Genomic DNA, 72,089 nt, shown 5'->3' with positions numbered 1-72,089 from the left:
GAGAAAAAATTAATAAGAAGGGTAGGAGTCTGAGCATATGAGGAGCTGGGTACAAAACTTCAAAGATTCCAGAACCAACACTAAAAAGTAGCTATTTCTAGAATATTTACTCCACGTTTTAGGGGCAGAGTTGGTTCAATCTGCAGGTGCCAATAGGCAGAGATCAATGCCTTCATTTTAGATCTTCCTATAGCTCTAAAATATGCAAAAGCTATGTAATCTTAGCATAAGGCCATGAAGGAAAGGGGAAAAGAACACGGGTAAAGAGATCTACCTACAAGGATTGTATGTAGAGGTAGTGTGGATTCTCCATTTGGTATACTGAAGCCAAGCTGCTGCTGCTAAGTCACTTCAGTCGTGTCCAACTCTGTGTGATCCCATAGACAGCAGCCCATCAGGCTCCACAGTCCCTGGGATTCTCCAGGCAAGAACACTGGAGTGGGTTGCCATTTCCTTCTCCAAGGCATGAAAGTGAAAAGTGAAAGTAAAGTTGCTCAGTTGTGTCTGACTCTTCTTGACCCCATGGACTGCAGCCTACCAGGCTCCTCCATCCATGGGATTTTCCAGGCAAGAGTACTGGAGTGGGTTGCCATTGCCTTCTGAAGCCAAGCAAATGTCTCTATTAACTCTCTCTAAGCTTCTCTTCTCTTTCCACATCTGCAGAAATTACAACTATGCCTGGAACACAGAAAGTACCCACCAGGTAAGTGCTGAATATGTGACAGAGTCAGTTTGCAATCCTTCATCTATTCAATAAATATCTAGCCAGCATCTTCTATAGCGAATACACTGTTGTAGTCACTGGGGCTTAAAGAGTACTGCTCAGGAGGCTTAAATATACATGGGCATTTTCACAGAAATAAAAAAGGCACTGTCAATAAACATTAAGCAAAAAATCAAAGAAGGATTTTGAGTAAGGGGGAAGGAGAAAATGTGACTTCCTGAATCTAGAAAAATTCTGAAGTTCAACAAGAGATTAGAGTCTTAAGGAAAAGACTGAGTGTGTACCAGTCAAGCCACATGAAAGAATGAGTTAGAGGAGAAATCATTCATGGTGGATGGTGGGAGGACACATGGTTTTCTTTTACTCAGATTATTTACCTGGGGTAACTAGGCACAGCCTCATTCCTGAGCAACACTATTCCCAGAGTCTCTTACTCTAAAAGACCGTCATAATCCAATAATGCCATCCAGAGTCTCATCTTTTTTTTTTTAAAGAAGTTGTCTTGATTCTCTTGCTCCCTTTTCTGTTTTCTGGATTAAATAATGAAAGCTAGAGTGTATTACATATGAATTAACACTGTAAGTGCCTTTGCATACTAAAGCATGTAAGTGAAGTAAGTAAGTGAAGTCATTCAGTTGTGTTGGGCTGTTTGCGACCTCGTGGACTGTAGCCCACCAGGCTTCTCTACCCATGGGATTCTCCAAGCAAGAATACTGGAGTGGGTTGCCATTTCCTTCTCCAGGGGATCTTCCCGACCCAAGGATCGATCCCGGGTCTCCCGCATTGGAGGCAGACGCTTTAACCTCTGAACCACCAGGGAAGCCCAAAGGACATAAACAGGCAATAAACACCCCAGCCAGAGCCTCCTGAAACCACAGGGACATCACAGTCATTGGTCCCTTGAGATCCAGCCTCGCCATCAATGTCATGCCCTGTGGGTCTCAGTAACATCACTAATTATTCATCCACAGGCCTGCTTGTCCCATCACCACTCTATACTGGGCACAGTTGCTCATTGTTCTCCACTGATTAGAATGGGTGATTTATAAATGGATGAGTAGGAGAAAAAACAGACCAAGGCCATTACTTGCCAGCGGATTTTTCTAGTTGCTTGACTCTTGGGTAATCAATCCTCTGTGGAGTCTCTCTTGTCCGCTTACAATTGGGATTTCTTTAAAGTGACTTTCTACACTGATAATTTGAACAAACTCCCTGTATGTCCAATTCTAAAAGACAGCTGAAATACCACATTTTCCTTGATAGTATATGTCTCTAAACGCACTCTTAAACTGCTTTTTATGTGAACACTATAATGTTTGATGCTAAGACTCTAAATTGACAGACTGAAAGGGCTGTTTGCAAAGTGTGGGTATTATCAGATCAAGTATGTCACCTCTGAAACACTCAGACTAGCTCATTTCTGTTAATTGCTGATGGGCAAAAATTCAGACAGTGCAAATGTTGTTAAGTTCTATGGTATAGGGACCTCCCTGGCAACCCAGTGGCTCACTCGGTGCTCTCAATGCAGGGGTCCTGGGTTCGATTCCTGGTCAGGGAACTAGATCTCACATGCTACAACTAAGACCTAGCACAGGCAAATAAATAAATATAAGTTAAAAAAAATTCTATGGTATATCTGCTATTAGTTTTCTGAGTTAAAACTGTCTTTAAACAGTGCCTTATATAAGCACCTCCTCTTAATAAGCCAAGAAGACAGATCAGGATAGGAGAAGGTATATGGTATAAGAGAGGAAGGAAAAAAAAAGTGTGTTAATTTTCATTGTTAGTTTGACCCAAATAATTCTCAGACGGTCTCAGGGACTGGGCCCTTTTTGTGGCCCTTGGTTTCTCACGTAGCACATGACATAGGACCATGAACAAGGCAAGTGTTCATATGTGATAACTATAGCAATCATATCATGCATATTACCCCAAATTAAAGCCTAAAGAGAAGTGGGAATTTTAGAGGAAGGAAAAATTGCATTGATGAATATAGGTTCCTAACGTCTATTTATTTCATTTGGTGCAAGCCTACCAGTTAACCTCTTATAACCCTGAGATTTAGCAAATGAGCTCTTCCAAGGTATCTATGGATAAATATATCCATTTCAATTCAGTAATGGAAAAGAGAAACCATAGTTTATTATCTTACAAATAATTTAAAAGTTCCATCACAGAAACCACTGTAAGTTCAGCAAAACATGAGGCTATTTTGTAAGATTCATTATTTTTTAAAGAAACTTCCTTCCTAACAAAAAAACAAAGTAGTATTAATTTTCTGTATTTTTAAAACTTGGAATTTTTCTTCTGCAATTAGCAGCATGTATCTGCAGATAGATATGTAACATACACCTATATATTAACTTCTGCATGTAGTTGATAGTTTCAACATCTTTTGAAAACTGTTTACATATAAATATGCTTTGCCCTTTCTTCCTCAGTATTGTCTAGAAAAATTACATTGGAGTAAGATATGTACCATCCCATAGATACTCATTCTTCAGAATCATGACAGTTCTGTAGACTTGCGGAAACCACAAGTTAACGAGTGAGATGTCATGTCCAATGAATTTGTTTAGAAACCTGATCACCTCTGCTGCCTGAAATAGGGACAGTCATGGAAAAAACCAATTATCTGTAAAAAAGACTATAAAAGTTTATCTGAAGGACAAAATGGATAAAGGGACTAGACAGATTTCTATAGGCTTTTTTTCCTTTTTAAAAAAATCTTTTGGCCATACCACATAGCATGTGGAATCCTGGTTCCCAAGCAGGGGTTGAATCCACATCCCCTTTATTGGCAGTGGACCACCAGGGAGGTCCCTCGTCTAGGTTCTTGTTATAAATGAAACTCTAAGTTCAGTTAAAAAGCAACAGAAGTTTGAATTTCCAGAAACTGACCTGTTACAAACTTTGTTTGTTATAAGAAAGGTTCTATTCTATGCTTTTTTTTTTTTTTTTTTAAGGAGAAAAGGGTAAAATGGCAAGAAGAGTGGTTCTGGGAGAAAGTAATTAACCATTCTCTTAAATATTAAAAGATGAAAAAATTCCACTCATTAACCCATTTTTCATCTTGCTTTCCTATATGCTAATCACTAATGTTCATAATGATTACAGGCCTACCAGAAGACCTGAGGATCACAAGAAGATTAAATTTTACTCATTAGATTGTAGCTAACAAGGCAGGAGAATGTCCTGATACATGTAACAATGATTTTCAATAACCTGCTCTGTGACCTTGGAAAATTCACTTAGCTGCTCTGAACCTCACTTTTAATATTTGCCAAATTAAGTGATTGAAGGGGATAACCTGAAGTTCTTCAGATAACTAAAAGTCAATGATTTTTAAGATGTTGCCAAGAAAAACCAAACAAACCACAATTCAGTTCAAAAATGTCCTTCCAGCCAGAAAATTAAATTACTAAAGCTCTTCTCAGAGCCATCAGCGGCTCCCAAAAGCCTATACAGATGACTCTGAAGCATAGCCAGATTTGGTTATCACTGGTAATACTCATAGTCTCATTAGGAAAGCATTGCCTAGGAGTCGGACAAGGCAGAGGAAGGTCAAACTTCTCAAAGACTTTCTTCAGCTTACGTCATATGCTAGCCAGAGACTCCAACTGCAGGGCTCTGGGTTTGTAGAAAGTTTTGACTTTGAAGCTATGGAAGATATACTAAAAACTAAGTGTTAATCAGGGGAAGCTGGGAGGGGTATAAGGGGAGATAATTGCATCAGGAACAAGAACCTGTATTTTTAAAGATTCAAATAATATAGAATATGGACTAAAATCCAAGTACCTTAAAATCTTTTGGACCCCTAGACCTGGCCCATTTCACTAATCATGCCAAAAGTAATTATAACTACTTATGCTATAAGTAACTATGCTATAAGTTACTATGCTATAAGTAACTAATGCTGTGAAACATTAAAGACAAAACAAACAAACAAAATTTCTAGGGGTCTCCCTTGGAGTCCTGTGGTTAGAACTCCACCTTCCAGTGCAGGGAGCATGAGTTCAATCCCTGGTGGGGAATTAAGACCCCACATGTCATGCAGAATGGCCAAAATAAAAACGAAGATTAAAACCAAAACCTTCTATTCATGAATATGTATAGAAACAGTAAGACACACACACACAATCCCAGGACATCAGCAAGATCACATGCTCAGCTCATCAGATGACCTGCTTTTCTTTGAGATGTACCATACAGCGTGTACAGGTCTACCTCTTTACTTGAAATGCTAGCAACAAAATTCCATGGTATGAATGTACTTGAATGAACTGTTCCTCTAAAACTCCTTGAATTAAATAGTTTTAATGTTTGACTATTTTATAACCCATATCCCTATTTAATTTTCATAGTTTACAAATAGTTTCTCACACTTTTTGGAACTAGATAGGGTATGACTTTTGAATAAACAAAGAGTAATATCCCCTCCCTGGAAATATTATATATTATAGAAGGAAAGCCCATTCTTTGTCTTAGGCTTTAAGAAGGTGGCCTACGCTTCAGTCTTGTTTTTTTCACTACTGGCTGTGAAACAGAGAATTAATTCCTCTTGCTGTCCAGCCCTCATCTGCAAAATGGTTCAATAGTTTTGCAGGCATTAAGAAAGCAAAAACAATGTGTAAATCTGTTCTTTCAAAATAGCAAAAATATAATGAAGTAAGTTAAATACTGAAAAAAATTAAATAGTTTCTTAAAAATATAAATAAAAGCCACCAAATTCTGCTCTTCAGAATCTTTTCAGTGAGTGTTATGGCAGCTGCCAAGCCATCACCTTGCTGGTGAGTCAGCCATAGAACCTGTAGCACTCCTCACTGTCTGGTTATTGCTGTTCAGTCTCCTAGTCATGTCTGACTCTTTGTGACCCCATGGACTGCAGCTTCCCTGTCCTTCACCATCTCCTGACTCTGCTCAAACTCGTGTCCACTGAGTCAATGATGCCATCCAACCACTTCATCCTCTGTCACCCCCTTCTTGTGCTCAATCTGTCCCAACATCAGGGTCTTTTCTAATGAGTCAGCTCTTTGGCCACTCTCCAGGTGGCCAAAATATTGGTGCTTCAGCATCAGTCCTTCCAATGAATATTCAGGGTTTCTATCTGGTGGTCAAAAGCAAAAGAAACATTCCCATCTTGCTCTAGAGTCAGGGCATCTCAGGAGTTTTCCAGGGTCCATCAACAGCATTAAATTGGTATAACTGCTATATCCTGCCAGCATAGAATCCCAAAGAAATATGTTGAAATTCCTTCAGAAATATGCTGAAAAGTGTTTACTTATCCAATTTTAAAATGGTGGTAGAATTTCCAGAAGAGATTTGGTAGAAACATTTCAAGGACTCAAAAAGAAATTGTATCTAACTCATAGAACAGGTACTTCCTTTGTGGCTCAGCTGGTAAAGAATCCACCAGCAATGTGGGAGACCTGGGTTCGATCCCTGAGCTGGGAAGATCCCCTGGAGAAGGGAAAGGCTACCCACTCCAGTATTCTGGCCTGGAGAATTCCATGGACTGTATAGTCCATGGGGCCACAAAGAGTTGGACACGACTGAGGGACTTTCACTTTCACAGAACTTGCCCAAATCAATTTTCATCAGAAGAATCAGTGTGGTGTTATGATTTAAGAACAAAATACCTGATAAAATTCATTAATTCCCCAGAAAGCAACAAAATAAAAATAAGTAAACAAAGCCATGCTTATGGAAAATGCTTTCATTACATTGACTGTGTTTTTTGATCTTAACTGACTGAGCAAATTCACTTTCACTTTTCACTTTCCACTTTCATGCATTGGAGAAGGAAATGGCAACCCACTCCAGTGTTCTTGCCTGGAGAATCCCAGGGACTGGGGAGCCTGGTGGGCTGCCCTCTATGGGCTGGCACAGAGTCGGACACGACTGAAGCGACTTAGCAGCAGCAGCAGTACTACTTTTGATGGCAGGTAGTTTTGGTAGAGAAGTACAGCTTGAAGCATATACTAGCAACCTAAATTATTCCCCATAAAGGTGTTAAAATGTTACTGATATGAATACATTTTAAATTTAGACCTTCAGAGATAATTCTGACTGCTAACTTGGACCTTTTCACTAATCTTATATGCATGGTATAGAAATTCTATTATTTTCTGCTTCTCATAGCAACTTGGAAATCGTACAACCTTCTTTAGCATTCTTTAGTCTTTAACAAGTAAGACTGGGAATTGTGAAATAATCAGTAATGGTTATCTGCCTTTTCCTATTTAAGAACAATAATGGTGCTCACTCATCCTGAACAAGGCTGTTAATTAATCATTGTAGCTATGCAGGTTGAAGTCCCAATGTTATCACCATTGAAGCATAGCAGTAATATAAACTCCTGCTTAAGTGCTTTTGTTCTGTGAAATAAATCTTTGCATTACAACCATTCCTAATCATTTATTAAGAGTATAACACTTTGCCATTATCGTACTTGATTGTGATGTTTTTAAGCCATTTGTTTATTTTCTAGCTTGAACAAATTTAATTTTCTAGAATTTTAAAGCATAGAATGGATTTGGTTGGCAGGGGTGGGGGTGTGAGGATAAGGGCAAGAAATCTCTTTAGAAGAATATGCTCCTAAACAAAAATAATAGTAGAAGTAAAAACAAAAAGAAATAGGACAGAAAACCAACCTAAATGCTCAAACTGATTGGTTATACAATGGATATTTGGCATAAAATACAAATGTTGTGACTACTGGATACAGTTATCAAACACAACCAAAAGAAATAATAATACTGAGGCAACCATATTATCTCAAATAGAACTTTCTATTGACTTGAAAAGAATGTTTGTCTCTAATTTGGAAGTTGAGATAATAGCATAATTTGCTTAAATGTTAGTGTCTGTGAATAATTTAAGTGAATTTACTGCATTATAGCCTGATGGGACCCACCTCCCTAGGAAAGACAACTTTTTAGAGAGTCTTTATCTAAAAAGATACAAAATTTCTTTTTTATTCATGTAACAAAAATTGAAAAGTCTTATCAGAACTATTCAGAAGCATCAAATAAATACTAAGACCTACGAGGAAGCTGGGTGACACTCCCACCCCAAAAGTAGCACTGGAACAGCCCACAATCTCCCCACACTCTGCTTTGAGCACATGCTGATTACATGCTTGAATGGGGTCTAATACAGGTTATGGAAAATGTAATGTCACTAAGTGTTCATAAATAGACCAGAACTTATGCAGCCAAATGCACATTGAGTTTTGGAAACAGGTACCCAGGGAGGCTGCAGACTTACTCCAATATAGAACCTGATCTCAAACTCTGGAGTGTCCAGTTAATGTCACCTCAGTAGCCCAACCAATCAGATCATTCTGTTCTCACCCAAGAGGTTAGAAACTTTTTCCAAAGCTGAGATAGTCTGGGATGGATTCACCACCACATTCTGAAACTGAATTGCAGTTTTAATGAAATGTGAGCTCAATCATCAGTGCTATCATTTACTGCCTGAAAGACTGTGAGCCATTACCATGAGTGACTGAATGAGTATTTGAATAATTTGTGTGTTCAGTCACTATGTCATGTCCGACCCACTGTGACCCCATGGGCTGCAGCCCACCAGTCTCCCCTCTGGCCATGGGATTTCCCAGGCAAGAATATTGGAGTAGGTTGCCATTTTCTTCTCCACTGAATAATTTAATATGTGATAATTTTACCCCTTAATCAGAAAATCTGTCCCAAGCAATGCTGATCCCAAATTTTGATGCAATGCTGATGAATATACATGAGAAACTGGCTAATACATGACAATACTTTTGTCACCAAAAAACTTGTTCCTCCCTTGACACATTTAAACATGCATTGAGTGACTGCCATGTGTCATGCACTGCGCTGGGTCCAGAGGATATGAAAACAGACATTTCAAGTCCTCTCAAACCTCGCAGACCAACAGAGAAGAAAAACAATGACCGAATAAGAGGATACTATTCGATTAGAGTTACAACAGAGGGAAGCAAAGAATGTATGAGGCTAACAGGGCAAGGGAGTTCAGGGACGGCTTCTTGGAGAAGAATTTGTAGATCTGGAAAGACACACAGAAGCAATCATGCCACCTAAGTAAACTGAACGTTTGTGTTCCCACACAGTTAGAGTGTCAACATCCTCCTCCCCCAGTCTCTTCAATATAGGGCCTTTGGGAGGTAAGTGGGTCAAGAGTGTGGAGCCCTAACGGGTGGTATCAGTGACCTTTATAAAAGGAACCTCAGACATTTCTCTAGCATTGTTTCTGCCGTATGAAGATACAATGGGAAGTCAACGGTCCACACACCGGAAGAGGGATCTCTCCAGAACCCAGTCATGCTGGCACTCAGGTCTTAGGCTCCAGCGTCAAGGACTGTGGGGTGTACTTCTCTGTTGTTCACAAGCCACCCAGACTATTGCATTTTGTTACAGCAGCTCAAACCAGCACCACTGCCCTCTTTGCCACAAGCGGTCTAAATAGAAAAATTAATCCAAGATTGGATGGCCTCTTACAGATTTTAACTGAGTTTTTTCCTGAACACAGATTATGGGTCCAGCGCTCTGTCACTAGTCTATGTGAAGACAATCTAGAAAGATCCAGCTTATGCTTGTTGTCCTGAAGTAAATTTGACAGCCCCCTACTTTCACTGTGGATAGGGCACAGCCCTTATAGTTTGGTCTCTTAGAGAACTGGATGTGTGGTCTCTGTGACACATGCTGAAGACTGATTCACAGAAGTATAGAACTACAAATACCGGCTCCAAAGGTGGACTTGTGGGACGGACACATGTCTCTCAGATTTACTGGTTGTTGAGAAGCTATTCAGCCTCTAAACCTCAGTCACCTCTGTGTGAAGGGTTGGCAGGCAGTAGTCTGCTATTTGCCTCCCAGGTGTGTTTTAAGGACTGGATGTGTTAGTGTTGGTGCAGTCTTTAGTACAGTGCCTGGCATACATACTGACGAGATATATGTTAGCTACTGTTATATTGTTACCTATTTTTAACCAATTTATCCCTACAATTATACTTACCAAAGGAAGCAAAGCATGATTTAAAGACACACTCTGGAATCAGACTATGTAAGTCTGAATGCAATTTCTGCCAAATTCTTATTCAAAAGTCATGAAGCCTTGGGCAAACTGTAAATCCTTTTTGTACTTTAGTTTTCTCATCAGTGAAATGGATATATCACTCATAGGATCTACCTCCTACAGTGGTTGGTAGTATCAAATGTTACACAGAGAATATTTGAACAGTTCCTGTTGTACAGGAAGTGCTGCCACAATTATTGTTATCATTGTCTTTCTCTTTAGGTCTCTGGTGTGCTCCTCTCTGAGTCTATTACAAAAGTCTCTGCCCCTAAAAAGCCTGCATATTCTTACCCCAAATTGCTAATGACATTTTTTGCAAAGTTTCCCATATGGCATGAACATCCAATAAATTTTATCTAATTTTAAAATTAAAATTTTGTCTTTCATTACGCTGGATCTTTGCTAAACATTTCTGAGACTCAGCTTTGTGGTGAAAACTTGATTTTTTTTTTAACATCTATCTCTTTCATATTTCACTCCAGTGCTCTTAGGAATTATTCACAATTAAGATGACTGTTGAATAATAAAGTGCCAAGAAGCACCCACTCGATTCATTAATGGTATTTGACTTCCAGCAAATGCTCAGAAGTACTGAGAGAAACAGAAGGTGTCTGTTTTTTGAGTCACTCAGTTTTCATTTCATTAATCAAAGCCCCACGTAATGATTCAAGTACTCTAAAACACACATACCACAGCACAAACATTCTACTACCATGAAAGTTTAACCAAGGAATCCATGAATGAAAACACAACAACAGTAATTTTTAAAGTAAAATTCCAAAGACACACTGTCCCGAACCTCAAAAATATAAATGGATACCAACATAGCCTGTTTGCAAAGTAATTTTATTACATTACTTTGAGTATAGAAACACAATAAAATTACATAGTTTTTATTTTCCAGTGCAGACCTCTTCTAAATAATTTTAGTGCCATCTTCTCTAGGAAATTCCATCACAACCTAGGCAAAGGGCACACTAGTCTGCCTATTAGGCTTCCCTGGTAGCTCAGACTGTAAAGAATTTGCCTGCAATGCAGGAGACCCGGGCTTAATCCCTGCCTCAGGAAGATCCCCTGGAGAAGGTAATGGCAACCCACTCCAGTATTCTTGCCTGGAGAATCCCATGGATAGACTATGGGGTCACAGAGAGTCAGACACGATTGGGCAACTAACCCTGACTTTGCAAACACAACAGTATTTGTTCTAAAAATGGAAGGGTTTTCAATTCTGTTTCTTTCTCTCTTGTATGCACACGTGCATACACATTCACTCACACACACACTGAGGTGGGCAATAACATTACTGCAGTATTGCTTTTGAAAGAAAGACACCCCCTTAAGTTGCTTTTGAAAGAAAGGCACATGGTGAGTTAGGTATGCTGAACAGGTTTGTATCAAAGGCAGGCTTCCCCTGCTGCCATTAACTACATGAAAGCTTTGGGGACTTATTCCTCTGCTCATTTTAGTGGTCTGCATAATGAGATTAGAAGACAGAAACCCTGGCAACTCTTGGATCTATTTGTAGCTGCTAGACACAGAGACACTCTGCAGTGGAATGATGGTTCTGTTTGAAAACACCGGACATCCAGGTGCCTGAAGTGGCCAGTAATCATCCCTGTCTTGTCTCGGTATCATCCATCACCCTGCCTTATGCAGTGGACTTTTCACTTTTTTTTCTTCTTTTCAGCCTTATGACCATGAAAAGCTTTCTCAGTGTGCTCATTTGGCTCATTAGGAAATACAGTCTTGAGAGCAGAAAAAAGAAACACACTTATACCTGGTAAGAAATAATGCCAGAAACTAATTACACACACAGACACACACACGTCTGTGTACGTATGATGTAAACAACTGCCACCAGCCAGGGAATCTGGCCAGCTCACTCAGGAGTGTCTCCTGAATGCTGACTGGATTTTCACTTTCATGCTTGCATATGCCGACCTCCTTTGCCTTTCCCTTTTCTTCCCAAGTAAACACTATCTGATGTCAAACCTGATCCAGGATTGGCTTCACTCCTGGTGCTTTCCATAAACAGTTTCCTGTACCCCCAGCTGCATCTATTTCCCACTGGAATGGATAACTAATACAGTATTAGAACTCACGTCCATACCTGGATAATCCTCTTGTTGCACGAGACTGCGTCATGAAGAAGGATGAAAGAAAACAGTTTGTATGTAGCCTGTTCATACTTCAGTGTTTAGGGGTTGGGAGGAACATGTAATCAAGAAAGAAATGGTTTCAAAAAAGACAGCAAAGGGTTCTAATTGGGGGGACACATTTACTTTCTCAGATTGAATGCCAATGAGATTGAATTCCCTGAAATTCTAGGTAGGATTTTGGAAGTGCTGATCTATTATGGGCTGTTCTTGGGTTTTGGAAACCTTGATCTTTAAACATACTTTTAAAATGCATATTTTTCATGTGTGTTCAAATTGGCATCACTGATTGAATTCCCCTACATTACTTGCTGCTTCTCATTCAACATCTTTCCTGAATAAGAATGTAGTAGTTACATAAATTCCTGACTCTGGGTCAAATCAGAGTCTTAAGTTTGCCAGTTCAACTGGCTTCCATAAAACTCAGCCAAAGAAAATTAGCTTCTAGAGATCTTGCATATAAATGACTTGCTGAGATAGTCAAGAGCTGTGTATCATTATTCCTCTTGACTTCCTGATACATTGTCACTTTAGGGTAGCTACATCTCTGCACAATTAACCAAGTCTAGATTTATGCCTGCTTTGTAGTCATACTTATCAAGGTCCCTGTTTACACCTAGAAGTGTCCCCAATTTGACAATACATTATATGGTCACTTTAATCACCTTCACACATTACCTCACCTAAAACTATACCTTTCACAGAGTAGACCACAGATTACCACATCTGCATAGCCTGAGGAAGTTGATTAGGAAGCAATTTGCTACGTTTCAGTCTCAGAGATGCTGATTTGATTAGGTCTATCTGGTCCCCATGAATTTGTACACATTCAACTACTATTTATTGTGGGTGTGTGCTCACTCATTCAATTGTGCTCGACTCTTTATAACCCCATGGACTGTAGCCAGCCAGGTTCCTTTGTCTATAGAATTTTCCAAACAAGAATACCAGAATGCATTGCCATTTCCCATTCCAAGGGATCTTTCCAACCCAAGAATCAAACACACGTATCCTGCACAGGCAGATAGATTATTTACCACTGCACCACCTGGGAAGCCTAATATTATTGTACATATCACCAGATGCTCTTTTCAGTGATAAAAATCAGTAGTTAGCAAGACAGATTCTTATGTACTTTCAATGATCTGATCTAAAAATGGATTTTTAAGAAATCCACACAGGAAGCATCACTATGAACAAAGCTCGTGGAGGTGGTGGAATTCCAGCTGAGCTATTTCAAACCCTAAAAGATGATGCTGGGAATGCGCTGCACTCAATAAGCTAGCAAATTTGGAAAAGTCAGCAGTGGCCACAGGACTGGAAAAGGTCAGTTTTCATTTCAATCCCAAAGAAAAGCAATGGGAAAGAATGTTTAAACTACCGCACATTGCATTCATCTCAGAGGGAAGCAAAGTCATGCTGAAAATTCTCCAATCCAGGCTTCAACAGTACATGAACCTTGAACTTCCAGATGTTCAAGCTGGATTTAGAAAATGCAGAGGAACCAGAGGTCAAATTCCTAACATCCGTTGGATCATAGAAAGAGCAAGAGAGTTTCAGAAAAACCTCTGCTTCTTTGTTGACTACACTAAAGCCTTTGACTGTGTGGATCACAACAAACTGTGGGAAATTCTTATGGGAATACTGACCACTTTACCTGCCTCCTAAGAAATCTGTATGCAGGTCAAGAAGCAGCAGTTAGAACTGGACATGGAACAAAGGACTGGTTTCAAACTGGGAAAGGAGTACAGCAAAGCTGTATATTGTCACCCTGTTTATTTAACTTATATGCAGAGTAACTCATGTGAAATGCTGGACTGGATGAAGCACAAGATGGAATCAAGATTTCTGGGAGAAATATCAATAACCTCAGATACACAGATGACACCACCCTTATGGCAGAAAGTGAAGAGGCACTAAAGAGACTCTTGATGAAAGTGAAAGAGGAGAGTGAAAAAAGCTGGCTTAAAGCTCAACATTAAAAAAACTAAGATTATGGCATCTGGTCCTATCACTTCATGGTGAATAGATGGTTGAAACATTGGAAACAGTGACAGACTTTATTTCCTTGGCTCCAAAATCAGTACAGATGGTGACTGTAGCCATGAAATTAAAAGACACTTGCTCCTTGGAAGAAAAGCTATGACCAACCTAAACAGTATATTAAAAAGCAGAGATATTACATTGCAACAATGGTCCATCTAGTCAAAGCTATGGTTTCTCCTGTAGTCATGTATGGATGATAGAGTTGGACCACAAAGAAAGCTGAGTGCTGAAGAATTGATGCTTTTAAACTCTGGTGTTGGAGAAGACTCTTGAGAGTCCTTTGGACTGCAAAGAGATCCAACCAGTCAATCCTAAAGGAAATCAGTCCCGAATATTCATTGGAAAGACTGATGCTGAGGGTGAAGCTCCAATACTCTGACCACCTGATGCAAAGAACTGACTCATTAGAAAGCTGAGAAAAATTGAAGGTAGAGGAGAAGGGGACAAAAGAGGATGAGATAGTTGGATAGCATCACCAACTCAACAGACATGAGTTTGAGCAAGCTCCAGGAATTGGTGATGGACAGGGAAGCCTGGCCTGCTGCAGTCCATGGGGTCGTAAAGAGTTGGACATGACTCAGTGACTGAACTGAACCGAAAGAAGAAAAAAAAACAAAAAAAAATCATAGTATGTGACAATTGAAAATGCTATTAGAGGTCAATATCCCAGTTCTCTCATGTTTTATGAAAGAAAATAGAGTTCAAATATGATAATAATAACAATAACATGAACTCTTACTTATAGAGTGAGTCCATTGTTCCAAGCACTTTCCTGAGTTTTTTATATCTATTGCCTATGTTTTCACACACACACACACACACACACACACACACACACACACACACAGGAGAAGATATTACCACTATCCTCATTTTGTAGACAGGGAAACTGAACTCAGATATATCAAGAAATCTGTTCAAGGTCATAGAATAATGAAAAATTCAAGCTTCATTTTCACCTAAGCATCCTGATTTCAAAGCTGGTGATTTTCACCAGTACGTGCAAGTCCACTTTTCTGTGCTGGCCTCATCACTCAGTCAACTATGTTGGGATAAGAACCCAGGGCTCTTGATCTCAAGGCTATATTCTTTCTGGTCTATCATATTTCCTCAAGTGAAACGTCAAAGTTATTGCCATGTCTTATGCCACAGAACTTCTCACTTTTCAAGGCAAAGAATAAATTCTAACACCTCTGGCAACAACAGTTAACCAATCTATTTAAATCCATCTCTTAAATTCATTGATATCCCAAGGTAACTGCTTTGAGAAATATACAGTGAGTGTTATGGTGGATTTGAAAAGCATTACCGTTTTATGGGTATAGTTCTATACATAAATTTAAAAAGCAAAAGGAAGATATACAGCCAGCAAATGTTGGTGAGGCTTTCAAATGCTGTGTGTCTCCCCTCAGGACAAGGGAAATCTGTCCAAAATCCACACAGAAGTAGCAGCCGAACAACTCCTCTTGGAGTAGAGGTGATTTCTAGTTTTGGCTTGTTTGTATCTTTAGATTTGTTACCTTCATGCTGGCAGCATTTCTGCATTAAGAGACAATTCATCTTGCCAAACATATATCCAGTATTTAAATGAGGTGACTGTGAAGTAACTGAAAGTTAGATGTATGAAATAATGGAAAGGCCAATAATTTTTTTAATTTTATTTTACTTTATTTTACTTTACAATACCGTATTGGTTTTGCCATACATTGACACGAATCCACCACGGGTGTATATGAGCTCCCAATCCTGAATCCCCTCCCACCTCCCACCCCATATCATCTCTCTGGATCATCCCCATGCACCAGCCCCAAGCATCCTGTATCCTGTATCGAACATAGACTGGCGATTCGTTTCTTACATGATAGTATACATGTTTCAATGCCATTCTCTCAAATCATCCCACCCTCTCCGTCTCCCTCTGAGTCCAAAAGTCCGTTCTATACATCTGTGTCTCTTTTGCTGTCTTGCATACAGGGTCATCATTACCATCATTCTAAATTCCGTATATATGTGTCAGTATACTGTATTGGTGTTTTTCTTTCTGGCTTCCTTCACTCTGTATAATCAGCTCCAGTTTCATCCATCTCATTAGAACTGATTCAAATGTATTCTTTTTAATGGCTGAGTAATACTCCATTGTGTATATGTACCACAGCTTTCTTATCCATTCATCTGCTGATGGACATGTCCTGGCTATTATAAACAGTGCTGCAATGAACATTGGGATACATGTGTCTCTTTCAATTCTGGTTTCCTCAGTGTGTATGCCCAGCAGTGGGATTGCTGGGTCATAAGGTAGTTCTATTTGCAATTTTTAAAGGAATCTCCACACTGTTCTCCATAGTGGCTGTACTAGTTTGCATTCCCACCAACAGTGTAGGAGGGTTCCCTTTTCCACACCCTCTCCAGCATTTATTGCTTATAGACTTTTGGATCGCAGCCATTCTGACTGGTGTGAAATGGTACCTCATTGTGGTCTTGATTTGCATTTCTCTGATAATGAGTGATGTTGAGCATCTTTTCATGTATTTGTTGGCCATCCGTATGTCTTCTTTGGAGAAATGCCTATTTAGCTCTCTGGCCCATTTTTTGATTGGGTCGTTTATTTTTCTGGAGTTGAGCTGCATAAGTTGCTTGTATATTTTTGAGATTAGTTGTTTGTCAGTTGCTTCATTTGCTATTGTTTTCTCCCATTCAGAAGCTGTCTTTTCACCTTACTTATAGTTTCCTTTGTTGTGTAGAAGCTTTTAATTTCAATTAGGTCCCATTTGTTTATTTTTGCTTTTATTTCCAGTATTCTGGGAGGTAGATCATAGAGGATCCCGCTGTGATTTATGTCGGAGAGTGTTTTGCCTATGTTCTCCTCTAGGAGTTTTATAGTTTCTGGTCTTACGTTTAGATCTTTAATCCATTTTGAGTTTATTTATGTGTGTGGTGTTAGGAAAGGCCAATGATTTTTAGAGAGCACTTGCTGTATATGTCAGACACTACATTCATTGTTGTCTGGTTTTCTTTACTTTTAAATATAGCAAATAACCACCCATTAACTCTAAATACAAATTAGCAATTTTGCTAGTTTTCAAATATAAGAAAACTGTAGGTCACTGTTGTAAAACACAAAATCATAAGTGATGTTTCAGGATTTGAACTCAGGGTTTCAATAATTCTGGTCCATGCACTCAATTCTCTATTAATTCTTCATCTTCTAACTGAAGACTGAGGTGGCTCAGTGGTAAAGAATCCACCCGCCAATCAGCAGACACAGGTTTTGTCTCTGAGTCAGGAAGATCCACTAGGGAAGGAAATGGCAACCCACTCCATTATTCTTGGCTGGAGAATCCCATGGACAGAGGAGCCTGGTGGGCCACAGTCTATGGGGTGGCAAAGGAGTTGGAACGACTTAGTGACTAAACTACTGAGGACTGATGCACGGTTTACCTGTTTAATGGTTTTTAATTGCCACATAGAGAGCTGAGAACAGCAACATAATGTCACCAGCATACAAACTGAGGAAACAGCATCTCTGAAGATACAGCTGCGATATCTAAGGATATGGGATCACTTGAGAATTCTGATATAATGTTTTAACATTAGTGCCTATATCCTTCAGAATTTCCTTTTATCTTTTTTATTGTCTAAATGATACTGACCTAGGTATGTTAATACACATTGGTTGCTTTTCCTGTGTTCAAGAAAAGTCTATGTTTTTTCTTAATTTGAATCTAAATTTTTTATCTTAAAATCTGTGTAACTGCATCTAACGTATTTAATTCTGAGCTTAGTTTTCTCATTTGTAAACTGGAAAATAATCATACTTCATACAGAATTATGGAAATGAAATATTTTATGTAACATGCTCAGCAGTACCAGGCAAACAATGTGTCCAAAAAAGTGAGCTCATATTTTTCAAAATATTTAATATATCTGTGTTTATTAAAAACCACATATGTATACATAAATAATTTTATTTCTAGATATTGCTAGGTATAGTATTTTAAATTATTCATTAAGTGTGGCTAAGATTCCACACTCCCTGAATCCAGGGGGCAAGGGTTCAATCCCTGATCAGGTAACTAGATCCCAAATGCCACAACTAAAGATCCTGTGTGCTGCAACTTAGACCCAGTGCAGTCAATAAATAATTTTTTAAAGTCCTTAAAATAAATTATTAAGAACAATAGTTAACTAACTAGTCTGTTGACTTCAGGATGATTTGCACCATACATCTGAAGAACTCTTAGATACACTTATTTCTTATTTTTTTCTAGTAGTACCAATAAGTGGAAGTCTTTCAGTGGCATCATTGGCTGGAAGGTCCTAAGGAATGTATCCAAGTATTAAAGGATATCGTCTCTTTTAATTAAGAGACATGGGAGGTATAAAGGCACATGGCCTATAAAACAAGAAATTTTTAATGAGCAGCACTGGAGCACCCAGTGGGATCGCAAACCAACCATCTGTGAGAGAGAGAAAAGCAGATGAAAGAAAAGGAGCTGACCACCAGTTCAATGATATTTTCTCCAACAATCTAAGTCACGAATTAAGTGTGCAAAACCTAACCAAAATTTGTATGTATCTTTATTCACAAAAGCAAGTGTTCCAAGGCACCATTTCAACGTAACTGAACATTACTGAAATAAAGACAGGTATGATAGTTTTATATTATATAATTTGTCTCAACCTATGTCAGATTCTGGGCTTCTCTTCTACCATCTCCATCATGCATATATTAAATCTTGATATTATAGAGGAAATAAGCGAGGAAGCTTAACCTGAGCATTACTTCATGTATTAACTCACTGATTAATTGAATAATTTATTCTATCTTCATACCAAAGACTTGGGACAAACAGATAAATAAGTCCTAGCTCTTTAGAAACTGGCAGTCTATGATGTCTAACATAATTGAAATAATAAAGTACATCAGGCTACACCTGTATTGCACATGTATCATCGCATCCAAATTTTTCTTATACACAAAGAAAAAGGTTATAAAAGAAGAAACCTGAGCACATTTTAACCAAGGGACCATGTTTTCAATGTCTCCAATTCTGTACTGATATTTTATTACCTGGCACAGAGAATGGTTTTTAAATTCATACAAACTTGGGGTCTAGTTGTTTTCCATCATTTTGTTCTCTCTACATCACAGTTTCTCAACATCACCACTATTGAAATTCTGGAACAAATGATTATTTATCCTGGAGGTAGTTCTGTGCATCACAAGTTATTTAACAGTTTCTGTGACCTCAGCCTACGAGAAGCCGTTAGCATAGCTGTCCACACCTGCAGGCCATGATAGCCAAAGTGTCTGATATTCCCAGGGGAACAAAATCACTTCTAGTTGAGCATCACTGGCCTATAGTTACTGAGAAACCATAATTTGCATCCACAATCAAGAAGATGTTGATAGAAGCAGTTGTATTCCCATTAGGACTATTTATTGGGACTGTACATAATTATTCTTTTCAATACTTGTATCACTCAAAAGTAGTTGAGGCCACAGACTGCCCTATTTACATTTGTGTCTTAAGTCCCAAGACACTCCGGCTTCTATAAATGAAGAATACACCAATAACTCTTGAGGGCTTAGAAAGGAGTAAGGAAGCATCAGTTCAAATTGTGACTCTCCTGCTCTGATTAGATTTTTGACCACTGTATAGGCCAGCTCAGGCTGCCATAACAAAAATACCACCCACTATGTGGCTTAAAAATGGGTATTTCTTTTATCTGGATGCTAAAAGTTTGAATTCAGGTGTTGGTAGGTTTAGTTTTTCTGAGCCTCCCTCCTTGGCTTTAAGATGGCTTTTCATCTGTGTGTCCACACTATGGTGTTCACTCTTCTTAGAAGAACCCCAGCAAGACTGGCCTAGGGGCCCCCCAGTCCTCACTTAACCCACTTCATCTAACCATAATTGCCTCTTGAAAGGTCCTATTAATATTTCCAAATGCAGTCATCATATTCTTAGGAACTGAGGGCTAGGGCTTCACCAAATAAATTTGGAGAGGACACAATTCAGTTCATAACAACTTTGTTTACTCAGAATTCAGTCCTTGACACTTCCTTGGTGGTCCAATGGATAACTGTTTCCAATGAGGAGGCCAGGGTTTTAACCCTCATCACAGAACTAAGATGCCACGAACCACAACTAAGTCTGCCCGTCTTAACCACTGACCGCTTGTGCTCTAAGGCCCGCACACCACACCTAGAGAAGTCTGGGCACCACAACTAAGACCCAGCGCAGCCGAAAAACAAAAACAACACTGAAAAAACACCAAAATTCTGTCCTCCAACGTAAAGTCAGGGTTGTGGTTTGGACACTTCTCACATATTATCTTTATTATTCGTTGATATTCTTCAATCAAATTGCTGTTTCAATTATAAATTTATTTAAAAGGAAACTTTTTATCATAATCAATTAAAAATGGAAAATCACCATATTCACTTACCTTAAATATAAGATTACAAAATTTTTCAAATAACAAATATACACCTTTATCCTGCTCTACTTCCAGGCTTTGAGATTAAGGTCCAGTTTTGGCTATAATGGCAAGTGTTGAAGCTGTGTTAAAGACCCATTAGCAACATTCTGATTCATTCTCCTTGATGTATCCAGAGGGAATGAAAGAAGGCTGAGATGAGAATAACTTTCTCACTGTAAGATTCAAGGTTAATTATTGCCTTGCCAGCATGCCATCTAAAACCATCTTGTGTTCCACTAAAATTCATCCTGATTTATACCCTTGTTTCACATCCTCCACTCTGGCAAACCCTGTACTACTTGATTTCTAATTCTATTTCAAAGATCCTACCAATTTTTTAGGATATGTACGTGTCAAATATTAAAAGAAGTGGAAAGTAAAGTTAATAGTGAAAGTTGTGGGGTTAACTGTAAGTCAGACGGATTGAGTACAGCCAGTGAATAATGTCTTTATAATTGACACAAGAGTGCTTCACAGTTCAGCTCTAATGCAATTGTCTTAAAAAGTTCAAAGACAAGAGACTACTCTTCCCTTTTTGGTACACATATCAAAGAGTTTTGTAATAATTCATGTGATGGACTGAGATTGTTCTATGATTGATAAACTCAAGGGATATAATGTATCATTTTTGAAGTAGCTGTTATGGTGATTGGTTTAATAATGATACAAGGTGTCAAAGATTAAAAATATCAGGGGAAATGTCTCTATAATATGCAAATGACTGTTAAGTGCAAGCATTTTTAACTTTGATAAAGACAGAAAGCACATGCGCCATAAAGACTTGAACATCACCCTGTCTGGAACCCTTCCGTCTCACAGATACTTGCAACACCTTCAAGTTCATTGCTGGAGCGAGTGTATCAATCTCACAGAGCATCCTACTCTCGCAGAGTTCAGATATGTGTATACCACATCACAGAGCTGAAAATCATGTGAAAAAGTAGTGAGTGGAAAGAATGTTTTTGTTCAGCGAGAGCTATTCGGACATGACTGAGCGACTGAACTGAACTGATTTTTAATTAAAGAAAAAAAAGAGATTGCCTAAATTGTTTAATCCTATATCATCCCTTTCTCTGTAGAACAAAGTCGAAGTGGCTAATTATAATGTCTAGTATCAAAGAGCTAATAATTGGATATATCGAAAGAAATATACTGCCACCTGCATGAGATAGCCACAGGTATGGAACAATAATCTTTATTCAGGAAACTCTGTAAGCCCACAGGACTAACAGATGACACATAAACTCTACCTCACCTCCTAATGCCTCATCTATAGCTCTGGCTCCTTCTGACACACTTGTTTTACTGAAATACAGTTGACTGACAGTGTTGGGTTACAGCAAAGTGATTCAGATAGATAGATAGATACATATGTATCTATCTATATATGTGTGTGTATATATATATATATATATATATATATATATATATATCTTCAGGTTCTTAAGGACTGTATTATAAAAGCATTATTTCATGAAAGATGTACATTAACACTGACAATCTGGGGGTTGGGGGAAGAATATATCAGGAGCTTGGAAAGAACACACACCCCCTACTATACATAACATAGATAACCAATGAAGATCTACTGTATAGCACAGGGAACTCAATATTCTGTGACATTTCTTTCTCTGTATGAGAAAGGAATCTAATGAAGAATGAATATGCACGTATAACTGAATCACTTTGCCGTGCACCTGAAGCACTACATGGTAAGTTAACCATACTCTCATAAATATTTTTTAAAAAACAATGACAGTCTGAATCTTCCTACTTTTTAAAGAGTGAATAACTTGAGTTTAAGAACATGATTCTCACAAAACAATCTATACCAAGCATTAAAATATGTCACACTTGCTTGCTCAGGATTCATGACAGCTAAGAGCATTCACTTGCTTTGCAGAGATACCGTCTGCAAAAGGCACCCCTCCTCCTTATAACTAACATCCCATCTTAAGAACAGCCATATCTTCTGTCTCCCCAAACCTTCTAAATAGTGTCTTCAATCATCATAGTCCCTCCATTACAGAAAAGGCTAGAATGCTCAAAGTAAACCACACTACCCTCTGGGAAAAGGGAATCTGCAAACTCTTTGTTTCCTTCTCCAGGGGGGGAGATATACATTTCAAGCCACTGTTCCTGAGTCTGCCTTCAATTAAGCACACAAAGACACAATCAGCTCTCGGCCCTCCACTAGTTCACTGAATTTCTGGTCCATAGAGAGTATGTAGGAACTCCATTCCTCACTCAGAAAATCTACTAACTACATGGATGCCCCTGTAACCAAGACTCCACAGCACTTTGTTTGCCATTCTTGTATTCTACCTTGTGCAAGAACTCTACCCATTCTTGTACCTGTAATAATTACCCTCAAATGCTTATTTCATGTCTTGCTGCTGCTGCTGCTAAGTCAATTTAGTCATGTCTGACTCTGTGCAACCCCATAGACGGCAGCCCACCAGGCTCCCCCATCCCTGGGATTCTCCAGCCAAGAACACTGGAGTGGGTTGCCATTTCCTTCTCCAAGGCATGAAAGTGAAATTGCTCAGTCATGTCCAACCCTCAGTGACCACATGGACTGCAGCCTTCCAGGCTCCTCCATCCATGGGATTTTCCAGGCAAGAGTACTGGAGTGGGGTGCCATTGCCTTCTTCGATTTCATGTCTTAGGGCTCTGGAATCAAAGGTAGGTATTTTCCCAGGTCCTTAAGAAGGAGCGTTAGGAGGACCATGCACCCAGGAGTGAAACTTCAGCATGGATCGTTCAGATTCTGAGCCTCAAACTAGGCACAAACCACCCAGCTAGAATCATCAGAGAGAAGACCATGGGACTAGTCCAGAGATGGCCCAATGCCATAATATACATTCCATATGAAAACAGTGTACCTGCATTGTGTTCATAACAATGAACCTAACTGTGTCTTTGCACAGAACAATCTGTCTCTTTGCACAGGATCCAGACACCTGGATTTTGTAGGAAATCATGTTAACTTGTTTCATCTCTCAGGGAGAAAGGAACTTTCAGATGCTTAAGTTTTGAATTCTAGTCATTTCAAAACAGACTATGACAATTCCTAAGATCTCTTTAATTAGTAGCTGCTTTGTGACAATAAATGTATAAAATTCATTTTTTTACAAGTTAGGAAAATCAAAGAATAGCAAAGAGAGACTAGAAAGCCTTCCTAAGTGATCAATGCAAAGAAACAGAGGGAAACAATAGAATGGGAAAGACTAGAGATTTCTTCAAGAAAGTCAGGCGTATCAAGGGAACATTTCATGCAAGGGTTGGGCTTAATAAAGGACAGAAACAGCAGGGACCTAAAAAAAGCAGAAGATATTAATAAGAGGTAGCAAGAAAACATAGAAGAACTATACAAAAGAGATCTTAATGACCCTGAAAAGCATGATGGTGTGATCACTCACCTAGAGCCACACATCCTGGAGTGCAAAGTCAAGTGGGCTATAGGAAGCATCACTACAAACAAAGCTAGTGAGGTGATGGAATTACAGTTGAGCTATTTCATATCCATATTTAGGATATTTTATATTCTAAAAGATGATGCTGTGAAAGTGCTGTACTCAATAAGCTAGCAAATTTGGAAAACTCAGCAGGGGCCACAGGACTGGAAAAGATCTGTTTTCATTCCAATCTCAAAGAAAGGCAATGCCAAAGAATGTTCATACTACCACACAATCACACTTATCTCACTCACTAGCAAGGTAATGCTCAAAATTCTCCAGGCTAGGCTTCAACAATATGTAAAAGCAAGAACTTCTAGAAGTTCAAGTTGAATTTAGAAAAGATAAAGGAACCAGAGACCAAATTGCCAACATCCATTGAATCATAGAAAAAAGTAAGAGAATTCCAGAAAATATCATCTACTTCTGCTTCATTGACTAGCTGAAGCCTTTGAAAGTGTGGATCACAAAAAACAGTGAAAAATTCTTAAAAAGATGGGCATACCAGACCACCTTACCTGCCTCCTGAGAAATCTGTATACAGGTCAAGAAGCGACAGTTAGAACTGGACATGGAACAGCAGACGGGTTTAAAATTGGGAAAGGAGTACAGCAAGGCTGTACATTGTCACCTTGCTTATTTAACTTATATGCAGAGTACCTCATGCAAAATGCTGGGCTGGATGAAGCACAAGTTGGAATCAAGACTGCTGGAAAAAATATCAATAACCTCAGTTTTGCAGATGACACCACCCTTATGGCAGAGAGCAAAGAGACACTAAAGAGCTCCTTGATGAAAGAGAAAGAGGAGAGTGAAAAAGCTGGCTTGAAACTCAGCATTCAAAAAATGAAGATCATGTCATCTGGTCTCATCACTTCATGACAAATAGATGGGGAAACAATGGAAACAGTGACAGATTTTATTTTCTTGCACTCCCAAATCACTACAGATGGTGACTGCAGCCATGAAATTTAAAAAAAAGCTTGCTCAGAAGAAAAGCTATGACAAACCAGGACAGCATATTAAAAAGCAGAGATATTACTTTACTGACAAAGGTTCATCTAGTCAAAGCTATGGTTTTTCCAGTAGTTATGTATGGATATGAGAGTTGGACCATAAAGAAAGCTAAGTGCCAAAGAATTGATGCTTTTGAACTGTGGTGTTGGAGAAGACTCTTGAGAGTCCCTTGGACTACAAGGAGATCAAACCAGTCAATCCTAAAGAAAATTAGTCCCGAATATTCATTGGAAGGACATGATAAAGCTGAAATTCCAATGTTTTGGCCACCTGATGCAAAAGAACTGACTCATTGGAAAAGACCCTGATGCAGGGAGAAGTTGAAGGCAAGAGGAGAAGGGGACGATGGAGGATGAGATGACTGGATGGCATCACCAACTCAATGGACGTGAGTTAGAGCAAGCTCCAGGAGTTGGTGAATGACATGGAAACCTGGCGTGCTGCAGCCCATGGGGTCACAAAGAATCAGACATGACTGAGTGACTGAACTGAACCCTTGAAACTGAGGAACACCCAATAATATCTCCTCCTAGACCAGAAAGTGATACAAGCTCCCCTGCTGCTGTTTCAACAATCGTTAGTAGAACTAATCATTCTAAATTTTTGTTTACTGAAATAGTAACTTAATCAGAATGGGAAAGGTGAGAGGAAACCCTTATTTATTTAATTCAGAATAAGATACACCAGATAGGACTGCCTCAACTAAAGAAAAATGGGCTATAGTAGACTTACACCTCTAGCCAACCGGGTAGCTTTAGACTATTTGCTACACTTGTGATCTTTTATTTTCTCCCTATAAAATAAGAATTAGGAATAGATTATTTCTCAGCCATACTGAGTGATGAAATTCTATATTTCACCTAATGGAGGAGAAATAATCATACCTGAATCAGGATAGGATGAAAGATGGCTAATATATAATTTAATTTACATTATCCTAACACTGCAAATTATATGGAAAGGATGTAAAATACAAAGATGAAAAGTGCAAGTGTGAGTCACTCAGTCTTGTCCAACATTTTCCGACCCCATGGACTGTATAGCCCACCATTCCTCTGTCCATGGTATTCTCCAGGCAAGAATACTGGAGTGGGTAGCCATTCCCTTCTCAAGGGATTAAGCAGAGGAAGAGGTCAAACATCAATATTTGCAGTTGTATGATAATCTTTTCACAAGATGCAACGTAAACAACATGAAACTGATTAAGAAAATGAAATTCCGACAGTTTAGGGAATATGCATAAAGATACTCAGTTGGTAAAGAATCTGCCTGCAATGTAGGAGACTCAGGTTTGATTCCTGGGTTGGGAAGATCCCCTGGAGAAGGAAATGGCAACCCACTTCAGTCCATGGGGGTCGCAAAGAGTTGGACATGACTTAGCAACTAAGCCACCATGACTGTATAGATAGAGCATGTTTCCTACATATTCACAAGAGATGATTAGAAACCATGGCAAACATTTCATCTAAAAAGTAAAATGTGGATTAAAAATAACAATATGTAGATCACACATAAAGTACATATTACATTTGTTTAGAGGCCTTAACATTTTTAATAATTGAGATATATACTATATTCCTTGCTAGATTCAGGGGTAATTAATACCAATAAAATTTTGATTCTTCACAAATTGATAAATGGATTTAATATAATTCCAATGATAATCACAGTGGGGTTAATGGGATTTAGAAACAACTTTAATGAATAGTCTACATTGCATGTACAAAAAGAAACAAAATAGAATACTTGTTTTTTTTTTTAAAAAACAGTGTGACATTGCTAAAGTAAAGCTTTGCCATGCCAGATATTAAAATACATAATACTATTAATAATATTTTATATTATCCATCATTCTCTGTAAGGCTGGTCCTCTTCAAAGAGCTCTGTGTATACTAATTCTTTCCTTTAGCACAGATCCTGAAAGGTATTTTCAGTTTGTAAATGAAGATTAAGGCAAAAAGAAAAATAAGTAATGTACCATAATATATGTACAACAGGTGGCTTATGGATGACTAGAACCCAGATCATCTGACATCAGAATTTATGCCACTGATGACTATGGTATACACTGAGAGCTAGAAACAGACTGAGGTTGTGAGGTAAACAAATAAATAGAAATGATGAGAAAAGGATAGGATTTAGAGAGAACACAAGACAGAAAAGTCACACATACATCAATGAGTGACATCACTAAAATGGAACTTCAGATCTCTCAGTTTCCAGAGAACCAGAAACACTCACCGTAAATATCTACATCCTGGCATTTATTTTCAGTGTCATGCCACATGAAGTATCGCTGATTTCACCTAAGGATTAGCCAAATCACTTTCATTTTTTGTTTTGTTTTCCTCAAGGAGGTTATATCTAGGACTTAAAATTTTATAAAAGAAAACCAGGACTGTAGCTTTCTGATTTCTGCATATTGTGATTTTTAAGAACAGGTTATTAGCTAATTTGATAATATTTTTATCATATCTAAATGTGCATGCAAACGTGTATACGGCAAAGAGATAAACTTGTTTGAAGTGATTGGTAAAATTAAAATGAAAATTCATACCTATTTGGTATGCAAATAAGTTTTCAAATGGGAATATTTCATATCCATAAAAATTATAGCTTCTATTTAATGAGATTAGATATATCAGGTGATTGGCTAAGAAGGTTACATGTATCATTTCATGCAAACATCTCACTAAACTCCCATGATATAAGCAGTGTCATTCAGTTCAGTTCAGTTCAGTTGCTCAGTCGTGTCTGACGTCTGACTCTTTGTGACCCCATGAATCGCAGCACGCCAGGCCTTCCTGTCCATCACCAACTCCTGGAGTTCACTCAGACTCGCATCCATCGAGTCAGTGATGCCATCCAGCCATCTCATCCTTGGTCGTCCCCTTCTTCTCCTGCCCCCAATCCCTCCCAGCATCAAAGTCTTTTCCAAGAGTCAACTCTTCGCATGAGGTGGCCAAAGTACTGGAGTTTCAGCTTTAGCATCATTCCTTCCAAAGAAATTCCAGGGTTGATCTCCTTCAGAATGGACTGGTTGGATCTCCTTGCACTCCAAGGGACTCTCAAGAGTCTTCTCCAACACCACAGTTCAAAAGCATCAATTCTTGGGTGCTCAGCCTTCTTCACAGTCCAACTCTCACATCCATACATAACCACTGGAAAAACCATAGGCTTGACTAGACGGACCTTAGTCGGCAAAGTAATGTCTCTGCTTTTGAATATGCTATCTAGGTTGCTCATAACTTTTCTTCCAAGGAGTAAGCGTCTTTTAATTTCATGGCTGCAATCACCATCTGCAGTGATTTTGGAGCCCAAAGAAATAAAGTCTGACACTGTTTTCACTGTTTATCCATCTATTTCCCATGAAGTGATGGGACCAGATGTCATGATCTTAGTTTTCTAAATGTTGAGCTTTAAGCCAACTTTTTCACTCTCCTCTTTTAATTTCATTAAGAGGCTTTTTAGTTCCTCTTCACTTTTTGCCATAAGGGTGATATCATCTGCATATCTGAGGTTATTGATATTTATCCCGGCAATCTTGATTCCAGCTTGTGTTTCTTACAGTCCAGCATTTCTCATGATGTACTCTACATAGAAGTTAAACAAGCAGGGTGACAATATACAGCCATAACGTACTCCTTTTCCTATTTGGAACCAGTCTGTTGTTCCATGTTCAGTTCTAACTGTTGCTTCCTGACCTGCATACAAATTTCTCAAGAGGCAGGTCAGGTGGTCTTGTATTCCCATCTCTTTCAGAATTTTCCAGTTTATTGTGATCCACACAGTCAAAGGCTTTGGCATAGTCAATAAAGCAGAAATAGATGTTTTTCAGGAACTCTCTTGCTTTTTCCATGATCCAGCGGATGTTGGCAATTTGACCTCTGGTTCCTCTGCCTTTTCTAAAACCAGCTTGAACATCAGGAAGTTCACGGTTCGTGTATTGCTGAAGCCTAGCTTGGAGAATTTTGAGCATTACTTTACTAGCATGTGAGATGAGTGCAATTGTGCGGTAGTTGGAGCATTCTTTGGCACTGTCTTTCTTTGGGATTGGAATGAAAACTGACCTTTTCCTGTCCTGTGGCCACTGCTGAGTTTTCCAAATTTGCTGGCATATTGAGTGCAGCACTTTCACAGCATCATCTTTCAGGATTTGAAATGGCTCTACTGGAATTCCATCACCTTCACTAGCTTTGTTCCTAGTGATGCTTTCTAAGGCCCACTTGACTTCACATTCCAAGATGTCTGGTTCTAGATGAATGATCACACCATCATGATTATCTGGATCATGAAGATCCTTTATGTACAGTTCTTCTGTGTATTCTTGCCACCTCTTCTTAATATCTTCTGCTCTGGTAGGTCCATACCATTTCTGTCCTTTATTGAGCCCCTCTTTGAGTGAAATGTTCCCTTGGTATCTCTAATTTTCTTGAAGAGATCTCTAGTCTTTCCCATTCTGTTGTTTTCCTCTATTTCCTTGCATTGATCACTGAAGAAGGCTTTCTTATCTCTTCTTGCTATTCTTTGGAACTCTGCATTCAGATGCTTATATTTTTCCTTTTCTCCTTTGCTTTTCACAGCTATTTGTAAGGCCTCCCCAGATAGCCTTTTTGCTTTTTTGCATTTCTTTTCCATGGGGATGGTCTTGATCCCTGTCTCCTGTACAATGTCACGAATCTCATTCCATAGTACATGAGGCACTCTATCTATCAGATCTAGGCCCTTAAGTCTATTTCTCACTTCCACTGTATAATCATAAGGGATTTGATTTAGATCATATCTGAATGGTCTAGCAGTTTTCCCTGTTTTCTTCAATTTAAGTCTGAATTTGGTAATAAGGAGTTCATGATCTGAGCCACAGTCAGCTCCTGGTCTTGTTTTTGTTGACTGTGTAGAGCTTTTCCATCTTTTGCTGCAGAGAATATAATCAGTCTCATTTCGGTGTTGACCATCTGGTGATGTCCATGTGTAGAGTCTTCTCTTGCGTTGTTCGAAGATGGTGTTTGCTATGACTAGTGCATTATCTTGGCAAAACTCTATTAGTCTTTGCCCTGCTTCATTCCGTATTCGAAGGCCAAATTTGCCTGTTACTCCAGGTGTTTTTGACTTCCTACTTTTGCATTTCAGTCCCCTATAATGAAAAGGACATCTTTTTTGGGTGTTAGTTCTAGAAGGTCTTGTAGGTCTTTATAGAACTGTTCAGCTTCAGCTTCTTCAGCATTACTAGTTGGGGCATAGACTTGAATTACTGTGATATTGAATAGTTTGCCTTGGAGATGAACAGAGATCATTCTGCTGTTTTTGTGATTGCATCCAAGGACTGCATTTCAGACTCTTCTGTTGACCATGATGTCTACTCCATCTCTTCTGAGGGATTACTGCCTGCAGTAGTAGATATAATGGTCATCTGAGTTAAATTCACCCATTCCAGTCCATTTTAGTTCGTTGATTCCTAGAATATTGACATTCACTCTTGCCATCTCCTGTTTGACCACTTCCTATTTGCCTTGATTCATAGACCTGACATTCCAGGTTCCTATGCAGTATTGCTCTTTACAGCATTGGACCTTGATTCTACCACCAGTCACATCCACAGCTGGGTATTGTTTTTCCTTTGGCTCCATCCCTTCATTCTTTCTGGATTTATTTCTCCACTGACCTCCAGTAGCATATTGGGTACCTACTGACCTGGGGAGTACCACTAGCCCTGTATTATATATAAGCAGACAGGTTGCCTGACCCATTCACAGTCACTTTGATACAGAATTGAAAATAAGGGTTCAGAAACAGAATTTGAACTTAGGTTTCTATAATTTTAAAATCCATGTTTTTTAAATTCAATATTATATTAGTTTCAGGTATAGAACATAGAGGGTTGATATTTTTTAATAAATTGTATAAAGTCCCTATAAATTTATTAGAAAATACTGGCTATATTCCCTGTGCTGAACATTACATGCATCTAAAAATTATTTTACATCAGTAGTTTGAACCTCTTAATCTCTGTCAACCCCTCTCCTGTGAGTCCCGTCCCATGTGGTACCCACTAACTTGCTCTCTATCCATCAGTCTGTGTCTGTTTTGTTATATTTGTTCATTTATCTTTTAGATCCCATATATGAGTAAAAACATCATCTCACATTTCACTAAGCAGTATATCTCAAGCACTGTATTTACAGAGTCCTTGAAACTAGAGAATATACAAATGCAAGAGAAGAGAATGCCCACGTTTGTATGAAGGTGGTGGAGAGTGCTCTTTGAAATGTGCTGGTGGTATAAAAGGTAGGATGGACTGGACCCTGGGTATGGAAGGGAGGAGTTCTTATTGGAAGTCAATTTTCCAGCACAGGTGATCAGTAACTGGAGTTTTCTATGTACTGTGTCTCAAACATTTGCTCTTCACTTTAAGAGTTTTATTACCTCATGTGAGACTGAAGAAACAAAATAAGACCAGAACAGTAAAAATCGACTCTTTTAAGTATGTTGTTTTGGAGGTGGACACTCATCTAAGGAAAAACCTCTGACAGAAACTGTGCTCACCTGTAAATAAAAACTAAGCACACATAATATTATTGTCTGCATCCTGAAAAGAAAATCATAGACCAAGGTAGATCCTACACATGTACTAACAAAAAAAGAAAAAAATCCCCCCTCCAAAAAAAATTTAAAAACAGACAAAATTATCCAAGGCAAAACTGTATTTTAAGAATAGTGCTTTCAGTAAGAAAAAAAAAAAAAAAAAACACCACCCCTTCAATTTTTTTTTAGTTTAAAAAGAGGAAATAAAAAAGAAACAAAGACTTTCAATTTTAATGGTATATAGTGATGTGTCCTGAAATAGGAATTTTGGTTTCCCAGCAGTGATCTGTATCTTCATTCATTGATCAAACATTTCTTGAGTGATGACTTTTGGGCTTCCCAGGTGATGCTAGTGGTAAGGAATCCACCTGCATATGCAGGAGATGCAAAAGATGTGGGTTTGATCCCTGGGCTGAGAAGATCCCCTGGAATGGGAAGTGGTAACTCATCTCAGTATTTTTGCCTGGGAAATTCCATGGACAGAGGAGCCTGGAAGATTGCAGTCCATGGGGTCACAAAGAGTCAGAAATGACTGAGCACACACAGTGATGTGTCCTGAAATATGAGAGGAATTTAGAGTTTCCCAACAGTGATATATAGCTTCATTCATTGAAAAAACATTTATTGAGTGACTACTGTGAGCAAAGAACTGTCCCAGGTGCTTGGATCCATCAGTGAAAAATACAGACAGAAATCATGTTCTGTTTTGGCTTAAATTCTACTAGCAATGTGGGTGAAGACCGAAAATAGATATAAAAGAATACACATAATAAACAAATGAATAAATTGTGTGCTTACTTGAGAGTAAGTCATGCTACTGGGGAAAAAAGGAGAGATGAACAGAAATAAAGAAATGTACAGACGAGGGGTGGGGCAGGAACACGTAGGGAAAGTAATTGATGTGGGTGGAGAAATTAGGGGGATAAAGACAATTAGGTGGACAGGTAACCTGATACCTGTTGGGGCCAACTGTTTCCTACAGAGCTCTAAAATCAGAATACTATGACAATACTAATATGGTAATACTAACATATTAGAATATTTTATCTTATTTGTGTGTGTTATTGGGTTTTGAGGATGTGATTTTAGTATCTTCTCCAGAATGTTATTTTGGCCTTCCCAAATGGCTTGTGGGATCCCAGTTTCCCAACCAGGAACTGAATCCAAGCCCCAGCAGTGAAAACACCAAGTCTTAACCACTGGTGAGTGAGTGAGTGAGTGAAGTCGCTTAGTCATGTCCAACTCTTTGCGACCCCATGGACTGTAGCCCACCAAGCTCCTCTGTCCTTGGGATTCTCCAGGCAAGAATACTGGAGTGGGTTGCCATTTCCTTCTCCAGGGGATCTTCCTGACCCAGGGATCGAACCCACGTCTCCCGCATTGCAGGCAGACGCTTTAACTCTGAGCCACCAGGGAAGCCCCCAGAAAAAAAATCTTCATAATCCACATTTGAGCAATGCAAACATTACATTTGCATTTGCTTTGTTGTTGATGTTTTCTTTGTTGTTACCGCTTCTTCTGTTGACTGTGGAAATCATGGCAAGGGCATGGATTCTACCTTTAGATCAACAACAAGATGGAAATAAAGGAGAGCCTCAAGATATAAAGCCAGTCCTTAAGAGTTCAATCAAGTTAGGAAATGAGAGACCTTCGTAATAAGAACGTAAGACTGCTGGGTACACACAGTCTTGGGGAGGATATCAGAGGTACGGGATCTGCAAGCACTGTTTGTTGATATTTTGTAGGAAAATCTGACCTCCATTAGTGTCTCTATTGAGTAACGTGCAGAGAGAAAGTGACTGCCAAAGCATAACCCATCTACCTACTGGCTGAGCCCAAACAAAACTTTAATGTCACCTTCACCCAAGGCTGAATTGCTTCCCACTTCACCTCATTGGCTCTTATTGACCTCCCCCTGGTCACTGTAAATACACCATCCCAATCTGGTCTCTGCCTTCCAAGGACACACAGTTTCGTGGCATAATATAAAATTCCTTGGCAAAATGATTTTGAACAGGCAGGAGAAAATAATATACTAAACACTAGAACAGAAAGCAAAAAGGATAAATGGGTATCTTGACCAAAATATGTTTACCATTTTGCAATCTCGGTGTAATCTTCAGTGAGTAATTTATATTCAATCTAATAAAAGTATGTCAGAAAGTTTATGATCAAATGTAACACAAATCATGAATGAGGGCTGCAGTGAGTATGGAAGAATTATGCCTGTCATCCACATAATATAGGCGAAGGCAATACGACATTCAGATCTGAGAAAGTTTCAAACTGTGACTAAAAAGTTCTTGCTAAAGTACATGCATTTTCCCAGTGGCTGCATATGTTTGCCTGGCAAAACCCACGGCTGGGCAATGAGTCCCAGGGTGTTAACATTAAATTCCCACTCACACAGTAAGTTCTTCAATTCATGCAGCTGAGCTGACAGCCCTGTAGAATGCTTTTCCATAAACAAATTCCATTCGATAGGCTGTTTTCCCCTTTAGTTGCTGAAGAGAATTGTAATGGCTAGCTAAGATTCTTTGAACAAGCGAGAGAAAAATCTTCAAGTAAACAGGACCTGCAGACAACAGAAAATTATTCTTTACTATGTTCTACTTCCTGAGAGCAAACCACAAATGTCCTCCTTTTTCCCCCACTAATTGTTGAAAAGTTTGTGTAAACGTCCTTTCATTCCACAATAATGAGAGCAGAAAGAACATGCTCTTGTCTAATCTTGATTAATAGGTCTGCCTAGTATTTAAGCACAGAAGTTCTGATTTCGGCAGACCTCAGTTTATATCTCAGATGAATCTATGTGAAATTGGGCACATTAAAGGAAGTGTAGCCAAGAAGAGCTATCCCACGTCCAAGGTCAGCGGCAGCGGCCAGGAGGAGATACCCCATGTCCAAGGTAAGGAGCAGTGGCTACGCTTTGCTGTAGCAGCTGTGAAAAGATACCCATGCCCAAGGTAAGAAAAACCCAAGTAAGATGGTTGACACTGAGAGAGGGCATCAGGGGGCAGACACTGAAACCCCAATCACAGACAACTAGCCAATCTGACCACACAGACCATAGGCTTGTCTAACTCAATGAAACCAAGGCATGCTGTGTGGGGCCACCCAAGACTGACGGGTCATGGTGGAGAGATCTGACAGAATGTGATCCACTGGAGAAGGGAATGGCAAACCACTTCAGTATTCTTGCCTTGAGAACCCCATGAACAGTATGGAAAGGCAAAAAGATAGGACACTGAAGATGAACTCCCCAGGTCGGTAGGTGCCCAATATGCTACTGGAGATCAGTGGAGAAATAACTCCAGAAAGAATGACGGATGGAGCCAAAGCAAAAACAACATCCAGTTGTGAATGGGACTGGTGATAGAAGCAAGGTTCGATCTGTGAAGAGCAAAATTGCATAGGAACCTGGAATGTTAGGTCCATGAATCAAGGCAAGTTAGAAGTGGTCAAACAAGAGATGGCAAGAGTGAATATCAACATTCTAGTAATCAGCAAAGTAAGATGGACTGGAATGGATGAATTTACTTGGATAACCATTATATCTACTACTGTGGGCAGGAATCCCTTAGAAGAAATGGAGTAGCCATCATAGTCAACAGAAGAGTCTGAAATGCAATACTTGGATGCAATCTCAAAAATGACAGAATGATCTCTGTTCATTTCCAAGGTGAACCATTCAATATCACAGTAATCCAAGTCTATGCCCCAACCAGTAACACTGAAGAAGCTGAAGCTAAACAGTTCTATTAAGACCTACAAGACCTTCTATAACTAACAAACACCTAAAAAAGATGTCCTTTTCATTATAGGGGACTGAAATGCAAAAGTAGGAAGTCAAGAAGCACCTGGAGTAACAGGCAAATTTGGCCTTGGAGTTCAGAATGAAGCAGGATAAAGGCATTAGCCTTTGAGTTCTGCCCAGACAATGCATTGGTCATAGCAAACACCCTCTTCGAACAACACAAGAGAAGACTCTACACATGGACATCACCAGATGGTTGACACCAAATCAGACTGATTATATTCTTTGCAGCCAAAGATGGAGAAGCTATATGCAGTCAGTAAAAGCAAGACAGGAGCTGACTGTGGCTCAGATTATGAACTTCTTATTGCCAAATTTAGACTGAAATGGAAGAAAGTGGAGAAAACCACTAGACCATTCAGATATGACCTAAATCAAATCCCTTATGACTATACAGTAGAAGTGAGAAATAGATTTAAGGGACTAGATCTGCAGACCGAGGGCCTGATGAACTATGGACAGAGGTTCATGACATTGTAAAAGAGACAGGAATCAAGACCATCCCCAAGAAAAAGAAATGCAAAAGAGCAAAATGGATGTCTGAGGAGGCCTTACAAATAGCTGCGAAAAGAAGGGACGTGAAAAGCAAAGGTGAAAAGGAAAGATATACCCATTTGAATGCAGAGTTTCAAAGAATAGCAAAGAAAGATAAGAAAGCCTTCCTCAGTGATCAATGCAAAGAAATAGAGGAAAACATCAGAACTACAATGTTCTATTTCTAGAAAAACTAGAGATCTCTTCAAGAAAATTAGAAATACCAAGGGAACATTTCATGCAAAGATGGGTTCAATAAAGGACAGAAATGGTAGGGATCTAACAGAAGCAGAAGATATTAAGAAGAGGTGGCAAGAAAACACAGAACTGTACAAAATATTTTCATGACCCAGATAAACACAATGGTGTGATCACTCACCTAGAGCCAGACATCCTGGAATGTGAAGTCAAATGGACCGCAGGAAGTATCACTACAAACAAAGCTAGAGGAGGTGATGGCATTCCAGTTGAGCTATTTCACATCCTGAAATATGATGCTGTGAAAGTGCTGCACTCAATATGCCAGCAAATTTGGAAAACTCAGCAGTGGCCACAGAACTGGAAAAGGTCAGTTTTCATTCCAATCCCAAAGAAAGGCAGTGCCAAAGAATGCTCAAACTACCACACAACTGCAATCATCTCACATGCTAGTAAGTAATACTTAAAGTTCTCCAAGCCAGGCTTTAGGAATATATGAACCATGAACTTCCAGATATTCAAGCTGGTTTTAGAAAAGGCAGAGGAATCAGGGATCAAATTGCCAACATCCATTGCATCATCAAAAAAGCAAGAGAGTTCCAGAAAAACAACTATTTCTGCTTTATTGACTATGCCAAAGCCTTTGACTGTGTGGATCACAATAAACTGTGGAAAATTCTGAAAGAGATGGGAATGCAAGACCACCTGACCTGTCTCTTGAGAAACCTATATGCAGGTCAGGAAGCAACAGTTAGACCTGGATATGGAACAACAGACTGGTTCCAAATAGGAAAAGGAGTACGTTAAGATTGTATATTGTCACCCTGCTTATTTAACTTATATGCTGAGTACATCATGAGAAACGCTGGGCTGGATGAAGCACAGGAATCAAGATTGGTGGGAGAATCATCAATCACCTCAGATATGCAGATGACATCACACTTATGGCAGAAAAGGAAGAACTAAAGAGCCTCTTAATGAAGATGAAAGAGGAGAGTGAAAAAGTTAGCTTAAAGCTCAACATTTTGAAAACTAAGATCATGGCATCTGGTCCCATCACTTCTTGGCAAATAGATGGGAAAACAGTGGAAACAGTGATAGACTTTATTTTGGGGGGCTCCAAAATCACTGCAGATGGTGACTGCAGCCAGGAAATTCAAAGATGCTTACTCCTTGGAAGGAAAGTTATGACCAACCTAGATAGCATATTGAAAAGCAGAGACATTACTTTGCCAACAAAGGTCCATCTAGTGAAGGCTATGGTTTTTCCAGTGGTCATGTATGGTTGTGAGAGTTGGACTATAAAGAAAGCTGAGTGCCGAAGAATTGATGCTTTTGAACTGTGGTGTTGGAGAAGACTCTTGAGAGTCCCTTGGACTGCAAGGAGATCCAACCAGTCCATCCTAAAGGAAATCAGTCCTGAATATTCTTTGGAAGGACTGATGTTGAAGCTGAAACTCCAATACTTTGGCCACCTGATGCAAAGAGCTGACTCATTTGAAAAGACTCTGATGCTGGGAAAGACTGAGGGCAGGAGGAGAGGGGGACGACAGAGGATGAAATGGTTGGATGGCATCACTGACTCAATGGACACGGGTTTGGGTGAACTCCGGGAGTTGGTGATGGACAGGGAGGCCTGGCATGCTGCCTTTCATGGGGTTGCAAAGAGTCGGACATGACTGAGCGACTGAGCTGAACTGAAGGAAAATTACTGGAACAAAGTTTAATCATGTATAAAGCAGGGGTAATATTTGCATCTAACATATAGGGTGCTTGTTTACTTTGCTCAATATTTTTCATGTAAACACTGATCATAGATCTGGCCTTTGAAAACTCTTTAAAAAACACTATTATAAATATATCATCCTCTAGAATTAGTGGATATCCTTTTAAAGCAATCAGAAGTTATAATGGTATCATAGATAACATAAAATAAATTGATAACTATAACATTCATGTCAGTGTTCACAAACATGAAGAATTTAATGTGTAACTAAGCAGAATACTAAGTATAGTGTATATTACTAGGATTATTTATTACTAAGCGTTGGTGAGTCTACTGCGCACTAGACATCTAGATATTTTAAACAGAATCTTACTGTAAATCATCAAATGTCTTATTAATCTGTAACACAGGGAAGAAAATGGAGATACAGATGTATAATGCCGTTTCTAAAGTCACAGTTGAAGAAACGTGTAACAAACTCTAGTCTTAAGGAACTTAATGAATAAATATAACATTATTCTTTGAACTCATTATGTTTATGTCACACCATTCATGAATTTAGGAGTGGGGTATGCACTATCTAGGGAATATAATTTGGAGAGGATATAATAAGCATTATTGAGAAGCTTATACAGCTTGTTGATAAGTTTATACAGTTGAGATGATAGAAATGGTTGAATAGCAAAACAAGTAAAAACCATTTTAGTGAAAAAAGAGGTACAATGTGTTGATGAACACGATTGCTTAGTATATTACGTGTGCTCAGTCACTCAGTGATGTCTGACTCTTTGCCACCCCATGGACTATATAGCCTGCCAGGCTCCTCTGTCCTTGGAGGTTCTCTAGGCAAGATGACAGGAGTGGGCTGCCATGCCCTCCTCCAGGGGATCTTCCCAACCCAGGGATCAAATCCAGGTCTCCCATATTGCAGCTGGACTCTTTACTGTCTGAGCCACCAGGGAATTCCTGATACATTATGAAGGTGCCAATTCACTCTCAAATACATTTATACACATTTGCAAGTCTAATGAAATTTCAGCTGCATTTTAAAAAATTATGTAGGGAAAAATCATGGAAGCTCAAGACAATCATGAAGATTTTGAGCAAACATAGAAAATGTGCTCTACCTGATTGAAAACACTCTCTAAAGGGATTATTAAAAATAATTAATTAGGCTAAAATAGACAAAAAATAAAATGCAACACAGAACACAGAATTTTCTATGTGTGAGAACTTAGTTTGTGATAGATCATTTCAGTTCAGTCGCTCAGTCATGTCCAACTCTTCAGCAGCCCCATGGACTGTAGCACACCAGGCTTCCTTATCCAACACCAAGTCCTGGAGCTTGCTCAAACTCATGTCCATCAAGTCAGTGATGCCATCCAATCATCTCATCCTCTGTTGTCCCCTTCTCTTCCTGCCTTCAATCTTTCCCAGCATCAGGGTCTTTTCCAAAGAGTCAGTTCTTTGCATCAGGTGGCCAAAGTATGGGAGTTTTAGCTTCAGCATCAGTCGTCCAATGAATATCCAGGACTGATTTCCTTTAGAATTTACTGATTTGATCTCCTTGCATTCCAAAGGGCTCTCAAGAGTCTTCAACACCACATTTCAAAAGCATCATCCAGCCCAGCATTTCACATGATGCACTCTGCATATATGTTAAATAAGCAGGGTGACAATATACAGCCTTGATGTCATCCTTTCCCAATTTGGAACCAGTCTGTTCCATAAAGGAGATCAAAACTTATTTAAGAAAGAACTTAGTTTATGGATACACTGAGAAAGTTGACATTATATGGACAATAATTATGTAAATATCTCACAATGTACAAAAATAAACTTTGAAGGGTTTATGTATTTAAATACCAAATTTAGAATTATAAGGGGAAGAGAGGAAATACCATTAGTCAATGTGAGAGAGGATTATGTTAGCCCTGGGGGGGAGGGAGGAAAGAAAACAAACTATATAGGGTAAACTCGCTGGGTTAAATAGTATCAAATTCAAAATTTTTCACTCAAAAAATGAAAATAGATATGTCAAGTTGGGAAAAGTTATTGGCAAAATTTAAAACTTAGGGTAAATAATAACTCGAGTGTTTATAAAGTTTGGATGCAAAACAAGAAAATGACAGGAAATCAAGAAAAACACGTACATTAAATGAACAGGAAAGTCACATAAGGGATGCAAATGTATGACAAGTGTACGACAAAAATACAATGAACAAATTAAAATTTTACAAAACAAAGAGAGATCACTTTGCATTGTCATTTTCATAGAGTAGAAAGCTGACTAATGCTTGAGAAAGTGAGGGAATAGGAAGCACCCCTGGGTGCTGCTTAGATTGTAAACCAACAGAGCCATTTCTAAAAGCAGTGGTCATTAATAAGCATATTCCCCAGAGTAAAGAAATCACACCACTAGAGGTGTCATCTGTGCAAGACATTCTCACAAATGATGTTTCCTTAGGGACGATATTCCAAGGGAGCTGTTTCTACGAATGATGCAGGGCAGGATTTCAACCTGGCTATTTCTCAGTACCAGGAGCCAGTTCTCTCAGTCTCTCTATAAACAACCGGAGGCAGGTGTGCTGCCTTCTCTTTCTTTCATCACCCACATTCTCATCTTAGGCAGATTGGGATAGTAGTTGCAGGCAAATGAAGTTTCTGTCACTAGTAGAATCTATATGTAACTGTGATGTACACATTTGACTACTAAACAGTCATATTTTGAAGTTTCATGTTATATTTACATACATTGGACTTGAATACAAAATTAATCCATTTTATTTGCATATACTCACATACATAGATTGAAAAAATCCAGTTTTAAATGGAAAATATCTTGTAAGAAATAATGCATGATTTATAGAAAAGCACACAGCATGTGTACATATATATGTATGTGTACGTATACATATAGTCACATACATACACATGTAAATATCATGTATATATAAAACCCCTGCTATTTTACTAGTTTCACACATCTAAATATGTCACAGAGAATGTAATAATTATATATGCTTATATATAATGGTAATATATTTTGTATATAATAATACATACATAATCCATCTCAGTTGGCAGAGAAGGTCTAGAATCAATGATATGCCAATAGCAATAAGCATATCTCATGCTTAGAAAAATTATTCATAATGTTTATTAAAGACAATGCCAAAGAATATATTCAAGGGAGGGGCCCTTTAGTGAAGTTTTTGGTAGACCTGAGTATAATTCTGGACCCAATAAGGAAAAATAGGGATTTATAATCAAGGGCAGGGGTTGCATGGTTGGAGTAAGGAGGGGTCTGGTGGATGGAAAGCTAAGTGAAAGTGTTTAGTCTCTCAGTTGTGTCTGGCTCTTTGCAACTCCATGGACTCTCGCCTGCCAGGTTCCTCTGTCCATGGAATTCTCCATGCAAAAACATTGGAGTGGGTAACCATTCCCTTCTGCAGGAGATCTTCCTCCTTGGTCTTCCCTACTCAGTGATCAAACCTGGGTCTCCTGCATTTCAGGCAGATTTCTTTACCATCTAAGCCACCAGGGAGGGGCTAGAATGATTCTTTGCTCTGAAAGGATTTGACCTGAGAGCAGGCCAGGGTGAGTAGGTGGTAAGACAAAGAGTAGGGGATTTTTGCTTAACTGAGTCTGCAGGATTCTTCATAAACAGGAGTAACTGAGCCTCAGACTGGCCCCTAGTTTAGTGTCTATTCAGAAAGAGGACTCAGTTTCACCATCTGAAAAATGAAGGAATTGGTCTAGCTAATAGCTAACCTTGCTAGATGTGATCTCTCTTTTTCTTTTTTTGTATTGGGTATATACTTAATCAAGATGAAGTTAATATGGAATTAATCCCCTTAGAGAAACAAGGTGTTGGAGAGGATTCAACATGACATTTATTTTTCAGTGAAGGACACATTGGTGGAGTTGTGGAATCTGACTGGTATCCAGAACTGAAAAAGTGTATACACATATATACTTCTTATCCCTACCTCTTAAGTTATAATACCACATGCTTTATTCATCTCAGAGGTCAATTTCTTTGTCTCTGTCCCAAGTACACACAGAATCCACAAAGTGACTCTGAATCTCATAGAACGTTGAAAAGAATTGGTAAAAGAATGCTCTTTTTCTTCACAAATGCACTTATTCCAGTCACACAATTTATCACCTTATTTTCCAAGTATGCCTGAGAGGCAAGAGAAGGTGAAACCACCACAGGAAAAAAACGAAATATGCCCTCAGAAGGAAGAAGGAATGTATAATGTATAACCACAGGAGGAGCTAGATATTGAAAATATAAAGATTGAGAGTAGTTTGGATTTGAATGTATGACATTTTTGTGACTTTTTTCCTTCTAAAAAACAAATGTGTCATTTGCTGTACCCCCAAAAATGTATTGTATATTGCTTTCTATAATTTCAGTATGTAATCCTAATACCTTAGCACTGTAGGCCTAGATAATCAAACTCAATCTTTTGAAACTGAAGTCTACATAAAATAGAGAAAGAAAATCATATAATTGTTATGTGTATAATCCTTATATAAATCAGCTGGTATTCAAATGTACACCTCAAAATTGTACGCTATGGAAATGCACAGATTTCCCATTTGTAAAATGGGAAAATTCAAAGTCTTTAATTGTGTTGAGGGGAGAAGATAGAAAGATTCAGTGATCTCACTGTGGATGGTTTACTTTACTTAGCTCATGTATCTTGGTTTTGTTGTGCTAACCCAAAGACTATTGGGATTTAGAACACGTCCTCTTGGTTTTCTGCTGTGCAAGACATGTTTTGGGACCCTGATTTATTTGAGATTCCAAATTTCTCTCTAGTGAGCTGTTTCTAAGTATATACTTGAGACAGTGACATGTTTTATAAAGGGTTAGCAAAAACCTTTTGTACATTCTGCAATTATTGTTTACTAATCGGTTTTTATGTCCATCCCCAGCTCTCCTGTGTCTTATTCCAATACTGGTTCTAAATACACGATAGAAGTGAGTTTCACATAACTCGCTGGAAATACCATCTTCATCTAAAAATTATTATGAGAATTAATGGTAGGATAATATAAAAATGTACTCAGAACACCCAGATTCACACTAGCACAGCAAAAAAATTATGGCTTAATGAACACTTAAGATTTACCAAATTATATCCAGATCCTAACACATGGTACTCTCATGCATACATGCATATTCATACATACGATTTTTGTCACCATTTAAAATTCAGCATTCAAAACCTCCTTCTCTATTCCATTCCATTTTAATCAAGTCTATTTATTTGGAAGGGAAAAAATCCATACAAATTCACTCAAATAGTTGGTGTCTGACTGAAGGGGCAAGAGTATAAAATCATGTACTACAGCATTCTTCCTTCAAACACACACGCACACACGTACAACCACAGAGTTCTCTTTTTACTAGTCAGGTGTCTGCTCATTTCTCCTCTCTATTTTGACTTTATTTTGTTTACCCTGTACCTTACCTTATGTATATTTGAATTCCCCTGGATCTGAGGCTAGCCTAGAATCTATCAGTCTTATTATCAGCCTAGCTTTTCACAACTACCTGTTTCCACGGGCATGTATGTATGTGTGTGAGTATGTATCAGTTCAGTTCAGTCGCTCAGTCGTGTCCTACTCTTTGCAGCCCCATGAATCGCAGCATTCCAGGCCTCCCTGTCCATCACCAACTCCTGGAGTTCACTCAGACTCACGTCCATCTAGTCAGTGATGCCATCCAGCCATCTCATCCTCTATCATCCCCTTTTCCTCCTGCCCCCATTCCCTCCCAGCATCAGAGTCTTTCCAGTGAGTCAACTCTTCACATGAGGTGGCCAAAGTACTGGAGTTTCAGCTTTAGCATCATTCCTTCCAAAGAAATCCCAGGGTTGATCTCCTTCAGAATGGACTGGTTGGATCTCCTTGCAGTCTAAGGGACTCTCAAGAGTCTTATCCAACACCACAGTTCAAAAGCATCAATTCTTGGGTGCTCAGCCTTCTTCATAGTCCAACTCTCACATCCATACATGACCACAGGAAAAACCATAGCCTTGACTAGACGGACCTCAGTCGGCACAGTAATGTCTCTACTTTTGAATATGCTATCTCGGTTGGTAATAACTTTTCTTCCAAGAAGTAAACGTCTTTTAATTTCATGGCTGCAGTCACCATCTGCAGTAATTTTGGAGCCCCCCAAAATAAAGTCTGTCATTGTTTCCACTGCTTCCCCATCTATTTTCCATGAAGTGATGGGACTGGATGCCATGATCTTAGTCTTCTGAATGTTGAGTTGTAAGCCAACCTTTTCACTCTCCTCTTTCACTTTCATCAAGAAACTCTTTAGTTTTTCTTCACTTCCTGCCATAAGGGTGGTGTTATCTGCATATCTGAGGTTATTGGTATTTCTCTTGGCAATCTGGATTCCAGCTTTTGCTTCTTCCAGCCCAGCATTTCTCATGATGTACTCTGCATAGAAGTTAAATAAGCAGGGTGACAACATACACCCTTGATGTACTCCTTTCCCTATTTGGACCCAGTCTGTTATTCCACGCCCAGTTCTAACTGTTGCTTCCTGGCCTGCATACAGATTTCTTAAGAGGCAGGTCAGGTGGTCTGGTACTCCCAAGTCTGGAAGAATTTTCCATAGTTTACTGTGATCCACACAGTCAAAGGCTGTGGCATAGTCAATAAAGCAGAAACATATTTTTCTGGAACTCTCTTGCTTTTTCCACGATCCAGTGGATGTTGGCAATTTGATCTCTTGTTCCTCTGCCTTTTCTAAAACCAGCTTGAACATCAGGAAGTTCAAGTTCGCATATTGCTGAAGCCTGGCTTGGAGAATTTTGAGCATTACTTTACTAGCATGTGAGATGAGTGCAATTGTGCGGTAGTTTGCACATTCTTTGGCATTGCCTTTCTTTGGGATTGGAATGAAAACTGACCTTTTCCAGTCCTGCGGCCACTGCTGAGTTTTCCAAATTTGCTGGCATATTGAGTGCAGCACTTTCACAGCATCATCTTTCAGGATTTGAAATAGCTTTACTGGAATTCCATCACCTCCACTAGCTTTGTTCATAGTGATGCTTTCTAAGGCCCACTTGACTTCACATTCAAGGATGTTTGGCTCTAGATGAGTGATCACACCATTGTGATTATCCAGGTCATGAAGATCTTTTTTTGTATAGTTCTTCTGTGTATTCTTGCCATCTCTTCTTAATATCTTCTGTTTCTGGTAGGTCCATACCATTTCTGTCCCTTATTGAGCCCATCTTTGCATGAAATGTTCCCTTGGTATCTCTAATTTTCTTGAAGAGATCTCTAGTCTTTCCCATTCTGTTCTTTGCCTCTATTTCTTTGCATTGATCGCTGAAGAAGGCTTTCTTATCTCTTCTTGCTATTCTTTGGAACTCTGCATTCAGATGCTTATATCTTTTCTTTTCTCCTTGGCTTTTCCCTTCTCCTCTTTTCACAGCTATTTGTAAGGTCTCCCCAGACAGCCATTTTACTTTTTTGCATTTCTTTTCCTTGGGGATGGTCTTGATCCCTGTCTCCTGTACAATGTCACGAGCCTCATTCCATAGTTCATCAGGCACTCATCTATCAGATCTAGGCCCTTAAATCTATTTCTCACTTCCACTGTATAATCATAAGGGATTTGATTTAGGCCATAAGGATTCTTTGGAAACTAAACATTTTTAAAATAAAAATTCTATAGAAAGGTTGGGGAGATAACAAAGCATCAACATTTTAAACATCTTTCTTCAGTATAATTTTCATGCAAATTCCATAGTTAAAGAGTACAATTTAAATGTATAGCTGGATGGATTTTGACAAGTGTGTGTTGTCCTGAAATAAGCACCACAGTCAAGACTTAGAACACTTTCATTATAACAGAAAGTTCTGTGTTACCCCTTTGTACTAAATTTTCACAACCACCCCTTGCTTCAGGCAACCCCTGCTCTGTAATTTTTGGTAATTCTGATCTTTAGGTCTAGCTATACTACTAAATTATATACTCATAGTTCATTGTGGTTTTAATTTGCAATTAGCTAATTACTGTTGATTTTGAACATCATTTTTATCTCCTTATTTTGCTTTTGTAATACATTCTTTGGCTAAATATGCTTTCAAGTTTTCTATCCATTATTTCAGTTCAGTTCAGTCACTTAGTCATGTCTGACACTATGTAGCCCCATGGACTGCAGCACACCAAGCCTCTCTGTCCATCACCAACTCCCGGAGTTTACTCAAACTCGTGTCCATTGAGTTGGTGATGCCATCCAACCATCTCATCCTCTGTCATCCCCTTCTCCTCCTGCCTTCAATATTTCCCAGCATCAGGGTCTTTTCCAATGAGTCAGTTCTTCGAACGAGGTGGCACATATTGGAGTTTCAGCTTCAACATCAGTCCTTCCAATGAATATTCAGGACTGATCTCCTTCAGAATGGACTGGTTGGATCTCCTTGCAGTCCAAGGGACTCTCAAGAGTCTTCTCCAACACCACAGTTCAAAAGCATCAATTCTTTGGCACTCAGTTTTCTTTATAGTCCAACTCTCACATCCATACATGACTACTGGAAAAACCATAGCCTTGACTAGATGGACCTTTGTTGGCAAAGTAATGTCTCTGCTTTTTAGTATGCTGTCTAGGTTGGTCATACCTTTTCTTCCAAGGAGTGAGCATCTTTTAATTTCATGGCTGCAGTCACCATCTGCAGTGATTTTGGAGCCTCCCCCCCCCCAAATAAAGTCTGTCCCTCTTTCCACTCTTTCCCCATCTATTTGCCATGAAATGATGGGACCAGATGCCACAATCTTAATTTTCTGAATGTTGAGCTTTAAGCCAACTCTTTAACTCTTTTCTTTCACTTTCACCAAGAGGCTCTTTAGTTTTTCTTTACTTCTTGCGATAAGGGTGGTGTCATCTGCATATCTGAGGTTATTGATATTTCTCCTGGCAATCTTTATTTCAGCTTGTGCTTCATCCTGTACTCTGCATATAGTTAAATAAGGAGGGTGACAATATACAGCCTTGATGTACTCCTTTCCCTATTTGTAACCAGTCTGCTGTTCCATGTCCAGCTCTAACTGTTGCTTCCTGAACTGCATACAGATTTCTCTGAAGCCAGGTTAGGAGGTCTGGTAACCCATCTCTTCTAGAATTTTCCACAGTATATTGTGATCCACACAGTCAAAGGATTTGATATAGGTAATAAAGCAGAAGTAGATATTTTTCTGGAACTCCTTTGCTTTTTTGATGATCCAGTGGATGTTGGCAATTTGATCTCTGGTTCCTCTGCCTTTTCTAAATCCAGCTTGAACATCTGGAAGTTCAAGGTTCAAGTACTGTTGAAGCCTGGCTTGGAGAATTTTGGCATTACTTTGCTAGCCTGTGAGATGAATGCAATTCTGTGGTAGTTTTAGCATTCTTTGGCATTGCCTTTCTTTGGGATTGGAATGAAAACTGACCTTTACCAGTCCTTATTATCTGGTTGCTTTCCTTCTAGCAATCAACATTTTAAATCATACATATTTGACTGTAGTAACAGAACTATTTGAACAAAACAAACAAACAAAAAACCCGACGCATTGGCAATATTACCTTCCTTGATTTTCAAACACTTTGCATTAAATATTTAATTAGACTTTCTTGGAGACCCAGCTTCAATCCCTAGGTTGGGAAGATCTCCTGGAGAAGGAAATGGCAACCCACTCCAGTATTCTTGCCTAGAAAATCCCAGGGATGGAGGATCCTGGCAGGCTATAGTCCATGGGGTCACAGAGAGTCAGACATGATTGACCAACTTCATCTTCACTTTCACTTTAGAGTTTAAGTTTCATGATTCATTGAACACTGTTCCAGATGTTCATGGGGTACCATGGTGTGGTGTTTGGGAATAGCAGGTTATATATTTTTGTTGTTTTAAAGTGATAATTTTGTTGTAGTTAGTTATGCAGCAATAGAATACAAATTCGGTAGAAATAAACACAGAAATAAACGGTTGGGATCAAACGTATAACTCTGTGCAATAAAACCAAAAACAATACAAAATTACAACCTACAGACTAGGATAAAATATCAAAATGACGCGTCCATGAAGTGCTTAATTTCCAAAATACACAAATAGCTCATATAACTCAATAGCAAGAAACAAGGAACCTAATAAAAAATGGACAGAAATTCTAAACAGACATTTCCAAAGAAGACACAGATGGCCGATAGGCACAAGAAAAGATGCTCAACCTTGCTAATAGAGTAATGTATTCAGAGCTATAATGAGATTTTACTTCATAGTGTTTAGAATGGTCATTATAAAAAAGTCTACAAATAATAAATGTTGGAGAGGGTTTTGGGAAAAGGAAATTTCCTTACACTGTTGTGGGAATGTAAATTAGTGCAGTCACTATATAGAACATTATGGCTGCTGCTAAGTCGCTTCAGTGGTTTCTGACTCTGTGTGACCCCTAGACGGTAGCCCAGCAGGCTCCCCCGTCCTTGGGATTCTCCAGGCAAGAACACTGGAGTTGGTTGCCATTTTCTTCTCCAATGCATGAAAGTGAAAAGTGAAAGTGAAGTCGCTCAGCCGTGTCCGACTCTTAGCGACCCCATGGACTGCAGCCTATCAGGCTCCTCGGTCCGTGTGATTTTCCAGGCAAGAGTACTGGAGTGGGGTGCTGTTGCCTTCTCCGAGAACATTATGGAAGTTGCTTTAAAAAATACTAAAAATAGAGTTATTATATGATCCAGAAAACATATAACTGGAAAATACAACACCTCTAATTTGAAAAGATGCATGCACTCCAGCATTCCTTGCAGCACTACTGACAATTGCCAAGATAAGGAAGCAACCTAAGAGACCATCAACAGCTGAATGGATAAAGAAGATGCAAAATACATACACTGGAGTATTACTCAGCCATAAAAAAGAATGAAATAATGCCATTTGCAGCAATATGGATGGACCTAGAGACTATCATACTAAATGAAGTCAGTCAGAGAAAGACAAATATGTGATATCACTTATTTGTGAAATCTAAAAAATAGTACAAATGAACTTATTTATAAAACAGAAACAGGCTCACAGACATCGAAACAAACTTATGGCTACCAAAGAGGAAGGAGGAAGAGGAATACACTGGGAGTATGAGATTAACAGATGCATACAACCATATAGAAAATAGATAAACAACAGGGATTTATTGTATGGAACAGAGAAATATATTCAATATCTTATAATAAACTATAATGGAGAAGAACCACTTGCTGTATACTTAAAACTAACACAATATTATAAACCAACCATACTTCAGTTAAAAAAATATATATACAGAACTTCCCTGGTGGTCCAGTGGTTAAGAATCTGCCTGCCAATGCAGGAGTCATGGGTTCGATCCCAGGTCTGGGAAGATCCCACATGCCTCAGGGCAACTAAGCCTGAGTAGTACCACAAGTACTGAGCCTACACTCTAGAGCTGTAAGCCAGAGCTACTGAAGCCTGCTCGCCCCAGACCCAGTGCTCCCCAACAGGAGAAGCCACAGCAACAAGCCCACACCCTGCAACTTGAACGTAGACTCTGCTTGCCACAGCTAAAGAACTCCCACACCTTGTAAGAAAGACCCAGCGTAGCCGAAAATAAATAAGAATTTTTTAAAGAATATGTTTAATATACAATACACATACATACCAAATTATTATTTAAATAATAAATATACTTAAAAGTTATTTTTTATATTTTTCAAGCCTTACCATCCTGTTGCAGCTACTCAACTCTGACAGTAGCGCAAAATCAGCCATAGACAATAGATAAGAATGTATGACTAGATACCAATACAATTTTATCTACAAATAACATTGCAAATTTTTTTAGCTCATGGGCCACAGTTTTCAGACTCCTAATCTAGCAAATCTAGGGGATTGTAAATAATAAGGAGTTTTTGCTTTAACCTAGCAAAAACAGGATAAACCATTGGATAGCTTTACCATGGAGATAAATTGCTGAATTTACATTTCAAAGATCACTCTACCCGAGACTGTAATAGTGTATAAGAGAATGGAGTACATCAGAGTGCAAACCATAGAATAATTTGTTGGCAACTGCAGTTGAGAGATATTGTTAACAGGATGATTGTTAGAAGGGTGACAGAGATGGAAAGAGGTCAGTCTGTATGGGTGTGGGTGCACAGACATGCATAAACCTTCCATCAGGATAGAAGCTGTACATTTTTTTTTTTCATTTTCCTTTGTGTGAATAAACAGATTCTGCAACATCTGTAACATAATTCTAAAGAAAGAGGCAGAGCTTTATCTATGAGAATGGCACTGGAGTGATTAAATGATGATTTCCTGTACACAGTGGATTTATATGAGTTATAGGGAAGAGAATAGCTCTACTGACCGGGTGATTTAATGTTCTCTTCCTAACAACTTGCAAAACATTATGAGATGGTGAGAATGATATCGCCAGAGGCATTTTGAAACTGCTTGAAATTGATCACTACTAGACAATAGCTTCCTTTTTGCCTTGCCTATTCTCAGATAGTCGGCTGTTTGAAATAGCTATTTTTGAAAGCCTTTTTATTGGAATGGTTTCTTTTGCACTGAATGGTTGCTTAGCTAACAAAAGCACCCAATGTAGAGAGAGACACATAGTAGGCATTAAGTAAATTTTGGTGGACTCAATCTCACTTGGCTGGAAACAAAGTCATTTTTATACTAAGTCTGTGTTTAAAATATTAGAGCAAAGTCCAGGATTATGGTTAATACCAGATTATGTAGAGCCAACTTTTACTTTTCTTAATATGGAAATTCAATTTTTAACTTTTTATGTTATATTGGGTATAGTCAATTAACAATGTTGTGATAGTTTCAGGTGAACAGGTGAAATTTATTTATTTCTCCCTGCATCACTCTCATTTCCACATGTGCTGCTGGTGCCACCGTTCATGCCTGAGCACGTTACCTGAGCCATTTCTCAGGACTGTGTTTACAGCAAGCAACTGAGGGGTGAGGTTACATTTCCCTCAGGACAAAGGTTTACTATAAAACCTGCTTGCTATAAAATCATTGGTTTCTTAAGTCAGTGTTCCCCTTCTGTGTTACAACCTTCTATGTAAGCAGATATCTGTCTAGATGTCCTGCCTGGGATTTTCAGGGCACGCAGAATTGATACAAACATGTGGATACTCATGTGACTTACCGTATCTTTGATGTGCTGTGTTGAAGTTCTTTGACCAAACAGTTTCATGTCTTCTGCCAGCATCTAGGAAAAAAGCATAAGGCTCAACTTAGTACTAAATTTAAGTAGAGAATAATCAAATCCTAGCCATGAGAAATGGAGAAGGCAATGGCACTCCACTCCGGTACTCTTGCCTGGAAAATCCCATGGACGGAGGAGCCTGGTGGGCTGCAGTCCATGGGGTCACAAAGAGTCAGACACGACTGAGCGACTTCGCTTTCACTTTTCACTTTCATGCATTGGAGGAGGAAATGGCAACCCACTCCAGTATTCTTGCCTGGAGAATCCCAGGGACAGAGGAGCCTAGTGGGCTGCCTTCTATGGGGTCACATAGAGTTGGACACGACTGAAGCGACTTAGCAGCAGTAGCAGCAGCAGCCATGAGAAAAATGAATAGTTTGCATAAATACTCCATATTGAATACTTCTAATTACACACAGAGACTATTTGTAATTTATAATTATAAATATATACACATACATACAGATGCACACATGTATGCATATGTCTGTTGAATTTTATTCCTTATTAAAATTAATCATTGTGAAATTAAATAGTTTTATTCTAATGCCATTTTCCCAAGTATTTATGAAATAACATCAATGTTAATGACATAAATGATGATAGTACCTTTATTGCTTACAAGCACTTTTTCAAAGGTTGCTTTTGATCCTCAAAATTTCAGGCATGTGTGGTGCATATTATTAGTACAAATATACATGAAAACCTATTGTTTAAAAGGTTTCTATAACTTTCTCAAATAACTGTAATGTTTAAAACCTACACTTATAATTTGAAATTATACATTCTATATTGTTCAAAATATAGTACACTGAAAATAATTATTGTAAGATGATTTATTCATTTATTCAAAACATTTCTCCAGACTTATTGCATGACTTATACAGTATATACTGTGCATATGTGTGACTATAAGAGAGAAAAATAAACTATTGAACACAATACACAGTATACTGAGGCTTCTCGGGGGGCCCTACTTGTAAAAGCACACACTTGCCAATGTAGGAGATATAAGAGACTTGGGTTTGATCCCTGGGTAGAAAGGATCCCCTGCAGGAGGGCATGGCAACCCACTCCAATATGGTTGCTTGGAGAATCCCATGGACAGAGGAGCCTGGTGGGCTACAGTCCATAGAGTTGCAAAAAATCGGACATGACTGAAGTGACTTAGCATGCATGCTCACACATACACAGTATATTCAGGTGTGCTGAGGAAAATTGGTTAAGATGCCTGGTTCCCTTTTATAGTATCATCATATTAATTTTGGGTTATTAGACTCAAACATGTCTGTTGAAATGATTTTGGGAAACTAAAGTATACTGTCAATGTCTGAGTTGGGGATAGAAAAGAGAATAGGGTAGGATCAGGATCAGAGCTGACTGAGAATCATGAACTCATACAGACAGCCAGGCATTGGAATCTCAAACTAAGCAAACTTCAAGTTCTTCTGCTTCCTTGCAAAAGAAAATCGTGCTTATTTAAAGTGCATATCAATCTATATATATATATTCATAGGGAAATTGTAAAGCTCTGACTACTATGATTAAATTTGAGTAAACTCTGAGTGATCTTTATCATGGAAGGCTTTGACTTCCTTCTTAACACACAGATAGGAATCCTCAATTATTAAACTAAGAAGTGATTGAAGGAATAAGTTGAGGTCTTGGTCAGAGGTGAATATTTGCCCATCTTTTAGTTCTTGGTGCTGAGCACAGTGCCTAGAGGGACAGCATGTACATGCACACACAGGGTATATAAAGAGGAAGGAAATCATGGGAAGTAATGAAGAGGTCCAGGGGACTCTTCTTGAAGATGATAGATGAGGGACTTCCCTGTGGTCCAGTGGCTGACTATGAGCTCCTAGTGCAGGGGGTCTGGGTTAGATATCTGGTCAGGGAACTAGATCCCACAGGCTGCAACTAAGACCCAGCACAGCCAAACGAATAAATTACTATTTTTAAAAAGATAATTGATGAAGCAAGCACGAGCTTTAGACAATCTTTGGAAGAATTCGTCTCAGACTATCAAAAGAAAACACAGAAAATAATTACAAAATTATTATTATAAGACTTTAATTACAAAGTGAAAGGGAGAAATAGAAATCAGCTAAGTGAGCTGGGCTAGGGAAGGCAAATAACACTGAAAACAAGAGGGGTTAAAGAAGAATTAATGAAAAGGAAAAGAGAGAAGAGAAAGAGAAGAAAGGGAGAGAAGGATCCTGGGAAGAGGAGAGGGAAAGAAAGAGAAAGGGATGAGGAAGAGGATAAAAGGAAGGAAGAAGGGGGTCAAGTTTATTTATTCTAGTTTCACTTTCTTCCCATATGATTAGTAACTCAACTAGATATTCTGTTTGAACCTTTCAACAGGCAAGGAGAGGAGAAGAAGGCGGTTTTTAAAATACACTTGACTTAACCACGCCTGCCGTTTATCTGGCAGCCTCTGCATATTCCCCTGACAGCAGCTGGAGAGGGTGCCTGTTGAACACCAAAAGGGCGGTGGGAAAATATGACATGTGACACCAGGGCAAGATCTGATCCTCAACAAATGAAATCTGTCAGCCATCTCCTCAAAGGCTGCCACCTTTCATATCCCTGCTTGGCTGAGCTAGCTTTTTGGAGAGACTTATTGTATTATTCAGCTGGCTTGATTTTCCTTTTTGTGACAACCCTCCCCTGGAGGCCATCCATCTCTTTACAATCTTGGAGAATGACTCTAACTGAGTGGTATTTCAGTGTAATTTATAGCTCTCTATTGTAAACACAAATATGGGTTATATCTTAGCACTGGAAAGAATGCTAATGGCCAGTCTTGGGTCACTATTATTTTGGATGAAATTAGTACGGGAACACTTCAGGAATTTAGATGGGCACACTGAGTGGAGATGAAAGGAAGAACAAAAAACAAGCAAACAAACACCCAGAAGGGGAAACGGAAAGACTAAGTTCCAGTTTTTCATGGGCATGAATTAGTTTTGTATTCACAAACTTCACAGGCAGCTAGAAGGAATGTATAAAGTAAGCTATAATTCAAACTTATTAGCAAAGTTGTAGAAAACAGCAGCCAGAACTGTGATATTTTCAAAAATACAACAAACCCTAAAATGTCCCTGGTTCCTTTGAACGACTCAAAACTACTAAATATTTCAATTCTTGCACTTCCCTAGTGAACCAGTGTTAAGAATCTGCCTGCCAGTGCAGCGGATGCTGGATCCGTCCCTGGAATGGGAAGATTCCACATGCCTCAGGGAACTAAGCCTGTGGGTGCTACAACTGCTGACCCCGCGGTAGCAGCAATAGAAGCCACAGCAATGAGAAGCCCACACAGGGCAACGAGAGAAAGCCCACTGGCATCAATGGAAGACCCACCCAAAGCAGCCAAAAAAATAAATAAAATAAATAAATGAACTAAAATAACATTAAAAAAATTCCAATTCGCCCCAAATTCAGCTATAATTTGAACAGCCAAACAAGAACAGCCAAAACAATCGTAAAGAACAAATTCAAGGGCTTCCATCACCTGATTTTAAGACCTTTCCTAACAGCACGGTAATTCAGAAAGCATGGGCGGCAGAGGTGGACCCCTGCTTCACTCCGGCATGCTTATCTTTCTGTGATTTCTCTTCGCTCCTGGGAGTAGCTTGGCTCCCAACACTGAGACCCCCATCTCTTCCACTAGCCTGGGGTCCACTTACCCTACCCCTCACCACAGTGCTTAGTACACAGATGGGGCACCCCACCCATCTCTGCCAAATAGGCATGGTACCTGTTTAGGAATACACTATCAGGATCACTTGATTTGCAACAAAGTCACCAACTTAGTACAAAGTGGAAAGCAAAGTCTTACCAATAAATGATACCGAACTGCTGTTGAGTAGATAACTAAGTGCAACATTTCTGGCTCATAAAATATGATTAACTTCAACATATTATCAGTTTAACCAACTGTTAATGTCAGGAGTATCCGTAATGCCTCCCCCATCATTGCCAACATTTGGTGTTGTCTGCCTCGCTCCTCTGGCCTTTTGGGTAGTGGGCAGGTGTACCACGTTGTGATTTCCATAAGCTTTTCCTAATGAGGCTGATTACCTTCCCAGGCTCATTAGCCCTTTGAATCTCCACTTGTATGAAATGCCATCAAGTATTATATCCATTTTTCTATTGGGTTGTTCGTTTCCTTAGAGATTCATCAGAGTTATTTTATGTATTCTGAGTGTGAAATATGTAATGTGACCATTCTCCCTCATTCTATCGAACTGTTTGGTCACTCTGACAATGGAAATACAAAAAAAGAGGCCAGGGTAAGCATGAGAAACACGACAATTACTGGTAATAGTCTGCAGAGTAATGGGGGGAAAACAGATTGAGAAAAACAAATGGCTATCTGGTTGTCTTGCTTTGCAGAAATACCTGCCTACAGTTTTATTGTCAGAGCTGCTTCAAGTCTTTGCTCACAGCCCTCCAAACCCCACCTTTAGTTAGAGCTAACACAAATCTTTAATTTAAAGGGTACAGAGGTAAGAAAGGAAGCAACAAACAACAAAAACCATCTGGCATCAAGACGGCAATGGATCTGACTTCTAACAGACCCTGAGTCTCATTATAAGTTTTTACTGTATTAGCATATTAGATGTCACACCTACCAGCTGCTGCTACTAGACACTAAGGACCAAAATATAGAAAGTGGGTGGCCCCCTACTCCCTGGAAAAAGCCCTGTCCCTTCCCCAAAGACCAGTGAGTAAGCCTACCCATTATTGCTCACTCAGTTGTGTGCAACTCTTTGAGACCCCATGGACTGAAGCCCACCAGACTCCTTTGTCCATGGAATTTTCCAGGCAAGAGTACTGGAGTGGGTTGTCATAGCCTCAAGCCTTCTCCCTTTGTTCTTTTTTTTTTTTTTTAATTTAATTTTATTTTTTTAATTTTAAAATCTTTAAAATTCTTACATGCGTTCCCAAACATGATCCCCCCTCCCACCTCCCTCCCCACAACATCTCTCTGGGTCATCCCCATGCACCAGCCCCAAGCATGCTGCACCCTACATCAGACATGGACTGGCGATTCAATTCTTACATGATAGTATACATGTTAGAATTTCCCTTCTCCCAAATCATCCCACCCTCTCCCTCTCCCTCTGAGTCCAAAAAGTCCGTTATACACATCTGTGTCTTTTTTCCTGTCTTGCATACAGGGTCGTCATTGCCATTTTCCTAAATTCCATATATATGTGTTAGTATACTGTATTGGTGTTTTTCTTTCTGGCTTACTTCACTCTGTATAATTGGCTCCAGTTTCATCCATCTCATCAGAACTGATTCAAATGAATTTTTTTTAACGGCTGAGTAATACTCCATTGTGTATATGTACCACAGCTTTCTTATCCATTCATCTGCTGATGGACATCCTTTGTTCTTACATTTTGAAATTAAATCCCTCTTGCCACATGGGCAAGATGTTGATCTCTGAAAATAGTTCCTGCTTCTCCATTCTTTAGCTACTGAATAAAGCTTGTGCTGTGTTGATCTTAGTTTAGGTTTTGTTAATCGGCGGCTCAAACCTGAAGGGAAAAAGAACCCCTCCTACACTGCCCCTGACAGAGGCAAGAAATACTTGGTCAGGCTATGGCTCCACAGCAGATCCCTGTGACTTTAATCCAGCAATAATTGCACATTTGCAAAGTCTGAACAAAAGTAACTGTTACAGTGCTTCCTGGTGGTCCAGTGGTTAAGCATCCACCTGCCCTTGCAGGCGACACAGGTTTAATCCCTGGTCTGGGAAGAGCCCACCCGCCAAGGGACAACTAAGCCCATACACCGCACCTACTGAAGCTCATGTGCCCTAGAGCCCGTGCAGCAAGAGAAGTCACCACAGTGAGAAGGCCAAGCACAGCAAGAGAGACCCAGTGAGCCAAAAATAAATTTAACAGTGAACTATTCTTACAGCTGCCCACCAATCAATCAGGACTGAATGGCTTTCTCACCTTGTTTGTAGTTTTTACCTTTATAGTCTACAGCCCATTTGCCTCAACTGTGGGACTCACTTTGTAATACCTGGCCAGACCGGGTTTCCTTGGGTTGCAAACCCATTAAAGCACCACAGTTACTTTGCCTAACAGTAAAGTTGCCTGTTGGGGCTTTTCTTTCCATTGACAACTCCCTTAACAGAGCTTTCGAATACACTGAAGCTCTCAATTTTCATATAAGGTGATACAGACATCTGTTTTCTTCAACATTTAACACTTTTACTGTCCTGTTCAGAAAATCCTCTTCCTCTTCCAAAATCCTTGTCATTTTCCAAAGAAGTAATGATGTTCTCTTATGTATCCTCTGAAAGCTTCATTATTCTTTCTCATATGTAATCCTATAGTTAATATCTGGAATTCAATATTGGTTTATAAAAAGCAAAGGAACTTACATGGGAGACTCATCCTTGTCCTCCTACCTTGAGAGGAGTCCAGACCCAGCCACCAGAATTTTAAAAGCTTACATGGCTGCTTAACAGGGTTCAGTCAGATATTCAGTGCAGCTGGTCTCAATAACACATCACTGTCTCAATAACACATCACGTTCTATTGTTAAACTGGCCACAGCTGTGGAAACCATGGGCTGAACTAATAACATTTCAAAGGCAGGGTGTATGGAGCCTCTGACTGCCTGAGCCCAAAGAGCAGGTTCACCCGAGATCATGTCCTATCAGCCACTCCTCCAACTGTGTCAAGCACTATGATGCATTAGTACTTTTTCTCCTTCTCCTTTGATTGTCCAACTGACCCAGCACAATTGATTGAAAACACTTTCCTCCTTTGCACTTTAGTATTTTCTTTAGAGAATGCTAAAAGAGGCCAGAGGATTTCCCCGGTGGCTCAGTGGTGAAGAATCTGCCTGCCAGTGAAGGAGATGTGGGTTTGATCCCTGGGTCAGGAAGATCCCTTGGAGGAGGAAATGGCAACCCACTCCAATATTCTTACCTGGGGATCCCATGGACAGGGGAACCTGGTAGGCTGCAGTCCACGGAGTTGCAAAGAGTGGACATGACTGAGTGACTGAGTATGAACTCATGCAAAAGAGGCCAGAAGGATACTGACTTCACATAAACTGAATATAGACATATGACTTTATCTAAAGTAAAACCCCATTGGATTATGAACCAAACATTAGTGCAACCTACTACATGTAAGTTATACTTCAATACAAAGAATTTTTATCTATATTGATAGTCATGTGATATTGGAAAAGATACTTTAAGTTAATGATATTACATATCTTTCAACTTTTTCAGGTTAGGTCAGGTTAAACAAGGTGCTTCTAAATGGATGAAAAACAGGTTAAGTTAATAACAATTTTTTAAAGCTGTAAAAAATTTTGATGCACTTTCTAGATATTGAGAAAAGTAATGACTCCATTAATTAGAAAATAAATTTGCTTGCAAATCAGATGGTTTTCAATGCTTTTATTTCCCCACAAAATTATAGGTATACATGATGGAGGTATCTACTGAGAGATCATTGAACATTTTTTTGGTGATAGAGGAGTGTAAAATTTTTTAATTACAACTTGAAAGGGACTTGCCAAATTGAGTGATTTTACATGGCAAAACTTTCATTCCCTTCTTCTCATCTGTGTACATGCATACTCAGGAATTATCTGTTTTAAAAAAGGGAAAAAAAAAAGATTTAACTGGTGTTGATCTCTGTCCCTTTCTACTAAGAAGAAATATTCTTCCATGAATATATGATTTACTTGATAAAAAAGTTCCTTTCATATAAAGAATCCAATTTAGCAAAAATATTTTTATATATTGAGAAAAATGTATACCAATATTTTGATATTAATTGCCATATAATATTAATTCATGTATGCTCAGTCATATCTGACTCATTACAACTCTATGGACTTATAGCCCGGCAGGCTCCTTTGTCCACGGGACTCTCCAGCCAAAAATACTGGAGTGGATTGCCATGCCCTCCTTCAGGGGTCTTCCTCACCCAGGGATTGAACCCACATCTCTTGCATCTCCTGTATTGGCAGGCAAGTTCTTTAGCATTAGCACCACCTGGGAAGCCCAATATTAATCCAGTTGAGTTCAAATACTTAGAGCCTTTTAGCTGTGTGAGTGTGCTAAGTCACTTCAGTCATGTCCAACTCTTTGTGACCATATGGACCATAGCCTGCCAGGCTGCTATTTCCATGGGATTCTTCAGGCAAGAATCCTGGAGGGGGTTTCCATGCCCTCCTCCAGGGGATGTTCCCAATCCAGGGATCAAACCTGTGTGTCTGGCACCTGCATTGTCAGGTGGATTCTTTACCACTAGTGCCATCTGGGAAGCCCCTTTTAGCTGTAGGATGATATAATATAAAAATATTCCATAATTTATAAACATTTGTAAATGAATTTTATTATAAAGCTGTATCCTATGGTGAAAACAAAATACTTTCCAGGATAAACAATTACATTAGGATAAACTTTTTAAAAAACAGTGAAAAGAAATGCTTTTAAGTGGAAAAAGATAAAATTTCTGTTAAAGAAAGCTTTCTTGTGAATTTATAAAATGATAGATGGTGGTGTGATATCGTGATTTGTAATAAGAAATATATACTTGGTCTTCATCCCTGTTTCTGGCACAAATCTCCTAAGCCCTTGGAATTTAATAAAAGTGGCTCGTGTTATATTCATGAGGTGACTTTTGGACCTCACCTAAGGATGGGTGCTGGTTGCCAGGGGAACCAGCTCTGTGATTAGAAGTTGAAACTTTCAGTTCACCCCCTGACCTCCACGGAGGGGAAAAGCAGTTGGAAGCTGAATCAGTTGCCAATGCTGATCATTTAATCAATCATGCATATGTAATAATGTTTCTATAAAAATCCCAAAAGATGGGGTTCAGAGAGCTTCCAGTAGACATTCAGGGAGAGTGGTATATTCAGAGAGAACACTGAATCTCCTCACCCTTTCACAATACCTGGTCCTATGCACTTCTTCCGTCTTGCTATTCCTGAGCTATATTGTTTCATAATAAACCAATAACCTAGGAAGTAAAATGTTTGTCTGTGTTCTGTAAGTCGCTCAAGCATATTAATCAAACCTGCAGAATGTGTCATGGGAACCTGTTATTTTTAGCAGGTGAATCAGAAATGTAAGTGAATATCTGGGCTTTTGACTGGCAACTGAAGTAAGCTGGGGGAGAGAGTAAGGCAAAGGACAACCTTGTGGGACTGAGCCTTTTACCTACCGAATCTGACACTGTCTCTGGGAAGATAGTGTCACAGTTGTGCTGACTTGCATGACACCCAGCTGGTGTCTGAGAACTGTTTATCAGTCCTGTGGAAACTCACCTTTCCACACATTGGAACTGAGTCCAGTTCAGTTCAGTCACTTAGTTGCACCCGACTCTGCAACCCCATGGACCATGGTACACCAGGCTTCCCCGTCCATCACTTCCCTGTCCAAACTCCCAGAGTTTGCTCAAAGTCATGTTCATTAAGTCGGTGATGCCATCCAACCATCTCATCTTCCATTGTTCCCTTCTCCTCCTGGCTTCAATCTTTTCCAGCATCAGTGTCTTTTCTAATCAGTCAGTTCTTTACATCAGGTGACCAAAGTATTGGAGTTTCAGCTTCAGCATTAGTCCTTCCAATGAATATTCAGGACTGATTTCCTTTAGGATTGACTGGTTGGATCTCCTTGCAGTCCAAGGGACTCTCAAGAGTCTTCTCCAACACCACAGTTCAAAAGCATCAATTCTTTGCTGCTCAGCTTTCCTGGAATTGAGTCCAGGAACCCCACAAAAAGTGGTTATCAACTTGCCATAAGGTTTTCATATTGTTGAATATATTTTAAAGATTAATCTACATTTTTTAAAAGTTCAGCATTAAAATATGCCAGAAATGATAACATTTGCAACTGCCTACACTTTTTTTTTAAACTATTTTTAAGAACACTTATTTGGCTGTGCATGGTCTTAGCTGAGATGTTATAGCCACGCATTCCGGGAAACAAACTCACTCAGAAGGACGATGCAGATAGTGGAGTGCAGTTTATTACACAAGTGAGCCCAAGGCAGAATCTCCTCTTAGCCAAGGACCCCGACCGACTTTTGTGAAAACCTTATATACCTTAAGTATACTGCTCAAGCCTACATCCCCAGGTTCCTTAAACCTAGCTTGAAAAGTGTTAAAGGGAGATACAATCAGGTTACAACCATGATTCATAATCAGAAGGGTCAGGTGGTTATACATTGTACCCTACACCAGTGGGTCCATAAAGATTACAAAGGTGATTGACTACATAGGGGATTATTACATTCTTTTTGGCGATGGGAAATCTTGGTATGGAGTCTGGTGTTTATCAGTCTGGGAGGCCAGTTTGGCCGTAGGTATGTGATCCCCATGGCTACTATGCACATGGTCCAAAGCTCACTGAAAGTGCAAGATGGAGTTTCTTTCTTTTTCAAGATGAAGTCAGCTCAGCTTTTTCCTTTCCTCCCTCGGGGCCCTCAGGATCAGCTGTGGCATGTGAACTCTTAACTGTGGTATGTGGAATCCAGTTTCCAGATCAGGGATTGAACTCGGGTCCCCTGCACTGGCAGAATAGATTCTTAGCCACTGAACCACCAAGGATGTCCCACAGCCGCTTACACTGAAGGTTAAATGTTTTGCATCAATTTAAACATTTGTGAGAGGTTGAGGTTTCCAAAATTCATTTGGAAATATCTGAACCACAGCAAAAAATTTTGAAAGACACTGTCCTAAAACATAAGAGCAGGCACATAAAAATTGTCAGTACATGGACCTTGGACAGTAGGGAACCCCTGGTCTCAGACTCTGTTTTTCCAGGGTTACTCTGCCACTTCCAGGATGAAATTCACATAAGAATATAACAGGTATGATATCTGCTCACTGGCTTCTGAAGCTTCATGTCCTGAGTGATGTTTTCCACTATCATGTAGATTGATCCATGCAAATAGGACATTTAGTACTTCCTTGAAAGGACACAGCACTTTCCCCAGAGGGCTTGCTATTTCTGTCTCCACTCCTAATGGACAGGCAAACAACTCTTACTCCTCAGAACTCAGGTCAGCATTGTCCCCTCCTCTGGAAATATCCCTGGGTGATCACAGAAAGATTCACACTTTTGTCAGGATTAGAACCCCTTATTGAGTTAAGAGTTTACACCGCTGTTAAAGTCCATTAATTCCCTCAGAGCAGAGATCTTTTGTTCTTCTTGCTTTTAAACCTTGAGCTTTTTAAACATTGTCTATTATATAGGGCATAAATGACTGCGGAATGAATGAATTTAAGAATAAACAAACATTGAATAGACTTTTTTTGTCAATAGAAGCAAGTGGATTAGTTTGAAACAAGCGAGTAAGATATATCTGGATGATCTGAAATTCTAAATTTTACAGTATCTGAAAGGTAAATATGTTTTACTTATTAAATATTAAAGGAAAGAAATACTACATAAATGGAATATCTGAGAAGCATGTTGTTAATTACAGAATTAAAATCATGAGGATTCTGTAGTTAGGGCTTCCCTGGTGGCTCAGCAGTAAAGACCCCATTTGCCAGAGCAGGAGATACAGGTTCAGTCCCTGGGTGGGGAAGATCCCCTGGAAGAGGGCACAGCAACCCACTCCAGTATTCTTGCCTCGGGAGTCCCATGGATAGGAGGAGCCTGGTGGGCTATAGTCCATGGGATTGCAAAGGAACAGGACATGATACAGCAACTAGATTACAATCATTTTGTAGTTACTCCTCCTTTATTATCAAAATGAACATATCTTCCTAAAGTGAGCATTCTTCTAAGTATGGTGAGATGGCTTGTACAAACCTGTTGACTCTATTAACATTTTTCATTACAGTGTCTGTTCTGATCATCAAAAATTACAAGACTGTGCTGCCTTAAATATCCTGTTTAGTTGAAAAATCTATAATGGAGTGATTCAATTTGCTCATGATTGAGCAAAATATTGAGATGATAAGCAGTGAACCACAAGAAAAAAAATCAAAAAATATTGGGCAATCATCCTTTATTTCTAGATTTGAGGACTGACTCACTGATAGGATGGCTGATTGACTGGCAAAAGGGATGGGTGCCTAACTGGCTCAATCACTGCCTGTCTCAAAGGTTTAATGACTGGTTGACTAGCTGCCTGGAAGACTGACTAATTTATTTGCTAGCTGACTGGTTGACTACCTTCATGGATGGTAGCTGACTAGCTAACTATCTGATTAAAGAGATGACCAATTACACAGCAGTCTGACGCTCTGTCTCAGGGGCTGCATGCTGATGTTCTGACTGACAGTTTTCCTGACTAAATACATAGCCAGTGCACAGAATGTACATTTTCTGGAGGTGTTTTCAGTTGCATACTCACACTCCTCCAGAATGCAAGGTTATGCAGAAATCCTGACCATGCGTGTGATGTCTGGGATTACACAAAATTCACAGTTCCATTTCAGAAGACTTATTGCACCTGAGCAGCTCCAACTTCTAATGCTTTGTATTCCACAACCAGAAATAATTAGGGAAGAATTGGGGGTCTGTCTACCCCCAATAGTTAGATAGTTAGATGTGTTATAACAAAAATATAAATAATCCTGACTGTGTTTGCTACAGTCTAGAGGAAGCCAGCCTTATTTGATGAGGGTGCAAATGATTATTAGTTAACTATTGCCTAGGAATCAGTAGCTTCTTTTTCTTGTCCCATGTCAATAAGATGGGTAATACATTTTCCTATGATGACAGAGATCATAAAATCAGACCCCACTGTATCTCTCAGGTAGTAAATCTTATTTAAAAAAATGATTAAAGGTAATCATGTTTCCTTTAGGGAACTTCTTTCCATCCTGTTTTCTGGTAAGACTGTGTTTCACTGTGAAGTCTTTCAGTCATATCTGACTCTTTGCGACCTCATTGACTGTAGCCTACCAGGTTCCTCTGTCCATTGGATTTTCCAGGCAAGGGTACTGGTGTGAATTGCCATTTTCTTTTCCAGGGGACCTTTCCAACAAAGGGATCGAACACAGGTCTTCCTCATTGCAGGCAGATGCTTTATCGTTTGAGCCACTAGGAAAGCTGTGTCTTGCCCACCTGCCACTGATGATCCAGATCCAAACTCATCTTTCCAAACAAGATAGATTGTGCTATGTTTTTAAGGAGGAGTTTCCCATCTTCCCTGGTGGCTTAAAGGTTAAAGCGGCTGCCTCCAATGCGGGAGACCCGGGTTCGATCCTTGGGTCGGAAGGATCCCCTGGAGAAGGAATGGTAACCCACTCCAGTATTCTTGCCTGGAGAATCCCATGGATGGAGAAGCCTGGTGGGCTACAGTCCACGGGGTCGCAAAGAGTTGGACACGACTGAGCGACTTCGCTTACTTACTTCCCATCTCTCAGGATCAGTTGGCAAGAAGTTTCTGAGGGAGCTCTTCCCTCTCATGGGTGCTTGCCTAATAGAAAATAAAGTGAATAAAAAGAAGTAAGGGAAAATCCCCTGGAGAAGGACATGACAACCCACTCCAGTATTCTTGACTGGAAAATCCCATGGACAGAGGAATCTGGCAAGCTACAGTTCGCGGGATTGCAAGAGTCGGACACGACTTAGCGATTAAACCACCACCGAAAAGAAGTAAAAGCTGAGAGAAAGAGAGAGAGAAGGGGGAAAAAATGGAGAGGAGAAAAGAGAGGAGAGGGGATTCCCAAAAGCTGTATTTGTGCATACTCAAAAAGAATAATAAAGCAGAAAAGAAAGGAGAGCCAAGATTGAGGGAAGTCCTTCTGAGAAGCCACATTTAAGGAGAGAGTAAGAATGTTTGAGCTGGCTTCATCCCATTTGTCAAAAGCCAAATTCAAATGGCACTAACTCCTTTGAACTTATTGCACACCCAGTTGCTCAGTTGTGTCCAACTTTTTCCTATAGCCCACCAGGCTCCTCTGCCTGTGGAACTTCCCAGGCAAGAATACTGGAGTGGGCTGCCATTTGCTCCTCCAGGGGCCCTTCCTAACTCAGGGTTTGAACCCATGTCTCTCGTGTTTCCTGCAGTGGCAGGTAGATTCTTTATCCTAGCACCACCTGGGAAGCCTGAGTTGTGTTTATTTGGTGTTACATCCTCAGCATCAATAATGCCCTTCTGGGACAAAGAATAAAGGTAGATTAGCCATACAGAAATATGCAAGAGCATGTTCCTCATACAAAAGACATAACAAATTCATACTTAGAATGGCCTTTCCCTGGAAATACACAAAATTCACACAAAAGGAATTCACTCACTGTTTGTGGAATGTGTCCTAAGTTCTAGGCAAGATATTTTAAACATGCTTTCATTTAATATTCCCTCATAAAAATATATTAGAATTCCCATATTTAGGTTTTAAAAAAGCAAAAACAAGTGTGTGCTAGGACAAATAAATTTCAAAGAATCTGTAGTTATTAATCGAGATAGAATTTTGATTTAAGACTAGGTTTGCCTAACTCTGAATCTTATTCTTTAACAGACATTCTTCAACATTGCTTCTGAATCATAAAAACACTTGCTGTTAAGAAAAGTAAATTCAAGGGAAAGGAGTTGACCCATATAAAAAACACCTTTGACATTTTCAATTAGATATATTTATGAGGAGGCTTGAATAAGGACTAGTGAATAAAGTCTTTTTCCCTTGTCTTATAAGATCATTTCCCAAAGTTTCCTTCAAATAGCTTGAGTCATTTCTGTCTGAGTGGTTCTTGGCAGAAGAAATGAAAGAGCTTCAAAATGACACAGTTCAAGAGTTACTGCATAAATCAGCAAGGACGAAGGATCCCATTATCTGGTCATGGATCCTCAGCTGCAAGAAGCTTTTGCTAAAGGTAAATCCACAAATGCATCAACATAGGGAGAACCTTCTGAAAGTCACGGCCAGATTCCAATATAAGATGATGAGACGTGTGCAATGACACAGGACAGATTGGAGTCCTCTGTGGCAGAAACCTATTTCTTCAGATACCGCTTCTCTTTTCCCTGATACAAAGGTGACGAGAGAATGCCACAAAGCAGATAGGAGTGGAGAGTCCAAGCAACATTAGGAAGAATATGCAGATATGCAAGGGGCAAGAAACACCTCAGCTCGGATCTGTAGGCCATGAAATAAAACAGAATACTACGTTATTAACTTAAGCATTGAGATTCATGAATGAAATTCATGAATAAAAAATTATCTAATTTTTCAGATGAATTCAATTACGTCTGGCATAAGAAGTACTGACCCCAAAATAAAAGTATTAGCTAAACTTTAATCAGGACACATGGTGCTCCAGGTATTTTGATAAATGCTATATATGAGTTATCTTAATAGACAATCAGAAGTCTGTAAAAGAGGTACATTTGCCATCAACAAATGAAGTATGACTGGCTGCTAAGTAATATGTATATATACCCAGTTCAGGGCTCAATGAGTCTCATTCCAGTAAATATTTTTTAAATGGTAGCTAACATCCACTAATGGCCTTCTATATAATATATCTTCGACTTAGAATGCCTAAGAGTTAGCACTTTATTAATTCTCTTATTTTTTTCTTCAGATTTTTATCCTCTGTTTATAGGGTAACAAAGTTAAGGTCATGAGGAATGATTAAAAATAGGCCGTAAGTAGCAAAAACTATTAAAAACAATATTTCAAAGCTGACACCCTCTTCACCCTGCCACAGCAAATAAACATGATTGGTACCTGCTGGATATTTGGGAAAAAGTGTTTATGCTATTTTCTTCTGTTCCACGTCTGTATTTTCAAATAGGAAAAACAGAGTTACTTTTTTGTTTTATCTCTTATTGGTATCAATACAGGCAGTGCCTGGCATATTGTAGACACTCACCATAAATTGAATGAGTGAATAATCATGTAGTAGGCTTTGGAGGGGTTACATAATTCAGTGATACTGAAGTTCTAATTTACTATGGAGACTCATGAACCTACTTCATGAAGAGTGAGTAGCGAAACCCATGTTCTTTTTCCTCATTTCTGCTTCTGTGTTGCTGTTTCAGGTGCAAGTCCTAGCATCCATAGCCAACATCTGCGAAAGCTCAGTTCATTGTCACCCAGTTCAGATGAGGGCTCTGTGTCACGCATAACATTTGGTGTTTCTTTTATTATGTGTATTTGTTGTTGTTGTTCAGTCATGTCCAACTCTTTGCAGCTCCATGAACTGCAGCACATCAGGCTTCCCTGCCCTTCACCGTCTACATGAGTTTGCTCAAATTCTGTCCATTGAGTCAGCGATGCCATCCAACCATCTGATCCTCTTTTGCCCCCTTCTCCTCTTGCCCTCAGTCTTTCCCCACATCAGGGTCTTTTTCAGAGTCAGCTCTTCACATAAGGTGTCCAAAGAATCGGAGCTTCAGTTTTAGCATCGTTAGTTTTAAAGCTATTATAACCTGAGTTCAATTTATGATTTAATTTGACAGTAGTTTGTGATTTTTCTAGAAACATATTATCTGGAGAACTGTTATTAATATTTGTTTGCATATTTTGAAATTAATGTTAGGCTGTTCTCCATTTTCTTTTAGTCAAGTTTTTAAATGTAAAATATACATATTAACTTTGCTTTTTATTTTTAAGAAAACTTAAAATCTGGGCTTCCAAGTTTGATTTTCAATCATAGGAAATATTATTAGGGCTATAAAGGGCTCAGTAAAGGCAGAATGTAGTGGCTAAGAGGATGTATTTTGGGATTCCTTTGCCTAGGTTCAACTTTGCCATTGTATATTGTGACCTTGTGACAAGTTATCTATCTCAGCTTCCTTTGTAAAATAGATTCGATTATATTACCTAACCCAAAGACTAAATTTGCTACTACATGCAAAGAGCTTTTAAGAGTGCCTTGTTCAAAGTAAATGTTCAGTAATCATTAGCAGTTTTATAATCCCTGTTAGAAATAACCAACACTCTCAAGGTTTCTTTAACCACAACTAACTCATTGTGTGTGTTTTCCATACTTGCTTAGACTCGATAAGCATTTAAATCCATAAGCCTTGCACTTGGCTTGGATATTTTGGTTTATTTCATTTTATTGGATTTGAGCTGCACAAGGCTGGATTAATCATATCCTTAGTATACAGTATACTATTGTCATCATGTCATTATTAAGGCACATCATCTCACTTGCCTTTTCCCTTCAAATCTAACCACTCTTTCCATCCATACCTCTAACAAAAAACTACTCTGTAAATTAAAAAAAAAACACTTTGTTTTGGAAGATTTTAAAACTTATAGAAAAGTTGAAGAGTGCTAGAGAGTTTATATCTTTCACCCAGTTTCTCCTATTGTGAAAAATCTTAAATAACCAGATAAGAACTATCAAAATTAAAAAAATAACATTGGTGTTTTTCTTTCTGGCTTACTTCACTCTGTATAATCGGCTCCTATGGGGAGGGAGGTGGGAGGGGGGGTTCATGTTTGGGAATGCATGTAAGAATTAAAGATTTTAAAATTTAAAAAATAAAAAACTGAGAATAAAAAAAAATAACATTGGAATAATACTATTAAGTAACTATAAACTTTGTTCAGGTTTTATCAGTGTTTCCATTAATGTTCTCTGTTCTTATATTCAATCCAGGAGCCTTTAGTTCATTTTATTGGAGAATAATTCTTAAGAAATTTAAATCTCCAGTGTCCCAGTTTAGACCTTTAACAAAAATTCTAGTTGTCTATTGACAATAATTGTATATAGTCTTTTAGCTTGTTTTTTGATAATCAGGTATAGTTGTTTTCTTTCCTTTTTTTTCATTAAAAAATTTTTTTGAACTTTATACAGGGAATTTTACCCAGAAAAATCTGTCTTTTCTGGCCAACAGGCCTATCATAAGTGCTGGATCAGGGCCAGGAGAGGTACAAAGGTGGTAGTCAGACAGTTCAAGTTCCAGTCCCAGCTTTACCTCTACCCAGATCTAGGCTCTTAGGCAAATTATATACTATTCTTAATCCTGATTTTACTGGTTTGCTATAGAAAATATAATTTGTACTTCAAAGACCTCTCATAAGCAACCTATGAGGTGGCACATGGGAAGTCCCGAAAGCACTAGTTACTTAACTTCTACTAGTTCCAGCGTTTTCCTTCCCTCTTACAATGGCTTCATCTCCTCTTGAATTTTTTTATAAGTAATTACAGTTATTCCTCCTAGCCACATATCAGAGAACTGATATGGTGTGAAAAGCTTTCACAGGGCTAGGTGGGTGGTGTGGGATTTGGAAATAATTACCTGACACTTCAAAATAGCTTATTAATTAAAGTTTGAAAATCATCAACTTAAAAGCATTTAACCTGCATATTTGTGTCAATAGATCCAACATTGAGTTTTTATTGTTGTTTGTTTACTTGTTTTCCTTAAGTAGTTCCATAATTTCTCGATGCATATCAAGTATATCAGAGCTTTTGGAGTAGCACCCATTGACTTTCACATTCCAATGCCTCCCTTCATGTATGCTCAATCTGAACTTCTGGGGATTGTCCCCTTTATTGTATATTTTAGAGAAACATCTTAAAGAGAGATAATAAAATAGTTCATTACCTGCTTGGTGAGACTTTTTCTTCCTCTTGACTCCACTTAGAAGGTAGACTATTCTGGAAACAGGAAGGGAAAAGAAAACAGGAAAATATAAATAGTGAGGACATTCCAAAGTGTTTGACACAGATATATATGTCTGCTCTGGGAAGCTCTGAGAAACCACATCTACTGAAACATCACAGGCATAAAGATGGAGACCATCCTTTGGCTAGCTGCTGAGATCAGAGTCAATCAGCATTTGTTTTAGAAATTTCCACCACTTGCTAAAGCATACACAGTGCCCTTGTCAACAGAAGTGGCAGGTTGATATTTTAAAACAAAGTCATCACAATGTAAATATTTTTACATGATTTTAAAACACATGCTATAAATTATAGAAAGTGGGATTTATTTAATGACACAATTAATACAAATATGGGAAAGTACTTAAAAAGCAATTAAAAGCAATAACCTACTAGTACACATTACTTGGATGAACTTCAAGGATATTATGTTAAGTAAAAATAAACATTCCCAAATGAATGTGTGTGTGTGTGTCTCTGTGTGTATGCATGTGTATGTCGATCTGTTTATCTCCATACCTATCTATTTAACTATCTCTCTATCTATCAAGAAATTAAGCCTACCTAATGCTGTCAAAGTTACAGAGCTGGTGTGATAATTAATCTTATGTGTCAGCTTGACAGGGCTGAGGTGTCCAGATTAAACATTGTCTCTGAGTGTCTCTGTGAGAATATTCCCAGATGGAAATAACAGTTGAATCAGTGGAATCAGTAAAATAGATTGCCCTATCCAATTGGCTCAAAATCACCCAGTCTGTTAAGGACCTGAGGGGAACAAATAGGAAAAGGAAGGAGGTTGTTGCTCCTTTTGTTTCCTGCCTGTATGCTGGAGAAGAGACATTGATCTTCTCCTGGCCTTGGGCTGGGGTTCACACTATTCACATCTGGTTCTCAGGCCTTTGCATTCAGACTGGAATTATATCACTAGCCTTTCTGGGTCTTCAGCTTGCAAAAGGCAAATCAAGGGACTTAGCTATCATGATCACTTGAGCCAATGCCTCATTCTTAATATCTATCTATCTGTCTCCTATTGGATCTGTTTCTCTGGAGAATCCCAATAAGGATGTGAACCAGTGTGAGAGCGTCAAGGATCAGGCAAAGGGAGAGAGAGAATAATTATGAAGTGGTAACAAGGGTTCTTCAGGATAAAAGAATAGTTTTGTATTTTGACAATGGTGATGTTTATAAAAATCTATAAATGTGATTAAACATCATGGAACTATACAGAAAAGGATGCAAAAATTGGTTTATTCATAATTTGGTGTCCTGTATACAGGACAAGAAGCAGCATTTAGAACATTACATGGAACAACAGACTGGTTCAAAATTGGGAAAGGAGTATATCAATGCTGTATGTTTTTACCTTGCTTATTTAACTTATATGCAGAGTTCAGTTCAGTTCAGTCGCTCAGTTGTGTCCAACTCTTTGCGACCCCATATACTGCAGCATGACAGGCTTCCCTGTCCATCACCAACTCCCGGAGTGTACTCAAACTCAAGTCCATTGATTCAGTGATGCCATCCAACCATCTCATTCTCTATCATCCCCTTCTCCTCCTGCCTTCAGTCTTTCCTAGCATCAGGGTCTCTTCCAATGAGTCAGTTCTTCACATCAGGTGGCCAAAACATTGGAGTTTCAGCTTCAGCATCAGTCCTTCCCATGAATATTCAGGACTAATTTTCTTTAGGATTGACTGGTTTGATCTTGCAGTCCAAGGGACTCTCAAGAGTCTTCTCCAACACCACAGTTCAAAAGCATCAATTCTTTGGCACTCAGCTTTCTTTATAGTCCAACTCTCATATCCATACCTGACTACTTGAAAAACCACAGCCTTGACTAGATGGACCTTTATTGGCAAAGTAACATCTCTGCTTTTTAATATGCTATCTAGGTTGGTCATACCTTTCCTTCCAAGGAATAAGCGTCTTTTAATTTCATGGCTGCAGTCATCATCTGCAGTGATTTTGGTGGCCCAAAAAATAAAGTCTGCCACTGTTTCCACTGTTTCCCCATCTATTTGCCATGAAGTGATGGGACCGTGATGGGATGCCATGAAGAGATCTCTAGTCTTTCCCATTCTATTGTTTTCCTCTATTTCTTTGCAGTGATCATTGAGGAAGGCTTTCTTATCTCTCCTTGTTATTCTTTGGAAATAGCAAAGGAGAAAATGAAAGATATATGAAGAGTACATCATGTAAAATGCTGGGCTTGGTGAATCACAAGCTGAAATCAAGATCACCAGGAGAAAAGCAACAACCTCAGAAATGCAGAGTAAACCACTCAAATGGCAGAAAGCAAAGAGGAACTAAAGAACCTCTTGATGAGGGTGAGAGAGGAGGATGAAAAGGTTGGCTTAAAACTCAACATTCAAAAAACAAAGATCATATTCACTGGAATATTCGCTGGAAGG

The sequence above is a fragment of the Ovis aries genome, chromosome 14 (assembly GCF_016772045.2).
Source record: "Ovis aries strain OAR_USU_Benz2616 breed Rambouillet chromosome 14, ARS-UI_Ramb_v3.0, whole genome shotgun sequence".
NCBI classification, from domain to species: domain Eukaryota; kingdom Metazoa; phylum Chordata; class Mammalia; order Artiodactyla; family Bovidae; genus Ovis; species Ovis aries.
Note: the sequence above shows the minus strand (reverse complement) of the source record.